At 39.2% G+C, this 72,089-nt stretch overlaps 2 protein-coding genes and 1 pseudogene across 7 annotated transcripts; all 3 read right to left on the reverse strand.

The window, feature by feature from the left end:
• Positions 1 to 4,687: 4,687 nt before the first annotated feature.
• Positions 4,688 to 27,986, reverse strand: LOC122031055 (splicing factor U2af large subunit B-like). Of its 4 annotated transcripts, none has more exons than XM_042590108.1 (18): positions 27,800 to 27,986; positions 21,150 to 21,379; positions 20,542 to 20,646; positions 19,840 to 19,907; positions 19,214 to 19,284; positions 19,082 to 19,126; positions 18,946 to 19,005; positions 15,570 to 15,630; positions 8,739 to 8,851; positions 8,297 to 8,412; positions 7,990 to 8,094; positions 6,946 to 7,021; positions 6,776 to 6,864; positions 5,945 to 6,011; positions 5,760 to 5,861; positions 5,410 to 5,491; positions 5,214 to 5,281; positions 4,688 to 5,045 (listed from the first exon to the last, which is right to left on the reverse strand). In XM_042590108.1, exons 1-18 carry the CDS (start codon positions 27,887 to 27,889, stop codon positions 4,896 to 4,898), a joined length of 1,698 nt encoding a protein of 565 aa, XP_042446042.1. In that variant the 5' UTR covers positions 27,890 to 27,986; the 3' UTR covers positions 4,688 to 4,895. The 4 variants fall into 4 exon arrangements, with proteins under 4 accessions (XP_042446042.1, XP_042446040.1, XP_042446041.1 ...); XM_042590106.1 differs by having other exon boundaries at positions 19,214 to 19,293; XM_042590107.1 differs by having other exon boundaries at positions 7,990 to 8,091; positions 19,214 to 19,293; positions 27,800 to 27,985.
• Positions 27,987 to 44,861: 16,875 nt separating this feature from the next.
• On the reverse strand, positions 44,862 to 51,104 carry LOC122031855 (E3 ubiquitin-protein ligase AIRP2-like). Of its 3 annotated transcripts, none has more exons than XR_006125884.1 (6): positions 50,877 to 51,104; positions 49,289 to 49,439; positions 49,099 to 49,165; positions 48,775 to 49,012; positions 45,093 to 45,435; positions 44,862 to 44,943 (listed from the first exon to the last, which is right to left on the reverse strand). XR_006125884.1 is itself a non-coding variant. In XM_042591041.1 (5 exons), exons 1-5 carry the CDS (start codon positions 50,954 to 50,956, stop codon positions 45,225 to 45,227), a joined length of 747 nt encoding a protein of 248 aa, XP_042446975.1. In that variant the 5' UTR covers positions 50,957 to 51,104; the 3' UTR covers positions 45,038 to 45,224. The 3 variants fall into 3 exon arrangements, 1 of the variants encoding a protein (XP_042446975.1); XR_006125883.1 differs by having other exon boundaries at positions 44,862 to 44,946; XM_042591041.1 differs by lacking the exon at positions 44,862 to 44,943 and having other exon boundaries at positions 45,038 to 45,435.
• A 9,669-nt stretch (positions 51,105 to 60,773) lies between these two features.
• Positions 60,774 to 62,042, reverse strand: LOC122031290 (annotated as a pseudogene).
• Positions 62,043 to 72,089: the final 10,047 nt, after the last annotated feature.

Raw genomic sequence — 72,089 nt, forward strand, 5'->3', positions numbered from 1 at the left:
AGGTACCAGAAGAGGTATTTTAGTGGATTGTCTATTGATAGGTCTGCGGGACATGGGTCTTGGAGTAGGAGTCGTCGAAGGCTCCGAACCAAGTAAATCGATCTTGTTTTCTTGTGTTCTCTTTCGTACTTAATTTCCTCTATGCGTACTTTGATTTCAAAATCAAAAAGATGAATTTTCAAAACCACGTGATTCACCCCCCCCCCTCTCAAATGCGACTCGATCCAACATGTCCAAGGGCGGAAGTACTATATAAGGGGTCTCTTCTCTGCTTGCACGTAACTTTGGCAATGTTTTTTTACTGTTCATCGCCACCATTTTTTACAGCAACTTAGATTTAGCCTCAAACTAATTTGAGCGTCAGAGTGACTGCGCTGGGAACCTCTCCCTGGCCCATCTATTGTCATTTTTTTTTCTCTTTTTTCCTTCTCTAGCATGGTAGGTTAGCTCGAAGTTTGGAGTCTCCTAGTTCAAGGTCTTCTTGTGGTCAATGTACAAGCCACCTCATCAATAGTACATCTTCATCGATTTCAGACAAGAACAACTGCCAACTAAAAAATTATGAATCATAACTAATTGCTATAAAATAAATAGTTTGTTCTTAATTAATATTAATCTATATTGTAGCAGCTACGAGATTATAGCTGCTACAATTGTGTAATTGTAGCAGCTAAGGAATTGTACTAGCTACAATTGTTAGTATTAATTGTGTAGGAGGTATGATCTTGTAGTTGTTATAATAGAGTAAAAAATAAAGATTATTTCAGAAATTAAAATATGCAAAGGTGGCTGAGGTGGAGTGAGTTATCCTTTTGATAAAAAAAATAATAAAAAGGTTGTCCTCTTCCCAATTCCAATAAAAAAGAATATCTTTTATATTTTTGCCTTCCAAACTTAAAAAAAAAAATGGGGTGTTTGTCACCAGAATGCTTTGTTTACTTAGAGGGGTGGATTGAAAAAACTAAGGAAAGTTCCCAAACAAGATGTCTTTTGAGAGTTTATGGTAACATTATTAACATCACATTTCCCTTAATAGTAAATTAAAATTTCATCACTAATGAGGTTATGAATTAATAATTTACTAATCAACCAAAAGGGTCAGGTTAATTATTTCATTAAGCTTTCCTTCCTGGAAGAATAGGGATGCAAAGTAATCTAATCGAGAATAATATAAAAATATTGATATTTAAGTTAAAAGATATATGTGATATTCAAATTTGATTCAAAGTTCAAAAATATAAATAATTTTGACTCGAACTATGATTGAAATAAATTTCAAATTCGAGTTTGGTTTGAATTGTTCGGACTTGATTTGAGTAGAAATCAAATTATAGTTCAAATGACTTAAATTTGAATTCTATTCAGATCTTAATTTGGGCATATTTAAATTAAAATTTGTAAAAATAACTATAGTTTAATTCGTGGCTCGCGAGCAATCGAATAAATTATTATGTTATTCAAAAAAAAATATCAAACATGTTCGAATTTGGTTCGAATTTGATAATTTTGAATATAAATTAAATATTTTTCAAGACAGCTCTAAAAGCTCACGAACAAACTCTCGATTCATTTGCACCCTAGTCGAGACATATTTATAATATTATTGAATGACTACAACTTTTCTCGATCAATATCGATTAAATATTTACCATGACTACAATTTCTCTACATTAATATTTATAAAATTATTGAATTTTCAAAATAAATCTAATATGAGCTAAATATTGTAGAAGTTAAATATCAAGAATGATGGATATGAAATTAGGAAATAAATAAGATATCCTTCTAATTTCACTGAAACCTCACAATAAAGGAGAAATGTATCAATCTTTTTAGCTTACATGTAGCATGTGTAATCCTCCCTTAATGTTGTTTTTAAAAGATATTAGAGATAAAAGTAATTGTAAAAAAGAAAACAATAGTGAAATTAAGAGGGATCAACACAATCATAGAAAGTAACAATAATACACATGGTGAAATAACAAATGAAACTCTCAAAGGTGCAAACTTAGATCTAAGTCATCATAGTTTTCACCATTTTTTGTACTTGCTTGAGAATTGTACTTCATTCTACTGAGAAGTTCAAGTGTTTGTGGTTCCTTATTGCAAGAAATTGAGTTACCATCTTCCAAGTAGCTATTGGATTGAAGAGCAATAGATCCTTGTGGGTTCGACTTGACCATAAGATGGTTCATTTGGATAGAGCTCCTCGCCTCACTAGCTTCTTGCACCGCCTTCTCATTGGCATGACGATGAGAAGTTAAGTGGCCACCGAGTGCTGGGCCACTAAGATAACGACGAGGGCACTTGGGGCAATTATAGACACGAGATTCTCTAGACTTAGGAATATCCATCTCTAGCATGGATCTCATCTTGATTGATGAAATATCAACTTGAATTTGTGTGAACAATTTTAAGGCCCCTAATGAGTATTTATAGAGTATAAGTTTTATAAGGACATCATTCTTTGAATCTCACCACTAAATCCTCTTAGTTGTACATATGGAAAATGCATTTGCTCAATTTTTTGAATCACAAGCTCAGCAGTAGTAGTAGTAATAATAATAATAATAATAATAATATTATTATTATTATTATTATTATTATTATATATGGTGCTTGCCATAATGAAATTTAGTAATAAAAAATAATTGTAGAAGTGCATGAACAATCAAATTATAAAGATTCATTTGGGATATAGTGATTAAATTAGATGGATTTGGTCACTTTTAATATATTTTCATGATAAAATGCACAGAATTTAGACCTTATTATTGGAAAGCAATTGGTTGCTTAAAAAAAAAATTTTTTTTTGGGAAACTCTAAACTAAGTTATTTTGACAACTCTTATCCTACTATCTCAAATAAATCATGTTTTGTTTATTAAAAAAAAATCAAATACCTATCCTCTTATCTTTTATCATGTTTGACTTGCCTCACCAAACAGAAAGATAGAGAACAGATTATAAAACAGAAAGAGAAATATTTTAGAATTTGAATAAATAGTTAAGAATTAGGATAATCAGTTTTGCGTATAGAGAAAATAGCTAAGGTTGAAATTATAATTTAAGAATCAAATATAATATATTTTTTGAAACATTATTTAAGTATTTTAAACCTTTAGATTCCTAAGGAGTTGCAATTAGCTTAAGTTCATCTCGTTTGACATCATTTGAACCCTCTGTTTCATGTTGTGTTTACCTTTTATGATTGGAAAAAAAAAGAGTTATATGAAAACAAATGATTAGTTAAGGACTACATTAATTAAAAATGGTGACAAACATTGTGATTTATATTTTCCCCACTAATAGTGAACACATTATCAAAGCTATTATAACTATAAGTTACAAATTAGTATTTGTAGCAATATCTTAATATTTTACTATTAATTAAAAATTTTCCTCTAGCAATATTGTTACCAAATTTCTTATCTTTTATAGGATAATACAAGCAATTTAATTAATACTATTTAATTTACATATCTTGTATGAGTTTTTCTTGTATGGTTAAGTTAATAGGCTCCTTAATGCCAAGTCAAGAATAACTTGGGAGTCACTCCATTGGGTGTCTCATCTCATCAGGCAAAGAGTCAAATTAGGGCAAAATACCTTCTTCCCCCTCTTCATGATTTATATCTAGTCAAGGGACCGACGATACTAGACCATCTAATATGAGTGTTATCACCCTTTTGCTCCAAGAATAACTTGAGAGTCAAAAGGAGATGACTTGATTATAAAATGGATTTGGTTTAAATAGAATTTAAAAGAGACTCGAATTGGACAACTTAAAGCTAAATCGGAGATAAAACTTCAGTAAGTTAAACTAGGGTTCTCTATATAAGAGAGGCGAATGCTCTCCTCTTGATGCATTGCCCTTTTTCTCTGTGGAGTTTCCACTATAATCTCCCCTTTCCTCAGTGTTTTCCCCTTGCGAGTGGACGATGAATTCACTTCTTGAATTTAATTGTCCCTAGTAGCTCCCCTCCCTCCTTATGAGGTTGGACGTTTTTAATAAGAAACAAAAAGATAATCCTGGACACAAAACTCTTGTTAACAATTCTCAAAAAAAAAAAAATCTACCGTACAATCTTATCCTACATTGTAAAACTTAGAATCCATAATTTCTAGATCATACGGCAATAATTTTATCATCGTACTAAAACTCCCCTTCTCTTACTAAGAAACAACCGGATGCAAATTATTTTCTTGTCATGGCAAGGCGTGTTGCTGCTCATCCCGGTGAAGCAGTTGCCTTCTCCACGATCGACAACCTTCTTCACCAATCTCTGCCCAAGATAGCAAACATGGAGTTGTTGCATGCTTCTGTCAAGCAACATGCCAAGTCGTGCCTAAGAGTTCAATGTGATTTTACAGAAAGAATAGTTGTACATCGCCACTGTCGTGCATTTCCACAGAGTTATGACCTTCCTTCCCAATCCAATGAGAAAATTGTGACAATTGTCTATGGATTGTGACTCAGTATCCCCCCATTAAGGCCTCTAGTATCAAGTACTAATCTGACATGAAAATTACTACCTCAGACTAGAAAGGGCAAATTGGAAGAGAACAGTTTAGATATCCATAATTTAAGCATATCGAGTACAGCAAAGAGACAAACATAAGGGCATTCTACTAAGAAGCTAAAGCAAATAGATGATATAAGTTGCTAAAATGATATGACTGCTAGATATAGGACGGTCCATTTTTAATAAGATAGATCAGCATGGATATCATACTCATACACAAACTATGGACTGAGGCGCTCTTAGCTCCAACCAGGAAGAGTATTGTTCAATCGATGAGTGTGGGTAATGGATTTGATTGTATGTGAAAACCCATACAATGGCATTGTTAGTCAGGTAACCAAAAGGTAACAACACAATGAGGATATCCCGGTTAAACCACCACTATCGTGTCATAGTCCCCGGAAGAGAATTTTTCTTCAGGGTAATATGCAGCACAGACGACATTTTCCCCAAATCTTCTGCCATGGAGAGCAACCTTTGCTCGAGCTGAGTCTGCGATATTTGCATACTCCAAAAAGACCTGAAAGAAATGAGTATGGATATTACAAGGACAAAGGTTTCACTGCCGGCTTATTGGACACAATAACTACATGGGTTTTCCTCGTCAGAGTGCAGTTGCAACTTCTCGTGCTGATGAATAAAAAATGATTCACCCTAGCATGCCAAGTTATGAACTGCAAAATAATACCTTTCCTACTCCTGGAATCATTTCACCGGTTTGACTAGGACGTGGTATGACAAGATTTATCAGTGAACCTTCATAAAGGAAAAGTAAGCAAGTTCTGGGGTTAGAACTTTTTTTCAGAAGATAAGTAAAATAAATACAAAGCAAGAGCAATGCATTGACTGCATAGAAGAATTCGAAGCAGTGAACCTGAACTTACCAAACTTTTCGCTTTCTTCTCTCATATCCTCTACTATTTCTTTGTATTCTGCATCATCTCTCAGCTCATCAACAGAAACAACCTTCAAAATTAAATTCAATAGATCCGTGAATACAAAAAATATTAACACTGGCTACTAAAATGCAAGCTTCTAACCAAATTATTGTGTCCCCTATGCTCCTTAAATGTGCAGGCATCAGATTTTAATCAATCCAGCTTGGTCAGTTTAATGATTTTGTTTTCAAGTTGCCTCAATTATGGTTGTTTATACTAACTGATTATGATATCATCAACTGAGAAGAAGGCACAAGAGAAGCAACTGAAACAATGACATTTAAGGCAAAATCTACCTCAGTCAAACATATAACTTTGGTTGGAAGTTCCACAGCAGCATTCACAACTGAACCAGCCTCAGGAAAAGGTGAGATCCCTCCACTTTTAAAAGCAAGTTTCTTCATCCAACAGTTCAAACAAGGTAATGATTGTGCAATAATAGATTTAGTGTGCTAAATAAAAGTTAAATAATTAAGGTTACCTGCATTGCTATGTGTTCGTGTGCCTGTTGTAAAATTAATTCCTGCTCTGGCTTCATTTGCCCCATGCTGTGAATGTAAATAAACAAGATCTTCACGTAAGATATCATCCATCTAACATACATATATGCAAAAGACTGCTCTCCTCTTTTCTGGATTTTTTCAGGAAAAGTCCATGTGGACAGGCATGGTGAAGATGAAAGGCTCAACTCCTTCCTATCTCTTCACAAGTTTCATATACAGAGTAGTGAGAAACTGTGCTAGGACATGAGATTTGAGATCTTTTTTTTTCACTTTTAACTTCAGCTTTGATCCATTAGCTGACTACATGGATACTACTAGCTACCAGTCTGCATAAACATATTATATATTTGGAACGTGACTGAACTGGACTGAGGGTTAATACCACATTCGAGCTTTTAAAATTTAGATAGGAAACATAATTTCACTGAATTTTTGAGTTTGTGGAATTATTTAGACAGTAAACATAATTTCGCTGAATTTTTGAGTTCTTTGAACTATTTAGAAAACAGAACATAATTTCACTGATTTTTTTAATTCTTTGAATTACAAACAAGATATAATTTCACTTTTTTTTCTTGGGTTCTAAGAGACAAAAGGAAAAGATTCCTTGCAGTTTGGAAGCAATTATTTGATTGAGAATGGTATTGACTTGATAATAGCTTGCTTTTCTAAAGTGCATTATTAATTGTTAAAACCTGCGCCAAGCATAAGTTGGAATAATAAACAACGAAGCCATAGAACAAAAAGATTTGTACGTGGACAGTCAATAGATATTGATATTCCATAGGAACAGTATATAAAACACCTACCTAGCAGTGGCACGTCGTACAGTTAATGTCTTCTCCCCCATTTTAAGCCCATTTAGAGCAGCACAAGCAATGTCAGTCACTGATGGATCCTAAATACCAAAAACCATTCTGAGATGACATAGAAAGTATAAATTAGGAAATGTTCTTCACAATGTTTAATCTACTTTTACCTGGTATACACAAAATCCATAACCTTTTGAGTTTCCTGTGTCCCTATCCTTTACAAGATCTAAGCCACGCAGAGGCCTGTATAAATATCATGATAAGATTGTCATCAGCAAAAGTGGATATAGCAAAATCCTTTTCTTCTTAACATATTGTTTATTACAGAAACCATAGAAGATATGGAAGGACAATATAGAAGTGCAAACAAATAAGATTAATAATACTTCAATGGAAATTACAGTGGTAGGCAAAACGGTAGAAACATATCATTTCAGTAAATCACCGAAACTCGATACCACTCAACACTAAGTTCAAAATCTCAAATCATGTCATAGTTTCAGGATCATGCCAACACTCCAATGCATGGTGCTGATGCAGATTAGAAGGTCCTCATGTCTTGGCCATTTGCACTAATGGCTAGTAGCCACCCGTGATTTACCTCCTCCGTGTTGGCCTAGGGACAGGTTGGCGGGGGCGCTGGGGGCGAGCGAATCGCCTTTTGCCACATGATGCAGATTAGAAGGCGGAGGAAGGAGATGAAGTAAATGAAAGGAGACATTGTGCTGAGTGGTATCGAGTTTCGATAATTTGCCGAAATGGTATGTTTCAACTGTTTTGTGTGGCATGGTACACAGATAATGTCTCCTTCCTATGTTTCATCTCCTTCAACTCAAATCTATTACCGACATCATGCATCAAAACACACGATACCAAAACATATCGTTCCAGTCAAAGATCGAAACTTCGATACGATTCGAGATTTTGAACCTCGATTTAAGCTACTGAGCCAACAAGTGCAATGTTCAATTTGAGAATGGAATGACAATAATGAATAGCAAAGTTATTTTAACTATTTTCTTAGCCATTAACATCTAACAAGAGATGGCAAATACTAAACGGGCCTTGAGTGTTACATTGTGAAGCCACGGTTGATGCAAGACTAGCCATTTTCTTACCCATGCTCCTATGCTAAGAGAAAGACACAGGAGATGACTAGCAAATAATGCACAGGCAAGAAACTAAAAAAGCGAAAGAATTTAAATTCACACCCAAATGATTCCAGTAGCTCCCTTATTTGTGCATCTGCAAAATAGTAAGGAAGTCCGCCGACAAAGATGCGATCTGGTCCCTCTGATCCCATAATTGTGTTACTGCTGACAAAGTATAATGAGTTTCCATTAAGTTAGAGTTAAATCAGAAGCAAATGTATAGCATTCCATGTGGCACCATCAAGTTGTCTTGACAACTACTCTATGAGGGATATCATACTGTTGTAATTCTACTTCTCCAAATCTTGTGATTGAGAAAACAAACATGAAATTGTATTCCCAACTATAAGGAAAGCATAAAATGTACCTAGATGAAAGACCAACCGCAGCTAAGTTTAGATGAGGACTGGGTTGACTGGGTCCAAGTGCTGCAGCTAAGGAAGCATTGTAGTCGGTGGGCCTTCGAACTTTCACTGAAACTCCCTATCAAGTTATCAAGAAGTATCACACAAGATATTAAATGTGCTTTGCTTGCACATAGAGGGTAAAAAAAAGAAAAAAAAAATCCAAAGTCTTTCTCTCTTTCTCAAACAAAAAGCAGAATAAGATGGCACAGAAAATTCTGCCAAGAAAATATTTAAGTATTAAACCATAAGTACCACATCCAGAGCAAAAATAAATTTTCACAAGGCTTTCCATATGCACAGGCATGTCAAGAAGCAAGGCTTACAACAAGAATTGCACATAAGCATAGGTTAAGAAAATCAGGCTAGCATTAACAAATGGAAGATTTTATAACATCAATGTACCTCGAATATTATGCCATCCAATGACATTGCATTACTTGCTTCTTCAACTGATCTCATCTCAACAAAAGCAAATTTCTTTTCATGATTTATGTACACATTGACCACAGCATCACCTAAAATGAACAAATGCATATAAAAACTCATTTAACTAATTATACCAGATTTGATAGTCATACATGACATGTAAGTTGAACCAATTGTAACAGCGTGCAATAGAAAAGATCAAATGCATATAAAATCAAAGTTAAGGCTCACCCCTTCAAGGTATCATCGTCTCATTGACATTGTGTGACATATTTTCAATTAAGTTCCTCACATAACAGTCTCGTGGATAGGGAAGGAAGAAAGAAAGACCAAAAAGGACCATATATGTGTCAACCAGGCAAGCCACATATATATCAGCAGACAAGCTAAAACAAGGAATACGCTAACAGAACTTGAAACATTTCAAGGAATGATTAGCAGGACAGTGACAAACCTAAAATAAGCAGACAGACAAGTGAATCCATTTCTGTAAATTTTGAGTATTTTTTCAGGGACAATAAATATCTTTTGCGACTGGACTTGATTCTTCTATCAAAAAACACAAGTCATAAAAATAGAATATTTGCTAGCACACTTAGTGCACAACCATTAAGTCCAAATATATCCTTTGCCAAATTTTGTAGCTCAAAATATTTCAAGAATACCCAATTTCTGTCATTGTATTTTGAAACTTCAAAAAATCCAAAATACCTCATATCCCCTGCCATGTTTTGAAACTAAAATTTATGTAAATATCTGATGTGAAATTTTGTTATTTTTACATTCCACAAAAATCCAAGATTACAAAAACATTCTTTATTGATTTTATAAGGTCAAGAAAAGCACAGCTCTATTTGGTTGGACTAATTCCACCTAGTTTCAACTTTTTCATTTACCTGATAATTGAAAATAATTTCCAACATTGTGGGGTAAGTAAATTTTGTGAAAGGAGATCCTGCAATATGTTAATGTGAAAAGGTGGTACAGGAAAATTAGAGAACACTAAAAATAAAATAAAATAAAATCTCTGTTTCCAGAAAAGGAAAAAAAAAGAATTATAAACTTAAATATAAATTAAATAAAACTAATTTAAAAATATTGTATGATTCAGTAATTTTATAGTTATATTACTATAATTCTATAATAACAACCATATTTTATATGATTTCATTATGTTAAATCAACTCTCTTACATATATTATTTTAATATATTATTATTATTATTATTATTATTATTATTATTATTATGTTGTCAATTAAAAATAAACATAAATTTATAAGACTAAATTATCTATGGCATACTGCAAATCATGTTCACAGTATGATTTTTAAGTGCCCCTACATAGGTTCTCTATTCAGAGTGGGTGTTCTCGTGTTGGGTAGGTGAGTGGTATTTCAACATTAAGTTTAGTATCCTAGGTAAAGGTTTGTGGATCATTCGGTCTTTTTTAACCCAAGAATCAATGAAAATCGGGTATTGCAATTATAGTTTAAAATCCCGTACTCGATCATAGCTAGGAGTTGATTAAAACTATTAACATAAATTATTTAATTAAATTAAAACCTTCCCCAGCCCCACTGTTTCAGCCCGTGCAACGTGCCCAGACATGTCGCCGAGCCAATGCGAGGACTTTGAATGCGTCTTCGAGCCTGTGTGACGTCTTCAGACGCATCGTCGGGCTCGAGAAATGCCTCCGGACATGTTGTCGGGCCAGCGCGACGCATTCATCAGGCCTCGAAGCACGCCAGCTAGTATTGGGCAAAACGGAACGAGATTTTAATCCCTGATTGCAATCTCATTTTATCATTTCCTAGCATTAAAATGTCGAATTAATATTTTTACTATCCTCATGTATCTAGAATCAGTGTTTTGGGTATAATAATATAATTCATATTACATGAATTAAAATATATATATATATAATTCATTATGCTAGATTATTATAATAAAGTATTAAATAGTACTATTATCAAATTGTTACTATACTATTGTATTAACTTAATAGTACTATATCATGTAATATTACTATATAATTATTATAAGAAAATATATAATATTATCATATTACATTATGTTATTGCTAGTGTCGTGAATACCAAACATAATTTCAAAACTTCAGACTCTTGAAAAGAGAATCATTTTACATTCCATGTGAGTTAAATAGAAAAAATAAAAAGGGCACAAACCAACCAAGCTCTAGACTATTGTTATGATACGCTTCCTTTTGTATGTTTTAACCCTTTTCTATTTTAACTCAAAAAACCCAAAGAAACTACCTGCATCAAATTGGCTCTTCATTCTATTTTGTCAAGCTCCAAGTGTCAAAAGAACTATCCCTCAACATTTTTTAACCTATGGGGCCAAACCATAACAACTAATCATCTTACAGAACAATTGGATCCCTCAAGAATTTCAAACAAATGGTTGCATCCCTGTATAAGCTGCCCCATTAGATAAGACAATACCACTCCACAAACAACCCATAACTTTAATAGTCATCCACAAATTTAAACCATTACTAGACCTCATTGTGTACCCTATTGATAATTTCTTTATGAGGAAACTTCAATTTACCCCCCATAGTTTGCTGCCTTTACTGAAATGTCCGTCAAAGTTTCTGAATCATAGTTTAACCCCTATAATTTTGATATGCTGGCAAAATAGACCCACTCCATTAAACTCTAACCATCTGTTATCTTTTTGTTAACTCTAGGGTCGCAAGATAATTTATAATTCAGCTTGTGCCCTATAAATTCAAGATTTTTAATATTTTTGAAATCCCCAACCCATGTTACATTGTGTTATAGCCAAAAAAAAAATAGAAAAATTCATTGTCTAAAATTTTGGTCACAAGCTGATTTGCAAATTCAGCTTGTAACCATGTTATACCAGCATAGTTACCAAGTTCTAGGGCACAAACTGTAAAATACCGTAACCCAATAATAAGGTTAAATGGACAAAATACCTTAAGGGAATTTTTAGAAATTTTCTGAAAATTTTTCGAAGCTCGTATGACGAGTTTAAGGGGATCAATTGTTGGGCCAAGGGAAAGCCTATTTGGATATCCCAATTAAAGTAGGAGTTGATTAACTAGGTTAACATAAAGTTGGTTAATTAAAACCTAGGTTAAAAATATTTAACCCTAACTTTATATTCTTATTAGTGCCGAACCCCTTCCTTTGCCTCTCGATCTCCTCTCTGCGCCGAACTCCCCTTCTCCCCCTTCCGCGATGCCGAGCCACCAACGTCGTCTCCTCCTCTCCTCGGCGTGGAGCACCAATCTCCTCGTTTCCTCTTCTCCAGTGCGTACAAAACTACCGGCCAAGTTTCTTCCCTCCCGATTCTTCTTCCCCGACTCTCTCTCGGCCCCCTCGCGTCAAGCAACACCGCGATCGCCCTGTTTCCTCGCCGGTTCTTAGCTTCTCCCTTCGGAATCGCCGGTGTGGATCTAACCTAGGAGCTTCAAGGGTGAGCAATCCTCCTCATTTCGGATTCCCACAAGTTTCAACGCCAAGCCCTCTTGGCTACCAGGCGGCCGATTCTCTTCTTCCTTCCCCCTCTCAGTCGTGCCCTAGTTTCCTGGTGCCACCCCTCTTCAGCACCGTCGGCCATAGAGCTCTGACGCCGACAGTTGCGAGCTTGATCGCCGACGCCGAGCTATTTTGGCCCTCTACCCTAACTTGGTTTCACCGGTTCTTCTTTTTCCTCTCGGTTCCCTCAGGCCATTGAATTAAATCTGGTATTAGATTTGGGCAGTTGATGCATTAGTAGTGTTGATTGATTGGCAGTGACCTAATTTGGTTATGGCTACCACGGCGTCACCACAACATTGGTAGCTTGTTGCTGGCTCTGCCGATCTAGGACACTTGCTAGTTGCTGAAGAGGAAGAGGTGAGGGTATTAGCATTGAGAAATTTACAGATTTTAGGAATGCTTAGGGTTAAGGTTGGATTAGCTCAAGTTTAGGTGGTGAATTATTTTACCGAGACCTAAACATATATTGGGGGTTAAGCAATGATCATAATTGATTGAAGTTGCCCTATATAGGTTTTGGGATTTTATTTAGCTATTTGCTATATTTGTAATTAGCTAAATACATTTATGTAATCGCAAGACGTTAATTCGAGACAAGCACCCCGACGTAGGCCTTCTGAATACGATCTTCTATTGAGACGGGTACTTCTGACTTATCTCTTGATATAGTCATGTTAGATATGCATAATAGTTTATTTCTAGTGGTAATAATTATGTTTGCATCTACTTTGATATGCCACTATATGGTTCTGTCGTCTGCCTATATTCCTATCTGTTATGCATTCCTACTTATATTTTCTTTGATTGCCACCATGTGTATCCCTGTTCATAGAAATAGTGACTTACATTATCTGCTGTGTAGTAGTCTTGTTGTTCGTCATATCTGATTTGTGTACTTAGGTTTTTGATACCTAGACCATCGTATGATTTATTTCCTTTTTGTGCATTTTATATGGAGGTGTATACTGTTAGTATCTACATGTTTAGTGTCATGCACCATCTTGCATGATTGCAAGCTAGCGATGGTCTCCAATTACATGATCTGCACACACAACCACTCATGGGTTAGTGGTACATCAGACAGGGTGTGTACAGTTTGCTCTGTCAGGGCTCCGTTGGTCCGCTCATAGGTAGCGATGACGGCAGCGTGTAGCGGGCAGGGAACCCTCCCCTTGACTATGATACAGGGAGATGAGAGCATTGAGCTCCCCCACTCTGTTTGGGGTAGGAGAATAGGTGTACTCCGACAGCATCATGTCCACTCGGTCACTCAGGAGCAGTGATCGCAGAGTGAGATGGCTAACTGGTGTCAGGGTGACATGTCATTTTTTGCACCATATGCATAGATTGTATTTATTGTTTGTGATTGCTACATTTTGAATGTTGCATTTGTTTGGGTTCCATATGTTTGACATGCATACAGGTGACATTTTGTATCTGGTATAACGACCCTTTACATTCAGATAGGAGGTCCTGAGTACAGTTTTCTATAGCCCTTTTCAGTTGCATTTCCTTTTATTGTTCAGAAAACTGTACCGCATGATTATTGCTATTAGTTATAACTTATTATGCATATCTATCTAGTATCCGCTGAGTTGTTGAACTCACCCCGTTGCTTTATATTTTAATTTCAGGTTGATGCCGTTAGGAGGTTCAAATTGCTAGTCCCCTTGCTACAAGAACTTTCGATTTGGTCTTTTGGTTTTCTATTTATTTGCTTAAAAAATAGGATCTAGACTTGTATTGGTTTGTACTTTGGATTTTAAGTGTTTTGTCTTACAGCATTGTACTGGTTGGATTTTTTGTTGCTTGGTGGATTTGTATTTGTTATGTTTTGCTACGCACCTGCCGATCGGCAGAAGAGGTAAATTTAGATGTTTTTTTTCTTTATTTTGTATTGTGGCGACAGTCGAAGGCTGTTTTGATATAAACTACATGGTTTGTTTAGTATTTTTATTGTTATTGTTCTGACCGTGTTGGCCGAGGTTAGTGTGGCCCGGAGGGCTTGTAGTAATGTCTCAGATTGTCACCGGTACAGGGGAGATACTGCCGAAATTTCTTCTGGCAGGGACTCCCCGGGGCGTGACACAAACTATTTTAAACATATGTTTGTGTCCTATCAATTCAAAATGTCTAACATTTTTGGAATCACAAATTCTTGTTATGGCTTGTAAAATCTAAAAAAAAATGGTCGCAAGCATATTTCCAGTTAGGCTACTTAATAATTCATCTTATTGGAATCACATCAGAAACAACATCTTATAAAGTAAGGTAAGCCTGCATACAATAGACCCTTCTCCAGGACCCCGTATTGACGGGAGCTTCGTGCACCGGAATGCCCTTTATCTTATTGGAATCACAAATTCATGTTACGATTTATTAAAGCTACAACTCCAAAAAAAAAAGGTCGCAGTTTCTCAAAATTTAACTGCAAGTTTGGTCTTAAATCAACTTGCACCCAAAACATGGCACTGTGCGGGAGCATAATGACCACAGGTTGATTTATAAATCAGCTTATGACCAAATTTTGAGAGATTGAAAGTTTTTGGGGTTTATAGCTTAAATACAAGACATTTTTTACTCTAAAATATTAGAAATCCTGAATTTTCAGGGTGCAAACTGATTTTTCCAAATAGTTTCTGCTATAGAATCTAGCATTATATTGGCAGCCTAGTACAGAATGACCGCAACTTGATTTGCAGTTAAAATTTGAAGCGTAATAAACTTCTCTAGATTCCTGGCTTTAACACAACTTGTATCATGAGTCTGTGACTCCAAAAATGTTTAAACTCGTGAACTTATAATATTAGCAGACACCATTTAAAGTTTTCTATGCTTTATGATTTTTCATATTCCAGTTCTCAAACAGTCTTCCAATTGATGGTCCTACAATTTTCATGGCAATTAAGTGGAATTTTTGTTACATTAAAAGCTCAAGAATCTGGTTTATATGAAATATGTCCTATTTGCTAGGATGCAGAAGAAAAGGTCATGCAATTGATTTTTTGTATCTCAAGGCACTAATCCTAAAAGTAGCTTCTGGCTTACCAAGTTACTTAAACAAATGGTAAGAATTGTAGGGAACCTATCTTAAAATAATGTGTAAAGAATCATTTTCCTTTGTTCTTTCTCATTCTGAAAAGTCAAAGTCCAATATGTTCTAATATTCTTCCATCGGCAGGTGCAGCAACACAATAATTTGTGATAGTTAGAACAAACAGCAAATGTCAAAAGGAAATAAAACAAAGAGAATTAAAAAGAAGAAAATTTCACCTGGCCCTGCAGAATTTCCTCCTATAGCAGACATTATGTGGCTAAAAAATGTAGCAATTGTCTGTTTGCAGTAGCAAATATAATAAAAATTAGCGTGTGTATAGTAGACTAAGTATAATTGGAATTACTATGTTAAGCAATGCAGTGGGAGAAAAGATCAGGAGTAGCATGAAAAAAGTAGCATCCAACTAACGAATATAGAGAGAAAGGAAATAAAGCACTGCATATAGAGCAATTTCTGGTAGCATTGAAGCATGCAGTGAACATGAACCCAACTCTACATGCTACAAAAAATTTTAACAATAAAAATTCGCCTAACATAACATGATAAACCGAAAACTGGTGTACAAGAAGTTTTTCCCTTTGCAGATACAATTTTCAAAATTAATAATAAAGTATATCCTATGGAGTAAAATCTTAGGATTGATTATGCCTTTTTACCCAAGAAGTGCTGTTTTGAGACATTTGTGGAATAAACAAATAAGAAGTTTGAAAACAGAAGACATTGAAAGAGAAATATTTTTGTTGCAAGTTGAAATGACATTTTGAATCAGAATAAACCAAACTGTACTCATGATGTAGCACGAATTCAAACAAAACTGACACAAAAAAAATAAAATATTATTGAGCTAGATGATGATAAGCATGGGAGGATTAAGGGCTCCTTTTAAAGACTCTGACCCAAATAAAATTGAAAACAAACTAAAATATACAAGGAAGGAACAATTAGGTATAGGACTTATTTGGAATAAATCTACTATTCCCTGACAACATAATTACCAAATCAATATCTACTTTAATTAACTAGTTGTCCTCAATAAAAATTAAATTCCTACTTTGCATTAATTCAGCAAAACCATATATTACAAAATTGTCTAAATCAATAACAAAGAGAGAAATGACCCCAAGCACAGACAAACCAAGAAATCAAGTGTTATGAAAGTTCCTCTAGACAAACCAAAGTTATTGCGCAAACAATTGCATCACCAGAAATAGAGGTGTAACAAGTTGCATCATTGGATGTTGGACATTACAAAGATTTCTAGACAGCATAGAGCTTTAGGTGTTAAATCATATAATATTAATTAGTCCATAGAACAAATATCTGTCTTATAACATTTTCACAAATAAAAAATTTTGCTATTTTATACTTGTCAAAAAAAAAAAACTTTGTAACTCATTTGAACAGATTATGAAAATTTTGATTATCCTAACGCTTCCCAAAAGTTAAAAAGGATATACAAATGAAATCTTCGAACGTTAATAAAGAGTTAAAAGGACCAACGTTTAAAATTTCGAACCGTGCTGAAGTTCCGATTTATGACCGAAATGATACGATTTTGGTATTGTATCGTGTCAGGTCGATATGATTTTGGTACTTTTTTAAATATAAAATATACTAATTAAAAAATATTTCTATTAATATTTGATTGCTATAAATGCTTAGAATATTTGAAATGTTCAATGTTGAGTTCAAATTTTGAAGTTATCTCATGAGATATTTGATGTTTATTGAATCTTTTGCAACAACTATTAAATGTATAAATTTAAAATCTATATTGTTATTATTATTGCATATAATTAAATAGTCTTAATTACAATTTTATTGCATAGACATGAAGTCCAAGAAGATTGATCATCAATTTTAAGTTTATTGTAAAGACATCAAGTCCAAGATCTTGCATTTACAATGGTAATAAAGATTAATCTTCAGTTTTAAGTTTTATTATAGAGGCATCAAGTTCAAGTCCTTGCATTATAATGGTCATGAACATGGATCTTCGATTTTGATATCTTTAGATATATTTTAATGATTTTAAGGATTGATTATGTTATATTTATTTGAAAACATTAAAGTACTCATGAATTAATATAATTTTTGTATTTTAAGAATATGTAAAAGTGTTGGCTAACTTTTATATTATGTAGAAAAAAGGATAAAGGGGATCACTGATATATTGAGTGTGTGTATGTATATATTTAAAATAATTCTTAGATGATGACTTTAATTCTCGATCTCTATTGACATCACAAAAGTTAGAACATACAAAATCTTTTAAATATCATATTTATCTTATTTAAATTTTTTATATTCTAAATAATTTTTAAATAAAATAATTAATTAAGTTAAATTAAACTAATATTTTAAAAATTAGGATTGAGTAAAAGTTAATTTAGGATTCAATAGTCTAGACATGATGATTAGAATCAAGTAAATGTAAACTGAATTGAATTTATTTTTATTAATTTAAAGTTAAACTAAATTTATGAAAAACAGCTCGATGCACGAAGTTCGCGTCAATGCGAGGTCCTGAGGAAAGGTCGAACCACATTAAGTCTATTGTATCCATCCTTACGCTACATATAAATTTAGTTTAATCTTAAACTAAATTTCTATGTAGAATAATTTAGTTCAACTTGTAGTAGTATTTAAGAATTATATTATATTTAATTTTTTTTATCTTTTCTAGTCTCCTCTATCCTTAATATTTTTTTTCCCTTAACTTTTGAGTTTACCCATGTGAAAGGTGCAAGAGAGAGAAATTAACTGAGAAAACGAACCAGCATTCTTAAGAAATTTTTTTCCCATGTGTTTTAAGGAGGAAAGGTATAAAAAAATAAATTAATAGAGGAGAAATGAAGCTAAAAAAATAAAAAAGAAATGAAATTAATAATTTAAAAAAAAATGGAAAAACAAAATTAGCAAAGGCCTCTGTGGGGCTTTGTGTGGTCGCGGGGCCTCGCAGGGTCATGGGGCCTCACACGGTCGTGGGGCCTCACAAGGCCTTCGCGGGGCCTCACAAGAGCCCTCATATCTCTACTCGGGCTTGTGTCGATGTCGGTGTCGGTGTGGTGATGACCGACGAGCAGAACAATAAATTCCCCCTGTGCTACCGATATGACACTATATTTTAAATGTTGAAAAGGACTAATCAGTTTATAGGACACGATGAGAACTTGTGTGCCTCTTTTGATTATTTTGTGCAAATTGGATATTGCTATAAGTGATGACAAGACTAATCTAATCTATGGTTAGTCAATATAAAGAGAATAATACTTGGTTCACATCTAGGATGGATATAGGGACGAATAGTAAATCTTATTAAAAATAATATTTAACTGTCACCCAATTTTATAATTGAATATAGACTACCATTTCTAAGTTTAACTCTCAAACTGTTGTTTCTTATTGGCCCTAGAGAAATGCCCATGTATCATTGATCCTTATAAAATTTGAAATATCCAAGAAGATAATTTCAAGCTTAAATTATTTTAACAGAATTCAAATTATCATTGAAATCTAGAAGTGGCATTATGTCTTGTCTGAGACAACTAGCCAAATAGGCGATAAGTATATGGATAAATAGGATAGAACCTGCTCATTTGCCATAGGGGGAAGACCTCCAACATATATGCGTCGTGCATGCCTTGTTGCCTAACAGAACAATCACTTCAAAATCCACATTCCCAATAAGAAAATCAAAACTCAGAAGAAATGGTTTACAAGATACCTGTTGGGCCACTGCTTGTGCCGGCATTAGTCCAAGTGACCCAAACTATGCAATGCAATTCAGGATACTAGTAAGAAGGTTACAATTACTGCAGCAAAGTAAGGGAACTGCAGCAAACAAACTTTAAAATACCTGGGATGCTGTAATAGGCAACATTGTCGGTAAAGTTCCACTCATTAGTTGAGGAACAACAGGCAGTGATCCTATATTCCCTAAGAATAAAGAGTACAGCCTCAAAAACAGAGATATGTAATGCTTCTAAGTTTTGGTGGAACTAGTTCACTCCTTCAAAGAATGGTATTCATACACGACATAATTTGCATGATAAAAAATTTAAAAAGACAAGATAACCAATGCTGCTGCTGAAGATATATCTGTAGAGTCTACCAAAAGCCAAGAATTCTTCCTGGTTGAAGGTGAAGATCCAGCAGATTAGTTTGTTGGTTCTGCAACACATTTTGTTCCCGATACATATCGATCCCTTGAACATAAAGTCTACTGAAGACACGCCTTTTGGTAGCATCTTGGGATATGTGGAGCAATATTGCCTTCTTATACGAAAATACAGTGACATTGACACACAGACAACAGCCAACAACAGAATAATGATCCTCAGTTTCCATATGAAACCATAAATAAAATAATAAAATAGCCTAGATATTTGTCATGAGTAGGTATTTCAAAATGCACTGGTAAACAAAATAGCACTAGCCTAAATAGCTCAAACCAAAAATTAGTAGCAAAGACTACAGACAGACCTGTAGCAGTAGGTTCAGGCAGACCAGAAGCAATAGGAGGAGCCATGTCAAAACCACTTGTGCGCTTACTGCAGAAGCAAAAAAGGATGGTAGACTTGCCACATTGTATACAACTCACACAAGTCAAAAAGCTTATACTATGAGTGAATGTGCACTTCAAGGGTCTTAACAAAGACAAATTTATCTTGCCTAACATGCTACTTGTTGTGCCTAGAACTGCCACCTTCTAATCATGTAAAAATTCTTGATAGAGTTTCTGAAAATGTAGTCAATTTAAAGTCTTGCTTTTGAATGATAGCCCTGGTACATCAATGAGAGTTTTATTTCTTTTATTCTAGAATTTCATTAATATCTTATTTATACCTAATCATAGAGCAAATACAAAAGTGAAACATTGAAGTTGTTTCAGGCTATTGTCCATACTCCATAAAACAGCAAGAAGAAAAGATTGCATGGCAGAAGTTTAAATAATAAACTATTGATTTAAGGAAAATTTAATGTTTGCATCATAAATTCCTCCTTTTACGCTGAAGGATCTCTCTGGTGTGTGTACTGACAAAATAGAAAGAGTATTCTTACAGTTGCATATGACATCCCAGAAAATTAAATTCCTAGTAAAAAAGATAAATCGAAGTAGAATGTTTACAAGCACAGAAACAAGAGAAAAGTAATATGTTATGAAGGAAAATGATACAAAACTACCTTTTAGGTGGAGATGGTGATTTGGTTCGTTTGTCGTATCTATCCTTCGAACGCGATCGTGACCTATATTTGTATTGTCTATCTTTTTCATGATCATATTTTTGGCTGCCAATGAAACAAATAAGTTCTAACATAATATTTGCAGATAAGTAATATAATAATAAAGGTTTTACATCATTACATTCCTAGTATGTTTTTTAACTAAAAAAAAAAAACTGCATGTTTTTTCCCAAACATAGACTACAAGTTACTGAATGTATATAAATGCCAGTTAATACCATAAACATACACAGGAGTTGAACATTTTTTATTATTCCAAAACTACTGTCGCAAGGAAAGATGGTATATGGTCATAATGAGTATCAGTTACCCACTTATCCATAATCACACTTGAGAAAATTTGTTACATGATTCTCTACACAAATTAGTTTTATGAGCTTGGCTACAAGAAAGTAACATAGTTTTTCTTAAAAAATAAGGACATATATAACAGGTTGAATCAAGTGGACCAATGCCAATAAGGACAGTAAATAGAAAAATTAACTTCACAAGAAAGTTGGTAGATAACAAAAGTACAAGAATAACTATAGCAACATAATCACACATACCGATTATTGCCACGGCCATAGAAGTAGTCCCGTTCATCAAGGTTGCTCTTTTCTCTTTCATTGTTGGTACTTCTATGTCTACGATAGTCTCTATGGCGGTCAGAATGTCTTTCTTTCTCTTGAGCATGCTCTCTCTCTATTTTCAAACTCTGATCTCTTTCCTTATCTTGGTTCCGTTCTCTTTTCTTATCGCGCCCCCCATTACTTTCCTTATCTTGATAGAAATTGTGCTAAAATTGAAGATGAACCTTTATGCTATGAAATAAAATAATTGGCATACAATCATTGGTATATTTAACATACATGCATAAACATTGATGTCAAAATGAAACTGTGTTTATAATGGATGGTCCCACTAAACCTATTAAAGGTATATCATTGAATGTCTTTTTTTTCTTAAAAAAAGATCTGTCTCATCATTTTTTTTTCCGAACAATGCGCCTAAGAATAATTATTTTATAGATCAAAGTTCAGGATTTATCCTTGTGTAAATAAATTGCAATATTGATAAACACTATTTGGTTTCCACACTACCCTTTTTTGGATTTTACCACCTCAACACATAGTTTCACAGTAGATGAGAAAATATTGATAAATAACTTCCTCTCAAAATCCAGATTGAAGTAAAAGCAGATCTGCATATGTAGATTTTTGAAACACTTTATCTTATACCTCCAAGTAATAAAACCCTCTTACCAATTTTAAATAAAATCTCCAGCCAGTTGGCGAATCTGTCAGCACAAATTTACATAACAGGAAATTTAACTCTAGCAAGGTTTGAAATCTCAATCCGTGCTGAGATTTCGGTCCTAGACCGGAATGATTTATCGTATAGTGCCGTGTCGATATAATTTTGGTTTTTTTTATTTATATATAGTAATTATTAAATAAATACATTTATATAATTACATTTATTGTGTATAATTTAAAAATAAATTGTATATTGATTTTATATAACTTCTCGATTAGTGAACAACTTAATATTGTTAGAAAAAATAATTAAATATAGTTTTATTTAAAGAAAATTGATCAATAACTCGAATTAAAATTAATAGATCATAATTATATAAATTAACTATTTATTCATTTAATTAATTATTAATTTAAATAATATATATTTAAAATAGTTAAGATAGGAGATAGCAAGTTGCTGGAACTCAGAGCTTTAAATATTTAAGATCATTTTCGAAAAATGATAGGAGGGATTGACAGAGATATCTTACATAGAATACAAGCAGAATGGTTAAAATGAAGAAGAGCATTGGATATTTTATGTGATCGTAAAGTACCGCTAAAACTTTAAAAAAAAAAATCTACAAAACCACAATTAAACATGTTATGTTATATAGAGTTGAATGTTGACTCGAGCACATGAACAGAAGATAAAAATTGCAGAGATAAGGATGTTAAGATGAATGTGTGAACATACGAGGATGGACAGAATAACAAATGAGATCATTAAAGAGAAAGTTGGAGTTGCATCTATTGAGGAAAAACTCCGAGAGACATGTTTAAGATGGTACGAGTATCTACTTAGACGACGAATAAATGTTTTAATTAAGCGATGTGAAACTATAACAAACACGCACATCAAACAAAAAAGAGAAAGACCAAAAAAGACTTAGTTAGTAACAATAAAACAAACTCAAATTTATTTAAGTATAGGTGATGATATAATAAAAGATAAAACTCAATGGCATAAAAGGATCCATATAGCCGACCATACCTAGTGAGATAAGACTTAGTTATTGTTGTATATTTAAAATAATAAAAAAAATCAGAATATCAATTAAACATTAAAACAATAAAAAAAATACCCAAAAAAATATCAGAATATAAGTATGATTTATTAGAATTTTTTTAAAATTTTTTAAATAAAATGTAAAACACTAAAAAAGAATTTTTCATAATATCAATTAATAAAATTTATTTTTTTAAATTTTAAATATATTTTTAAATATTTTATTAGAATAATTTAATTAGGGTTTATAAAAACTTATTTGAAATGTTGGGAATTGTTTGAATTAATTAAATTGTAACAAGAAGGAATATGCATCGCGCGCAACACATGTATTGAAGGCATCGCGGTACGCTTCCGACGGTGCTGAAGACATCAGGCGATCGACCTATTATTCGCAATTCCTTCTATCACATGACGCACGACGAAATCGTCGTGAGTACTGTGTCCGTTTCACTCATGTGGCGGAATGGTAAAAACCGTCCGTGCCGCCCGGTATGGAACGATATTTCAATCCTCGAATTCTAGATAACCTTTTCAACTATTAATCGTCAACAATCCACCCGTGACGAACCAATCATAGTCGGTCCCAAGCCCGGGTAAAGGAGGGTTGCGTTAGGTTGCAGTCAGCATTAAAACTATGGCAAATACGATTCATTAAATTATTATGCTAATGTTAGGTTGTTCCCTGGAAGGAACGCTTTACAAGGTCCGTCTGTAACGTCTTGACAAGGACCGCTACATCTCCAGAACTGGGTGTAGTGCTAAATATGCAAGAGTTCGCGTTGCAGGGTTCGACTATAACGTATCGACAAAGACCACTATATTTTCATGAGAACTTGGGTGTAGTGTTAAATAGGCAAGAGTTCTCACACCATAAGTTGGTTAAGAACAAATATGATAGGAAACTAATAACCTAAGATTTGGAACATGGAACATGGGAAGCTTTACTGGTAAATCAATGGAGATAAGTAGATACGATGATTATGAGAATAATTAGTATTTTGTGTGTACAAGTGATAAAATGGGTAAACGAGAAGACAAAACTGATAGAGAACTCGGGTTTTAAGTAAAGCAAGAAATGGAGTGGGTATTGTTGTATATAGTTTGTGCATAGAGTTCGTGTATATAGTTCATTAAAGGATAAAGTTGTAGCAGTAGTTAGAAAAAGAGATAGAATTATAGCCCTAAGATAATAGTGACGAAAGGAACTATGAACATAATTAGCGTATATGTACCGCAAGTTGGATTAGATGAAGCTACCAAATCAAGGTTTTGGGACGACTTAAATGAAATATTATAAAACATTCTGCCAAATGAAATAATTTTAATAGGTGATCTAAATGGACATGTCGGAGTGAAAAATGAGGAATATGGGAGGGTGCATGGAGGTTATGGGTGTAGAACGAGAAATGAGGAAGGAAAAACGATATTAGATTTGCGATAGTATATAACCTTATATTAGTTAATACGTTTTTTAATAAAAGAGAAGAACATTTAGTCACATTTAAAGTGGGAATAATAAATCGCATATTTACTTTCTTATGGCTAGGAAGAAGGATAGAAAAATTTATAAAGATTACAAGGTCGTCCCAGGAGAAAGCTCAACTACCCAACATAGGTTAGTAGTGTTGGATATACGCCTAAAGCATAACATCAATAGAAAGAAAATATATACAACTCCTAGAATTAAGTGGTGGAAGTTAAAGGATGGGAAGCAAAATATATTTAAGGAGAAGATAGGAGCACAAGCATTAGGTAAAATATACAGTCATTCTAATACGACATAGGATAAGATGATATCAAAGTTGAAAATAATATCTAAGAGTGTACTCGGTGAGTCAAAGGGACATGCACCACTAAATAAGAAATCTTGGTGCTAAAATGGGAAAGTACAAGAGAAAGTGAAAGAAAAATGAATAGCTTATAAGGAATTATATATTTGTAAGAACGAGAAAAACCTAAAAAATATACAATAGCCAAGAAAAAAGCTAAAAGAGTAGTGAATGAAGCAAAGAATGAAACTTTTAAAAGATTATATCAAAAATTGGATACAAAAGAAGGGAAAAGAGACATTTATAGAATAGCTAAAGTGAGAGAAAGGAGAATAAGAGATCTTATTCAAATAAAATATATTATAGATGAATATAATAGAGTACTAGTAAATGATGGAAAAATAAAACAACTGTGGAAGAGATATTTTCATCAACTTTTTAATAAAGGTTTAGGTGACCAACTTAACTTAAGTAATTTAAGTAGGTCAAATGAGTATAGAAATTTAAATTTTTATCATAGAATTCAAACTTTAGAACAAACTTTAAATGGGATGCACAATGGAAAATCCGTTGAACCAAATGATATTCCGATAGAGGTATAGAATTGCCTAGGGAAACATGGTATTGAATGACTTATAAAATTATTTAACATGATATTAAAAATGAAAAAAATACTTAATCAATGAGGATAAATACTCTAATTCCCTTATATAAGAATAAAGGAGGCATACAAAATTATGCAAACTATAAAGGTATTAAAGTCATACCATGAAACTTTAGAAAAAAATATTAAGGAGACTACAGTGATCGAAAATTTATATGGGTTCATGCTTGGACGGTCAACAATAGAAGTTATACATCGTCTTAGACAATTAATTGAAAAATATTTGGAGTAAAAACAAGATCTACACACGGTATTCATTGACTTAGAAAAAGCTTATGATAGGATCCCAAGAGAAATTATATGGAGAATTCTAGAAAAGATATGTGTTAGTGTAACATATATTGAACTAATGAAGGATATAAACGAGGATGTAACGACTAGAGTAAAGACTACAGGCGGAGTAACTAAAGCATTTTTAATAAAGATAGGTTACGTCAAGATCTCCTCTAAGTCCCTATTTTTTTATACTAATTATAGACGGGCTCACTGCACATATTCAAGACACAGTACCGTAGTACATGTTGTTTGTAGATGATATTATTTTGGTAGATGAAACACGTGAAGGAATAAATGTCAAACTAAGATCTCGGCGGGAAAGACTAGAGGGAAAGGTTTTAGGCTTAGTAGAATAAAGACAGAATATATGAAATTTAAGTTTAGCAATATTAGATATAATGAGAGAATTGTTAAAATAGGAGATGACGAATTGCCCGGAACTGAGAGTTTTAGATATTTATGATCATTTTTACAAAATAAAGGGATTGAGAGAGATGTCTAACATAGAATATAAGCAGGATGGTTGAAATGGAAGAGACCATCGGGTGTTTTTTGTATCCGTAAAGTAACTCTAAAACTTAAAAGGAAAATTCTACAAAACCGCAGTTAGACCTGCTATGATATATGTAGCTGAATATTGGGTTATGATTCGAGCACATGAGTAGAAGATGAGAGTTGCAAAAATGAGGATGTAAGGTGGATGTGTGGACACACGAGAATGAACAGAATAAGAAATGAGAGCATTAGAGAGAAAGTCAAAATTGCATCTATTGAGGAAAAACTCTGAGAGACATTTAAGATGGGCGACCAATAACTACTTCAGGCGATGTGAAACTATGACAAACATGCATATCAAACGAGGAAAAGGTTAACTAAAAAAGACTTGTTAGCAATAATAAAATAAGTTAAAATTTATTTAAATATAGATGATGATATAGTTTGAGATAGAGCTTAATGGCGTAAAAGGATTCATACTGCCAACCCTACCTAGTAGGATAAAGCTTGGTTGTTGTTGTATTAATCCTCAGCAAATCTAGCCAATCCAACCGCCAAAAACTATATTAGACTCAAGTGTTATTCATCTCCTCAATTTCCAGAATAGTATGTGTAAAATGTATTTGGACACTGAAATAAATAGGTAAGATATTCCCATAGCTGTGTAATGTATATTTTATGTAAAGCAAGATGACTGAGCAATGAAAATTCATCTAAGCATGACAATCTTATGAATGAAAATGAAACAGAGGTTTCAGAAGCTTCAAGAAATGATCATGATCTATTAATGACCACGAAAAAAATCCTGATAAATCACAATTTTTTAATGAAAAGGCAGATCTCAAGAAAAGAAGTATTATAAAGGTGTCAATGAGCATATTGTGTCCAGAGGTTTTGTGACATTTCATACTAAGCAATCTAAGGCCATGTTTCTTAAGAGGGTGCAAGTTCGGGCAGAAACAAGGTAGTGAAGAGATTTCTTCAACTGCTACTTTCCCAGGCTCTTTTCCTCCATTTCCTTTGATGGAAACAAAGGGAGGGAAGAAGTGGTACAGGATTTTTTTTCCCAATTTGACCTAAATCTGATTCCATCTTAACTGGACAGAGAAGACTTTGTCCAAGTGCATTAGAACTCAAATCCAATTGCAAAAAGATCATAATTAATTTTTTATCAAATTACGTTTTTACCAAACAAAATTTCCAGACTTCAATGTTCCTTCCTCTTTCCTTCTCTCAAAGAAAACAGTTGGAAGGAAAACTCTATTTTTTTTCCTTACCTACTAGGAAACCAAAATCAAGAACTATTTATGTATCCTTTTCTTATGAATTTTTTCACTATTCTCTTTCTTTTCCTAGTCATCTCCTTCCATTAGAGAAAACAAGGCCTAAGTGATAATTGTTCGTAACTAATCAGATAAATAACTAAGTTGACTAAATACATAAGTCGCACATAAAGATGAAGCAGAAAATCCTAAATGTGCAATTCAATGAATCCTCCAATAATTTCCAACGTAAAATTATATCCTTCGGAATAAATGAATGCATGCTCTAACCTATTCGGATAAACCAACACCTTATAATCCTTCGTTCATCCAGCACCTACTTCCTCCAGTCGAAAGCAAGTTTGTTTAGAAAGTCATAAGATGATTGAGCAGCGAAGAGACAACGATCAAACGAGGAGATGAAGGGAGAAGCAGTCAACCTTGCGATGGGATTCTCTCTCCTCGAAGTTGATCCGATCGCGTCCGCCTCCTCCGGATTTGCCGTCGCGGCGGCGACCGGAGACCGACATCGCTTCCCTTTCGAACGGAGACAGCCCTAACCTCGACAGGAACGCAGCGAAACCCGACGCACGAAACCGAGCGGAGAAAATGTTGAGAACTTTCGCTTTTACGAAATGACACCCAGTCGTTTAAAATCTTCAGTTTACTCTCTAAACTTTGATTTTCTGATCGAAATACCCTTCCTACCATGATACATTTAGCTGTGTTGGGTTAGGATCATGTAATCAAGATTGAATTTGGAATCTAATTAGATTATATGTTATTGGACTTATAATTCAGATTATAAAATTTTATTATTTTTTAATTTAAATTACATTATATTAGTGATATAGGATGTTACAAGTGAACCCCGGATATGATATGATGATCAAAATTAAGATAGCGTGGCAGTCAAAGTTAAGAGGAGGTAACACAGTGCGTCATTCTCCATGAGGCTTTGCTTTTCGCCCAAAGCTAAGGCCTTTACTACTAGGATGGTCGGCTTGTGAGTCGATCAGATCTAGGATACTTAACGCTCCATTCTTGTATCAAGACATCTATCATATATCCGATCATTTGATAACTGACCGAGTTTAAGAGATGTCTGACCTACCTACCATAGATCAGGCCGGTCATACATCCGTCCAAAGTAAGGGGACACAACTTCCCACTCAATACAAGTCTTTCAGTATATGATCGGTTGACCCCGTTGTCGGTCAACCTCACTATCGATCGACCCTATGAGTTTTATCACATGGTAGTCCTCCTTCATATAGTTGGTCTGTAATAACTCTAGTCAGATTTACACAACTCAGCATGCCTGCCACTTATATATACAGAAAAGTAATTCTCCTTATAAACCCAATCGGATTTCCAAATATCAGGTTTTCATTCCAAAGGCAAGTCTTCAATCATATGGACGATCAGCTTAAAATACTGATTGAATCTCTCAAGACTCAATTCTCCATTTCCCAAAGGCAAGTACCCCGATATATGGTTGATCGAGCATAGAATCAATTGGATCTAGGAGACTCAACTTCATATTACTTCCAAAGCGGATTTCCTGCAGCACCTAGTGCATAGCCAAGTGGCTTACGGGAAGGACGGCTATACAATTGGTTAGTTTAAATATTTGTTTGGGATACACTCGATAAATAACATGGTTAGAGAATCGCAATAACCTGTCATAATAACAACTATTTTATCAGAAAATATTCCTCTATTGTCATATGAGCATTCACTAGAACCTTCTTCAAAGGTAATTACACTCAGCCGATAACTTATGACAGCATATTCCTTCAACCATCTCATTGATAGCGTAAGTTACAAAATGGGTGCCCATGAGTAACGGAAGATTCTTCGGACGGTGACTATAAACTAACCAGGTTGTACATATTCCTTTACTCGGTAACTTTTGACACCCAATATTTTCTGTCACCTCATGATTGTGAAAGTTATAAGAGGTGGTATATAAAGAAGAGGTCTTCTCCGTTGACGAAGTAAGTGAAATCACATTAAGTCACTCTTAATTAAGCTTCTCCATTATGCTCAGCTATATATTATTCTTATTTCCGCTTAACCAGCATACCGATTTGAGCGTCAAAGAGACTACACTAGAGACCCCTCCCCTGGTTTTTGGTGCTAACGTCCTGTGTGCTCTCTTTGGTATGTGTAGAGAGGAAAAAAAGGCCCTTTTCTTTAATTCAATGTCTTCACATGGTCAACAGTGCAGCCACCTACCCAACACATCATCTCTCTAGTTTTCAGAAAGGATCAAATTTAGCGTCGTCTATGAGATTCTTTGCCCGAATCTGAAATGTAGAGATGGAAGAAGTTGGATAACTCATTATCGTCACCTTATCTTAAAAAGATTTTGAGCTGCTAGTCACAACCCCGACTCAAAAGATGATGTAACAACAACAAGCAGTTGCCGCTAGTACACTGTCGCATGATTCGACAATGTCCCATATATGTCCTCATATTGAAAGGGGGACTTGAGTAGAAGGCTCAACTGGGTTTTAGTCAGCTCCTCCACCAACGACTGGTTTTGTACAACCACTCATCTAACCAATCAACCTACCACCTATGCCATCATCCCTAATAACACCTCATTGGGCATTATTCTACACTCTTTTTGAGGAGATGGGTCTAAAAGAAAGGCCCCAAGTATCATCTTCTGAGGATGTGAGCAAGGGGAAAGCCTGAGAATTAGCGACTCCCTCGAGCAGGTAAGTATATCGTTCTCCCAAGAAATATTGGGAGACAAACTGCTAATGGAGGATCAACTGATTCGGAAGATCACCTCCTCAAGTTTGAGAACGTCGTCCTCCTTCACCAGGATGACATGAAATGCCGAGTGTTCCTCACTATACTCTCCGGCTCGGCATAAAGGTGGTTCAAGCGATTGCTGGCCGAATCTATCTATTGTTTTAAGGATTTTCATAAGGCTTTCCTTCATCATTTCACCAGCAGTTGTCGTTACCACAACCCCCCCCCCCCCCCTTTTGAGGTTCTTTTTGCTAAAAGAAGAGCCCAAAGACGCTCAGAGCCTACATTAAAAAATTCAATCAAGTGATCACGGATGTCCCCTCGGCCACCCCAAAAATTCTTGTGGGCGCATTTTCTCAAGGGCTGACAATAATTTCTTTTACTTCCTAATCAGGAGGCTCCCTAAAGACTTTGACCATCTACTCGGCTAAGTGACCGAGTATATCAATGTGGAAGAGACACATTCTACCCGGAAGAAAGAAGTCGCTACGCCCGCTCTGGCCTTAGCTCCTAAGCACCGAGTGTCACCATCTCTTCTGTATAAAGGACCTTGGGCGGGCCCTCAACCTCATCATCAAGAACCATGGCCCTGTTCGTGCAACTTACCTAACTCATGGTTGACCAAGTTGACTAAGCTTAAGTTGACTCAAATTTGAGTCGTGATGTTTGAGTTTTGATTTTTGACAATATATGGAGATTGTAAGTATAATTGTCCATTTGGAGAGATTGTCCGTATAATTCCCCCAGACTCCCGTGCCACTTAGGCCGGGTTATAAGTGATCATGCTCTCGTGCTAAGTCACAAATGTTGGTGTAATATCCCCTAGGTCAAGGTTGACTAAGTTTGAGTTGGCTCAAGTTTGAGTCTTGATGTTTGGGTTTCGATGTTTGACAATATATGGGGATTGCAGGAGCAATCGTTCGATTGAGGAGATTGTTGATACAATTCCCCTCTTGTCTAGGACTGATTAGTTAGACGTGAAGAAGAGTCAAGTAGGTCAAAGGTTTGACCGGATACTTGACTGAGAAAATCCTAACTGGAGGTTAGGCAGATGAAAGACCTAGTGAGTGAAGTTAAGCAGTTAGAAAATCCTGGTAAGTGAAGCCAGGTGAAAGACCTAGTGAGTGAAGCTAGGCAGGTGAAAGTCCCAGTGAGTGAAGCTGGGCAATGGGAAAAATCTAGTAAGTGAAGCTAGGTGAAATTCTTGGTGAGTAAAGCCAGGCAATGGGAAAGTCCTAGTGAGTGAAGTCAGGCAGATGGAAAGTCATGATGAGTGATGTCAGGCAGATGAAAAGTCCTAGTGAGTGAAGTCAGACACGTGGAAATCCAGGTGGGTCAAGGTTGATCGGACACCTGGTGTTGGAAAGTCCAAGTAGGTCAAAGGAGTGACCAGATACTTGGCACAAGGAAATTCAGATGGATCAAGGGTGACCGGACATCTGGTGGGAGGAAGTCTAAGTGGGTTTTGGAGGGTCGGACACTTGGCACGAGACGGTAAGTTCAAGTGGGTCAAGGTTAACCGGACACTTGACACGAGAAGAAAAGTCCAAGTGGGTCAAAGGATTGACCGGACACTTGGTGAAGAAGTCTCAGCAGACCAAGACTGACTGAATACTAGGCATGAGGAGTTCCAACAGGTCACGGTTGACCAAATGTTGGATTTAAGGACCCTTGAGCTTGATTTGAGAAAGTCAAGAGTGGTCAATCGATCAGCCAATCGATTGGACCGAAGCCCAATCAATCAGCTGATCGATTGGGAGAATGCTATGATAAACAGCAGCCCAATCGATCGATCGATCGATTGGGGGTGTTTGTCATGCAAACAGAATAGTCCCCAATCGATCAGTCGATCAATTGGGCACCGCCAATCGATCAGCCGATCGATTGGGGGCTAGAAATCGCACGAGTCACGATAAAGGCTGAATCGAGCAACTGATCGATTCATGCATTTTTCAGCAGAGAACAGAGGTGCTCTGAATCGATCAACCAATCGATTCAGCCTCCCCAATCGATTGGTCAATCGATTGTGATGTGACCGTTGCGCAGGTTAAAGCCGTTGGCGAGCGATTTCTTCGTTACTTCTTCGCCAGCTCTATCCCGATCTTCACATGTTCTTTTCTACCAAGCTCTCTCTCTCTCTCTCACACACACACACACACACCAGATCTTGGAGGCTTAGAGAGGAGTGTTGTTACACTTCCAAGCAAGTCAAGAGGTGTAAAATACCGGAAAAATGAGAAATAATGATAAGGAAATTTTTCAGAATTTTTAGAAATTTTTCGGAGCTCGTATGAACGAGTTTACGGGGATAAAAGTGGGTTCCGGAAAAATTTGTTTAGGCTACCCCATTTAAGCGAGGAAAAGTTATTTTTCTTTTCCTTTTTATTTTCTTTTTCTTTTATTCTTATTTCTTCTCCATCGTCGTTTCTTCCTCAAACCCGCGCCTCCTCTCCCGAGTTTTCCCCTACGCCGTGCCCTAACCACCCTTCCTAATCGGCGTCGCAAACCCCGCTGCCTCCCTCTCCTCTGCCCCGACGCCGATGATGCCATGGAACAGAGAGCCGGTGGCTGAGCATCCCCTCTTCTCCCTCGTGTGCACGCCCTCACCCCAATCCGCCGGCGTCCGAGCCCTAGCGCCGACCTCTCCTTCTCTTCTTCGACCGCCGGTCACCAGGTCCGACCAGTGCTGCCGACGCATGTGCCCTAGCACGCCGGGTGTCGCGATTTCTCTGCCCTAGCGTCGTCCTCCTCCCTCTTGTCTCTGCCCGACGACGCCACCCTGCCTTATCGCCATCGCCGGTGGCCTTTCACTGCCACCTTGTCGCCACCTCGGCTGGAGGTGATCATCCCGCGGCCACTGCAACCCTCCCTTGTGCGCTGCTTGGTTGATCGCCGCCTACTCCCTTGTTCTTGAGCCGAGCCCTAGTTCCTTACTGCAGAGTCAACAAGGTGAGTTGGTTGTAACACTTGATTGAACTCTGGATGTTTCCTTCTGATCGGGTCCGGCAGTTGTAGGGTTTCGGTGGATTAGTGATTCGGGCAGTGAGGAGGGTCTCCAGCAATTGCCCCTATTCCGGCAGCCCTCATTCCAGCAGAATCTTCATCCAGCAGCGGTTGAATTAAGGTAAGGATTGGTACATATATAATTGGTTATGTGTTTGAATTAGGTGTGATGTAGTTTTCATGATTTGTATAAATGGAATTAAGTGATTGATTATGTAGATGATTAATCAAGTGTAAATGGAATTAAGTTTGGATTATTGATCTAATGGTGTAATTAGGGTTAATGAAGCTAACCCTAGATGATCGGTGGATTAGGAATTTATTTAGCTATTTGTTTATACTTAACTTAGCTAAACTATACGATTTACTACAGGACTCTAACGCGAGACGAGTATCTCGACGTTGTGTTTGGACCAGATTGGACTTTTCTTTTGGAGGCGGGTACCTCTTGACTTATCTTTTATGATATTGTCATTTGGATATGTATAGTATTTTATAGCTACAAGCAATGATTATGTTTGCCTTTGGTATGTCACAGTTTGATACCCATAGCATGTTCTGTTTTGTCGCTTGTTATGTATCCATGTTTATACCTTGTGATTATTGCCATGAGTACCTTAGTTCCTAGAGTAAGTGACATACCATGCTTTACTGAATTTAGGACTAGACTCTAGATTTTTATTATCTGACATGTGTATCTATATTTTTATATCATACATGATCTGTGTACCTAGACCTTTTGCTTTGATCCATGTACATTGTTGGTACATATTTTATGGAGATGGATATGTTCAGGACCTAGGTTGTTATACCATAGAGGGTCTGTATACCCTAAATCTGTTGATTTGACTTACTTGTACTAGGGTACACATTTATATATATATATATGTGGATTTGGTTCAGGATATTGTCATGCTTAGTTTCATGCACCATTCGCATGATTGCATGCTGCGTGATAGGCTGCTCCATTATTGTAGAGCATATTGCCAGTTTCATCACTGTTCGGTGCTCCGTTGGTCCGCTCATGGGTAGCGTGACGTAGCATGGTAGCACGTCAGTTTTTACTCTGTTCGGTGCTCCGTTGGTTCGCTCATGGGTAGTGTAATGCAGCGTGGTAGCACGTCAGGGATCCCTTCCCGTCATGATGTACCGGGAGATGAGAGCATTGCGCTCCCCCACTTATAATTTGGGGTAGAAGTATGTGTGTACTCCGACAGCATCTCGTTCACTTGGTCACTCATCAGGAGCAGTGACGTCAGAGTGCACGGTTGTCACAGCCCTACCCACTCAGTCTCACCATTGTGTGTGAGATGACTGACTAGCGTCAGGGGTGACCATGTCATTGGCATCATATGCATTTATTGCATTTATTTGCTTGTGTTTACTGCACTTATATACTGCATTTTGGTGGATGTATTTGTTTGACATGCATACAGGAGGCATATTGTGTATCTGGTTTGACGACCCTTTTGTTCTGGATAGGAGTCCCTGGTGAGTACAGTTTCCTCAGTTACCTTTCAGTTTTGTATATTTCCTATATATGATTAGGAAGCTGTATTCCATGTTTATTGCTGTTAGATATATCTTGCTAGGCATGTCTATTGGTATTCGCTGAGTTGCTGAACACACCCCCGTGGACATTATTTTTTTCAGGTACCAGGTTGTTTATGGTGTCGCTTGGAGTATCCTGCCTACTGGTCCCATGTCACCTCAGAAGATCTGTCTTCGCTGTTGTCCATTTGTACTTTGGTATTTGTGTATCTAGCTTGTGTTTCGGTTTTGTTTCCGGAGTGGTGTTTTGTGGTGTGGTGTAAGCCTAGCCGGCTAGCATGTCATATATATTAGTTTTCTATCATTTTCTGCTGTATTTTGGATTTTTGTTCCAGTCGAGTGGGCTGATGATATAAACTGCGTGGATGACTTTGTGTTATATTTTTATTACTGTTACCGGCCGTGTTGGCCGAGGTATATGTGGCCCTGAGGGCTTTGTATAAATGTTTCATATTGTCACCCGTACAGGGGAGGTGCTGCCGAAATTTCTTCGGACAGGGACTCCCCCGGGACGTGACAAGAGGTGTATTTAAGCTAGAAGAAGAGCAAGCTAGGGTTTCTTCATTATAAATCTTGTAAGATTTGCTATTATTTTAGCTTGTATTTCGTTCTTCTTGTATATCTTGTTGTGTGAGTCTTGTACGAGGCTTTTCCACCTCCGGTAGTTACCGAGAAGGAGTCTTTTATTAGTGGAGTGTGTGTCGCGTGTGGATCCTTGGATTAGTCACCTCTTCTTGAGGTGGATACCAAGTAAATTTACGTGTTAGCGTTGTGAGTCTTGTTTCGAGTTCTTTCCGCTGCATATCAATAACACCGAAGCAAGCCAACGAAGTGCGACGAGCTATTCACCCCCCCCCCCTCTAGCATCAATCGACTCTAACAAGTGGTATCAGAGCGAGGTCGCTCTTCACCGGAATCTTCTTCAAAAAGGGCAACAAGCTAGAGGGAGAAGAAGTTGAAGCACCAAATTCAACAAGTCAAAGATTTCATCAAGGCTCAACTTCAAATGGAATTCCGAGATGGATTCGGATTCGACATGAGGGTGCCTCCACCGTACACATCAACAAGTTTCGATCTTTGAAAATCAAGGATCCAAAATTTCTTCATGGTGGACATAGAGCAATAGTTTGCTCTAATGGAAGATTTCCAAGCTCCAACAAATTCAAAAGGTAAAATTCTCAAGAAGAGCAAATGGAGCCAAGAGAAAATTCAAAGAAGCAAGGCCAATGACAAAATGACCAAAGTATTGGTCAACATATTGTCGAGCAACATTTTGAAGCAAATAGGAGAATTTGAAGATGACAAGGAGCTATGGAGCAAATTAGCTAAACTCCATGAGGTCCCCTCCACTGTACCAAATCAAGAAAAATCCAAAGAGGATGACTCATTGGATCAAGATCAAGATGAAGAGGACTCTGAAGTTGAGAGATGCTCAACTTCTGAAGGAGAAGAACAAGAAGCTTCATCCTCAATGGAATGTAACAAAAAGGGCAAAGAGAGAGCATACTCTTTATTCAATGAGCAAGAGGATGAAGATGAAGAAGCCTCCACCTCTAGGATTGAGGGGGAGCGTCATGTATTGACACTAGAGCAAGAAGAGACTTCCACTTCTGGGTCAAATAAAGAAGAAGAAGATGGTGCCACCTCCACAAATCAAGAAAAATCAAATGGAGGATCATGTGCCACCTCTACAAGAAAAGGTATAATAATTTTAAGTTTAAATAATAAAAATCACATTATTTGCGTTGAGTATAGGGAACATGGGAACTATAAGAGTAAGTGCCTCAAATTGTTCAAGAAAAAGGGTCAAGTGACACTTAAGGGCAAGGAGAAGCCCAAAGAGACCGCCCCCATGACAAAGAAAAGCAAAGAGCACATAGTATACTTCTTGTGCAATTAAAGAGGATATTACAGAAGTCAATGTCCTAAGGGAAAGAAACTGGTCAAAGTCAAGGGAGGAAGCTCAAGTCAAGGGGGGAGCTCTCAAGAGTAAACCCAAGGCATCATTTATTGAGCCTATTCCCTTAAGCAATGATAAAAAAGCATGCTAGAAATAGTTTATATCATTTTAATACTATTTATCATGAAAATAGGATGCATGATAGAATTAGGGAAAATTATGTAACTTATCATGCTAAAACCACTCAGTCTAAAGCTAGAAAAATAGATAACGAATTAGGCAATAACTCTAGGGACTTTAGATATAGGCCTAAAAATAGAAATGCTCATAGTAATCAAGGAAAATCAAAATCTAAGGATTTAAGGTTGGAAAATCAAGCCTTAAGGTCAAGGCTTGATAAATTAGAAAAGACCCTAAAGAAAATGAAAAATATTCTTAAGGGTCAAAATGAGCAAAACCTAGGTTTAAATAAACAAGAGTCATCCTATGGCCATAGAGGTTTAGGATACAAACCCAAATCCAAGAAGGATGTCCCCTCTTATCATAGGGTTCCATATAGTTATGGAACCAATCCTACATTTAGTGGTCAAGTCAAAAATACAAGGGATGCTATCCCTATAAGTATTTTTGCAAAGACCAATGTAACTAAGGTCTCTAAGAAGTTCAAGAAAGTCATTAAGAATGTCACAAGGAAAGCAATCCCTAGAGTTGACCTAGAGGAAGTGACCAAGGCTTTTAAGAAGCCTAGAAAGGTCATTAGGAAGGTAACTAGGGAAGTTATCCCTAGTGAGTACCTAGAGCGTCCAAGAAACACCAATAGGTTTTGAGTTCCGAGGAGCATATTCTCTATACCCTAGATGAGTTTAAAGAGTGTTAACTCTAAATGAGTAGGGTGATTAACCCAACCTTGACAAAGTTAGCACTTGGAGATATTTTCAAGATTTTTGTTAACCTTTGAAAATGAAAAAGATTGATTACTTACTCTTTGGAAGAGTAAAAGATGTCAAAATTTGAGGAATTAGACTTAATTGTAATTGACACAACAAATCAAGAGTAAAAGAAATGTCAAGTTGAGTTTTGACATTTTCTTGAGAAAATAAGGGCAAATCTAGGATTAATTTTAGGTTTAGCTAAGGATTAAGGATACATAGAATATCTAGGTATATTTTATTTATGCTAATTGTCATGATTGTTTGCCTATCTATGCTATGACATCATATTTTACATTCATGTTTATTATGAAAAACAAACAAAAATATCATGTCATATCATACATACATCATGTAGTAATAGTATATTTTTCTTTTAAAAATTATTTCTTTTTGATGTATGTCATAACTCATCATACATTATTTTAATTTTCTTGTAATTAAGGACAATGACATTTACTAACAAGTGACATCTTATGTGAATGTTCATAATTCCTAAAATGCCTAGATAGATATGCATGATCCCTAGTTTAGGGCAAAATCAAAATCTACATCTCACAAAAACTATAAGGTGACTTGTATGTGTTTTAATGCACATTAGATACAAGTGAGATGTTAGGATGATGAATAAGACTCAAGATGTTGATTTAGTACATCTATTTGAGTTTTGATTTCATGTAAACACATAGTTATGTATACTCCAATAATTGAGAAAGCTAATGTACAAGTCATGTGCATTAAGCTCAAATAACATGGTTGGAAATTGGTTTTGAAAATCATTTTAAATATACTTTGGAAAACCTTGGTGAAGATTATCTTTTGATAGCAATCATCATTGAAAAGTTAGACACAAACTTGGAAGAAACATTAAAGTTTTTACAAGTTTCCAAATTTGTGTCAATCTTTGAAAATAGGAAATATTTTCTTAGAAAACTATTTTTCCATGATAGTATATACTCTAAATAATGTTTGCAATAATTTTTATGATTTTTAGAATTTTGTGAAATTTTTAGGGTATTTCTAAATTTTGGCTGAAATTCGAATTTAGAAAGTTAGAAATCCAATCGAACGGGCGATCGATTGGTCAAGCTCAATCGATCAATCAATCGATTGAAAAGAATATTCTCATGAGCAAAAGCTTGCTGAATCGATCAACCAATTGATTCACTCAAGCCTAATAGATCAGTGGATCAATTCACGTAGTTTTTCTATGAACAGAAGTTGGCAGAATCGATCGGGCGATCGATTAAAACAAGTTCAATCGATTGAGTCCAAACCCAATCGATTGAAAAGGCTGATTTAGGTTGGGAAAGTCTGATTTCAGCACTTTAAGCCATTTTTAACCTCTTTAACCACTCCTAAGCTCTTAGAATATATTTATATATATTTAAGGGTAGTTTTCATGATGAAAACAAGAAGAAATGGTTAAGGAACACTAAATTGGAGTTTAAGTTGAGGTTTGCCTTCAAATATTGATACTTAAACCTCAAAACTTCAAATTTTTGGATTTCCTAAAGATTTAAAGATTCCAAATCATTGTTGGTGCAATGACAGAAGTTTAGAGCATGTCTTTAGAGGGAGTTACTCTTTAAGGACATGAAAATTAGTTTTTTCAACACCATGGAAGGTGGTTAACCTTTGTTAGAGTAAATGATCAAGGTTGAGCAATCTTGAAAAATAATGGAGAGTAGATATCTTCATTGTTGAGTTGTGGATGCTCTAGGATGAGCACTATGAAGTGGATTAATGCTCAAGGGTGAGCATTGGTTACAATGAAGGGTATGAGACCTTCATTGTTGGAATGATGAATGCTCTTGGATGAGCAGTGTAACGTGATTTAGTGCTCAAGGATGAGCATTGAATACAGTGAAAGGTATGAGACCTTCATTGTAGTGTTGTGAACAACATGTGAGGTTGTGAATAATGTTGAGTAACTCTTCAGGGGGAGAGTTCTTGATGTGTGCCAATAGGGGGAGAATGTAGGATTTAAGTTAGGCCTTTATTGTCCTCTAGAAAAGTTTGGGGGAGAATGTAGGGTTTAAATTATGTCTTCATTATCTAAAGAGAGAATTTGCTCTCTAGGAAGGGAGAGAATGAAAAAAACCCTCATTCATGTTTTGACATAAAAAAGAAGTTGAGGCTATGAGATTGGCCTAACTTAAAGGTATTGTCAAACATCAAAAAGGGAGAGATTGTTGGTGCAATATCCGCTAGGTCAAAGTTGATCATGTTGACTAAGCTTGAGTTGTCTCAAGTTTGAGTCTCGATGTTTGGGTTTCGATGTTTGACAATATATGGAGATTGCAGGAGCAATCGTCCGATTGGGGAGATTGTTGATACAATTCCCCTCTTGTCTAGAACAGATCAATTAGATGTGAAGAAGAGTCAAGTAGGTCAAAGGTTTGACCAAATACTTGATTAAGAAAGTCCTAATTGGAGGTTAGGCAGGTGAAATACCTAGTGAGTGAAGCTAGGCAATTGAAAAATTCTGGTGAGTGAAGCCAGGTGAAAGACCTAGTGAGTGAAGCTAGGTAGGTGAAAGTCTCGGTGAGTGAAGCCAAGCAGAGGGAAAATCCTAGTGAGTGAAGCTAGGTGAGAGTCCTGGTGAATGAAGTCAGGCAGTGGGAAAGTCCTGGTGAGTGAAGCCAGGCAGATGGAAAGTCATGGTGAGTGATGTCAGGCAGATGGAAAGTCCTAGTGAGTGAAGCTAGGCAGATGAAAAGTCTTGGTGAGTGAAGCTAGGCAGATGAAAAGTCCTGGTGAGTGAAGCCAGACACGTGGAAATCCAGGTGGATCAAGGTTGACCGAACACCTGGTGTTGGGAAACCCAAGTAGGTCAAAGAAGTAACCAGATACTTGGCACAAGGAAATCCAGATGGATCAAGGGTGACTGGACATCTGGTGGGAGGAAGTTCAAGTGGGTCTTGGAGGACCGGACACTTGGCACGAGACGGTAAGTCCAAGTGGGTCAAGGTTGACTGGACACTTGGCACGAGGAGAAAAGTCCAAGTGGGTCAAAAGATTGACCCGACACTTGGTGAAGAAGCCTTAAGCTTGATATGAGGATGACCGAATGCTAGATATGAGGAGTTTCAACAGGTCACGATTGACCGGATGTTGAATTTGGGGGCCCTTAAGCTTGATTTGAGCAAGTCAAGGGTGGTCAATCGATCAACCAATCGATTGGACCAAAGCCTAATCAATCAACCGATCTATTGGGAGAATGTTGTGATAAACAGTAACCCAATCTATCGGTTAATCGATTGGGGGTGTTTGTCGCGCAAACAGAATAATCCCCAATCGATTAGTCGATCAATTGGGCACCGTCAATCGATTAGCCGATCGATTGGGGGCTAGAAATCATGCAAATCACGATAAAGGCTGAATTGATCAGTTGATCAATTAAGGCCTTTTCCAGCAGAGCATAGAGGCGCTCTGAATCGATCAACCGATCGATTCAGCCTCCCCAATCGATTGGTCAATCGATTGAGATGTGACCGTTGCGCAGGTTAAAGCCGTTGGCGAGCGATTTCTTCGTTACTTCTTCGCCAGCTCTATCCCGATATTCACATGTTCTTTTCTATCAAGCTCACACACACACACACACACACACACCAAGTCTTGGAGACTTAGAGAAGAGTGTTGTTGCACTTCCAAGCAAGTCAAGAGATGTATTCAAGCTAGAAGAAGAGCAAGCTAGGGTTTCTTCATTGTAAATCTTGTAAGATTTGCTATTATATTAGCTTGTATTTCGTTCTTCTTGTATATCTTGTTGTGTGAGTCTTGTATGAGGTTTCTCCACCTCCGGTAGTTACCGAGAATGAGTGTTTTTATTAGTGGAGTGTATGTCGCGTGTGGATCCTTGAATTAGTCACCTCTTCTTGAGATGAGTACCAAGTAAATCTGCGTGTTAGCGTTGTGAGTCTTGTTTTGAGTTCTTTCCGCTGCATATCAACAACACCGAAGCAAGCCAACGAAGTGTGACGAGCTATTCACCTCCCCCCCTCTAGCATCAATCGACCCTAACAGCAGACTCCTGAGCCTTCGAGTGGGTTATAAGCAAGTATACTTTTGGGCCAAGTCCTAAACTCCCGTGTCTCTTAAGCCGAGTTATAAGCGAGCATGCTCTCGCACAAAGTCCTAAACTCCCGTGCCACTCTGGCCAGGTTATAAATGATCAGCATACTCTTACACCAAGTCCCAGACTCCCATGTCACTCATGCTGAGTTATAAGCGAGCATACTCTCATGCAAAGTCTCAGACTCCTGTGTTGCTCATACCTAGTTATAAGCGAGTATGCCCGATGAGGAGCTATTGGGGATGATGGCACAGGTGGTAAGTTGATCGACTGGATGGATGGTTGTACGAAACTAGCCGCTGGTGGAAGAGCTGGCTGAAACCCAGTTGGGCCTTCTACTCGAGTCCCCCTTTCAGTATAAGGAACTATCTGGGACGTTGTTGGATCATGAGGTAGTATACTAGCGGTAGTTGCTTGTTGTTGTTGCCTCACCTTTTGAGCTCGGGCTGTGACTAGCAACTCAAAATGTTCTTGAGACAAGGTAACAGTAGTGAGTCGTTTAGCTTCTTCCATCTCTACGTTTCAGATTCAGGCGAAGAATCCCACCGACAACGCCAAATTTGATCTTGTCTGGAAATTGGAGAGATAGTGTGTTGGGCAAGTGGTTGAGCTATTGACCGTGTGAAGACTTTGAATTATAGAAAAAGAGACTTCTTTTTCTTCTCTGCACACACCAATAGAGTAGGCAAGACATTAGCGTAAAAAAATAGGGAAGGGATTCCTAGTATAAGCTCTCTGAAGCTCAACTCAATATGCTGGCCAAACGAAAATAAGAACAGTAGATAGCTGAGTATAATAGAGAAGCGTATTGAGAGTGGCTTAATGTGATTTCACTTACTTCGCCAAGAAGACCCCTCCTTTATATACCACCTCTCATAATCTTCGCAATCATGAAGTGTTAGAGAATGTCGGATGTCAAAAGCTTTCAAGTAAAGGAATATGTACAGCCTGGGAGGCATATATCACCGTCCGAGGAATCTTCCGTTACTCATGAGTACTCCTTTTGTAACTTATGTCATCAATGAAGCAGTTAAAGGAATATGTCATCATAAGTTGTTGTAATAAACACCTTAGCGGGCAAAGAACAAAGCCTTATAGAGAATGACACATTGGTTGTCACCTCCCCTTGACTTTAATTGGCACGTCATACCCGGGTCCGCTCGTAACATCCCGTATCAATTACATTACAGCTTTAAAATTATACCAAACAAAGTAATCAATCTTGTAATGTAATATTGATTACATTATAAGGTTAATTACCCCTCACTAAACATAAGTGCAAACAAATCAAGCATAAGAAATATTTAATTCGTATTTGAAAGTTGTCAAACTAGAACATGTTTGATAATTTTTTTTTAAAAATTGAATTTGAACTTATATTATTTTATTTAATTGTTCATGAAATATTCACGAGTTGAACGTGAATCAATTTTTCATTATTTTTTATAATTTTAATTTAGATATGCTATAATTAAGATCTGAATAACTTGAACTGACTTTAAATTTAAATTATTTCATTTGAATCAAACAATTCAAACCAGACTCGAGTTTAAATTTATTAGGAATCAAGTTCCAATCAAAATTATTTATATTTTTAATTTCAAATTTAAACATTATATATATTTTTTTTAATTAAAATTTAAATATTAATATTTTTATATTATTCGGTACGATTTAATTCATTTGCGCATCAAAACACCGTTTGTGAAGGGTAAATGTGAATAAGAAAACATCGAATGCTGCTCTAATTAAATAATTTAATATAAAAAAATAATTTTGTAAATTCTTTGTTTGTTTTCTTCTTTAGTTTTTTTTAAATTTTTTTAATCAAGTATTCAGATTGATTTTGGAGGTGATGGACTTCGTGATTAGTATAAATGGCTCGGGTCTAACCATGAACGTTTCAGATTTTTTATTTTATCGAATGAAAATACCCGCTACAATAAGTAATGTCTTTGTAAGGGTAACATATGGATTTTTATCCCCATCACGATTCTTGCTCTGACAAAGTGTCATCGTGGAGAGAGATAAATCATTAAAGGTTGAAAGGATTTTTTTTTAAAAAATATATATATCGGTCAAAAATTAACTCCTTACTTATAATAGTAAATCTATTATATCATAGGTAACTGGATACCCGTAAAAATAACAAAGTATCATTAACCTAGAGGATAATAATGTATCCATGCAACCAAACTCAATTGAAATGGATGCCCTTATCAAATAATACAACTATCTTCAATACAATATTCTTATTATTATCTCTTAGTCTTGTAGATAACTAAAACTATAAATAAATCAAGAACAATCTTAGCATTCAACTTAGCAAAAATTTATTTATATTCATTCAATCTACATAAGTTCAATTAAGTTCATTAAATTAACAAACAAATTTGAACACATATATGTTTAATTCATCAACGATCATGAACAATGCTCATGAACAACATTCATCAACCATATCCATTAATAAAATTTTTATCAATATGTTGAATAAATAACAAAATAAAATAAACAAATAAATTTAAATTATCAAACTCAATAATCAATCAAACAACTAAAATTTTTAAATAATCAAACAATCTTGAATTGAGAACTCGATAACATCTAAACAAACTAAACTCGAACCAAGTTCAAACCAAGATTGAAATGAGAGCTCGATAATATCTAAATGAACCGAGCTGAAGCCAAGCTTCAAACTCATAAAAAACAAACCAAGTCAATCTTAAATAATTATTTCAAAAGTTCGATTCATTGTTCGATTACCTTATCAAACAAGTTTAAACTTCCTAAATTTCGGCTTAACTCATTTACAGCTCACCTGTAGCAACAACTCTGGTACATAGTTAAAGAAATTACGATTTCTATTCTACAACGACAAACTTACAATGGTAGCCTTATCACTTGTTCATCTATAATTTCTACATACCAAATTCAACTGTTCAATTGCTCCCTCTAGATTCTACATACCAAATTCGACTGGTCAATAACTCCCTCTAGATTGAGTTTGAGGGGTGTTTTAACACTAGAAGCTAAGTCCATAGGAAGGCCAAGGAAACTAAGTCAATAGGGAAGTAACTAACCCTCTCAACCAAGCTGAGGAAGCAAAGACCAAGCAAATAAACACTAATCTTGTTTGGTTTGATCAAATTCAATAAGATCAAATACTTACAAATTCTATGCAAGAACATTGTAAACCTATGCATCTAATCAATAAAAAAATCCACACTGCAAATGCAAATCATATATTGAATAGATGTAGACATCATACCTTCAAAGGGACAAGTAGCAAGTAATATTAACAATACAATATGCACAGTTTAACAACTGCAATTTGCTGATGTCTTGATGATCCTGCTACAATATCCATCGAGCAAGGTATCAAAGACATTGATTAACAAAAAAAAGTAGCATAACAGATAATATATTTTGCTTTTTCACTTACATCGACCAACTTACAAACTATAACAATATTTACAGATATACAAATCCTTGAGACTAACCTCCTTAAGCTGAGGAATCAGGTGCAGCCTTGAAGCAGGAATGCAATATCATCTCTGATGAGATCGATCTCTGGACAAGCTGCAGCAGAAAGAATAAAAGACGCCGTAGGTGAAGCAGCAGTGGCTGGCGAGTCATTTCACATGCGGATCATAGATATTCATGACTGAATTTGGCATAACTAGTGGTAACTTCTCTACATATATGAACAAACGCCTCAAATTCTCTTTTATCACTGTTGCCATGTCCACAACTTCTCGTTTGTCAGTGAGAATCCATAGGTCACTTGGGTTTACCTTCTTCAGACTATCGCGGCAGAAGGGGCATGACTGTGATCTTGCATTCCTGCATCAAAGAATGTGATTTAACAAGAACATCTGAGAAATTTGATTGCATGGTAGAGATGTGTCATATCTCAATGAATTTAGCTGCACACACACACACATACAAAAAAAATGAGAACCTTCATTTAAAAAAAAATGTGATGCTACATAAAGGTAAATTCAAATGTAGATCATTAAAAATGGCACGACCAGTAAAACACTTTAAAAATAGGTAATAGGTTCGAATAAACAAATAATATGATCTTGGTATTCAAGCAGAGATCGAGAGTGCATAGTTGTTTTTTTTAGTGATTTACACTTTTTCTACAATGTATAGGCAGAAACAGAATGCATTGCATATGAAAAAGAATATTCAGTCAATCGTGACATCAGTGGGTAAATTATGCAAGACGAAACAACACATGAAGTCATGAACCAGTTCTAATGAGGTACTCACAAAATGCAGAACTTATGGTCCCATTGGTATTTCACATAAAAGAAAGAAAGGATATTCATTTATCTCTACTATGGTCCCATAAATCATGAAGGCTATTCATTTATCTCTGGCATCCAGTAAAAACAAAACTATTTAGGTCAAAAGTCAAAACTATGATACAGAAGTCTACTAGCTGTCGAGTCTATTTTGGACCTTGATTTGGAAAACTAACTAAAGGGAACCAGCTTGAGAAAATTTGACTGATTGGGTGGTTCGCTACAGCCTAACTACCAGGAGATAAGTCAAACTCGATTGAGTTTGGTTGAAAGGTAAGGAGATTGTTCGAGGTCAATATTGTTTGATTAACTTTAGCATTCAGGATTTGGGTAAACTTAGGCTATGAGGTGTGGTGGAGCTATGTTGAGATAAACAGGTTGAGGTTAAAAAGCTAGGTAAACAGAGATTATGTCACCTAAGCACTATTAAGCACACTATAAAGCTGTAGCAAGTTTCTAATGCTTCCAAAAGCCTCTTCCCATGTGACCTTCACTACTTCATATGCCGCAAAATGAGCGTCTATTCAATAATGGTCTTCATTTATTGGCTAAAATTGTCTGGATAGGTATTACCTTCTCAAAGTTTAATTCAAAGCACATGAATTACATCATGTTCTCACTGTTTGACCATCTTGAAGTAATTTATTGGTTAATCGTCTCATCCATCCAAATGCCTTCAAGATTGATAGGTAATTTTTGCCACATTAGTAACGCCTCGTATCAAGTTTCACAAAGTGGAATTTGATGTGAAATCCTTGTTGAATTTCTCCCATCATTATTTTGGATAACTCTTGATCCTCCAGAAATATAAACAATCTTGAGTCTTCCCCCTATTTTTGTCTTCTCATTGGTGTCTTGGGTATCAGAGTGGCATAGTTTTAGTACCTTGTTGCGTCAAGGCTCAACACGCTTTAGCACACTTCAAAGATTACAGAGATCAACTCAAACTAATACTAAAAAATTTGTCTATGTATTAGATGAGACATTGATTCTTGTAGAATCCTAGAGAGATCAACTAAGTAAATTTTTAAGAATGAAATTAAATAACAGTCCCAAGACATGGGGTTTTGAAACTGTCTCACACATACCCAATAATTAGTGAGTTGAATTTAAATTGTCACATTTAGAACCAAGGTTTAAAATTTCGAGCCACACTAAGTTTCGATTTATGATCGGAACAATATTCGTATCACGCTATGTCAATACGATTTCGGTGCTTTTTAAATATAAATATTTTTATTAACATCTGATAATTATAGATGCTTATTATTGAGTTATATTTGAGATGTTGAATGTTGATTTTTTTTTAAAATATTATCTCATGAAATGTTTAATACCTAGGGAGTAAAAGTCAAGTTAGGTTAAATGAAATCCACCAACTAAATATGGCAGGATCAAGTAGGTAGCCTTATCTCACTAGGTGGGGTGGACTATATGAATCCTTTTACGCCATTGAACTCTATCTCCTACTATATCATCATCTATACTTAAATAAATTTTATCTAATTTTATTGTTGCTGACCAAGTCTTTTTTTGTTTTCCTCTTCCACGTTTGATATGTATGTTTATCATAGTTTCACATCATCAACTAGAGCATTTATTGGTCGTCTAACATGCTCGCACTATCTTAAACGTGTCTTTCGGAGTTTTCCCTCAATAGATACAACTCCACCTTTCTCTCTAATGCTCTCATTTCTTATTCTGTCTATTCTTGTATGTCCACACATTCACCTTAAATTAAGTAGGTTTAAAATAGATTTAATTTAGATTTGTTTTGATCGATTTAAAATTAAATTAAATTTATATATAAAATAATTTTGTTCATTAGTAGTAGTATTTTATAAAATTAGAAATTATATTATATTTATTTTTTTTATCTTTCTTAATCTATTTCCTACCTCTTTATAAGTTTTTTTTCCCCTATGTTTATCTTCTTAACGAATAAAGAAGAAAAAAGGATAATCATTTTAAAGTTAAGGGTTTTTTTTTTCTCTCTACTTACCTTGTGAAGAGATAAGAGAAAAAATTAACCTAAGAGGGTTTTTTTCTCTTTGTTAACCTTTTTGTTGAAGGGAAAAAAAATAATGAATGAAATAGTAAAAAAAAATGGATAAAAGAAAGGAAAAAAATTAAGAAGGAAAAATTAATAGGGGAAAGGAATGATAGCTCATGGTAGCCTCGCAACCACAAGGCTACCGCAAGAGTTGTGGCAGCCTCACATTGCCATTTGACAAGAAAAATGGTAAATTTCGCCCGTGCTGACATGACAAAATTTAATTCCTTGTTTATAACTAGAGATATACATCTCGATTTATTTGTCACTCTCTCTATTATTGCTAGCGCTTCAATTTGTGTTTTCTCCTCCCTCCACTCTATTTATATAGTGTTTAACCTCCTCACCATAACTAACAAACAAAATGCAAAAACAAGTCATTGAAAGAGAGGTTTTTGTCTAGTACCGTAAAATATAGGTTGTCTCAATGAATAACACTGAAACTCTATCAGCATGAGCAACACAATGATATTTACCCTGCCAACATAATATTGTTATCTATATATAGCCAAAATGATATATTTCAGTCATGTTGATCTATATCAATGAGCACTTGAAATTATGAAAGCAACAATGACTTTTGATCGGATTCTTCCGTACTAAAAAGAGAAGGTAGAGACTAGAGAGTCACAAAGAAGAGAAGCATAGAAGTATAAGGAAAACCCCGGAATTTGGCTTACCATTTATCAAGTATATCATCTTCCAAATGCATAAAGTAATTTTAACGAAATTCTTTAGTAGCTTTTGTTACATTGTCAGATTCTTTAAATACTTGAATTATCATGGATGTGACTAAGCTGATGGAGAATTACATACCATTGATGGTAGCACCTCATGCACATAGCATGGCAACAATTTGGCAAAACAACCTTGCTGTTGGACTCCATGCAAATAGCACATTCTTCCTCTCTCTCAGCTTCTATTTCTGATATTTGCTGCTTTCCATCATCTTCTTCCCTTCTCCTATATCTTTCCATACAAATGGTTTTTTGCCTTTTATCTTCCATGTCAGTTATCCCCTTGGGTAGTTGCATTAAAGAAGGGAAAATCACACCTGTATATATACAAAATGTAAAGGGCATACCAAAAATACTCATCTATTCAGAGACATCATTTATGAACTTAAGACAGTATGAATACCATAGAACTCCTTGATACTCGCTTTCCTTTCCTGAATAGACATTGTTGTCTTTCCATCAACATAAACCTGCATAATCAAAAAATGAAAAGGTCATACAAAGATGAGGGAAGAAGAAAACAAGAGAAACAAAACTCAATATGTTTCTACTGGCTAGATATATCATAAAAACTAGAAGCTGCATATGACAACCTTATAAATGAGAATTCTCAAAAGACCAAGAGCCCCTGCAAAGCTACAGTCTGTCCATTGTACTAGGAAAAGGAACAAATGTGCAGTTGGAGTGTATGACATTCGCATCTGAAGACAAGCACCATCATATTCTCTTGGGAAATCTGAAGCTCTGCACCTCAACTGACATTAGACATCATAATGTGGAGACAACAGCAAGACTAGAACACAAGTTTTCTTCCTTACCAACGTCTGATTAGTTTTAAGAAGAATTTCACCAAGTTTTTAAATTGTTAAAAATCACAGGCATTATTGCAAGTCGAATAAGAGTTGCAATTTAAAAAGAAAAGAAAATCAGATTAGAATACACAAATGTCTCAAACATATGTAACAAATATCAGATCTTTGGAACTACCATTATTACAAGGTAACACATGCAAAGTGACAAAGCAAAGAGGAAAAAAAAACAAAATAAATACTAATATCTAGTGGTACCCAAAGAAAAGTTATCATAGTGTAAAACTTTATGCTGTTGAGCCAATACATTAGAATATTCAGACCTGTATTCATTTCAAAAGGAAAAAAGGGGAAAGAAAGAAAAACAAATACCAGAAACAGAAGCTCAAACGAGAGATGAACTTGGGGTTATTAAAATTGGGATCAGTCATACTGACTTAAGATCCTTAACCCAAACAAATTAAAAGGATAAAATAGGAACAAATGAAGGAAATAAAAAGGAAGAGAAGATAGTTGACTTGTAGGTAGGAAAAAGTAGTACCAACTCATTCCACCCCACATCTGAAGACAAAAGCCTTGAATCACACCAGAAGTAAGCAGAATAAGACGCATGATGATGATTGATGGGCCTGACTATATTAGCTATTGGTACTCGCACATGAAATTTATTTACCGTTCTTATGTTAAAAAACTTCACCATAGTTTTCATTACTTTCATCTTAGATAATATCTCGGGAATATTTTTTACCGCAAAACCTCCACATACAATACGACAACACTTCTGACTGATAATTTACGAAAACCAAAATCTGCACGAGAATAAGTTCCACTCCTTTCACGCTTTACATAGGCTTTAACAATAGTGAACAAGAACAGACTCAATTTTTTACCAACCAGATGATCAGCGTTTAATGCGGATATGGAACCATACAATGTATATTCTTATCGAAATATAACCTTGTCCCAGAGAAGGATACATGTGACCGTTCATCCTATAAAAACAATTAACCCTCATAAAAACATAGAACAGAGTCGGATGAGCCTATATTTCCTTGACGACTTCACAGTTGACTAAATGAAATAAAGAAGACGACAAATCTACCAATAATCTCTAGCTCCCATAGAATGGACAACGCCAGCACAAACAGAAAATGCCAACACTCAACTATTCTCGAGAAATTCACAAAGCGATTACAGTTGAAATCGTACCAAAAACTCAAAGGGGAAGAAAACCATAAATTCTCCCCCCGACAACAAAAGAAAAAAAAAACGAAATTACATCAAAAAAACTGACTTTTCCGACAGGACGGAAAAATCCAACGATTCGAAAGGGGATCGCGAGATCGATCGACGGCGGACGAATTCCACTCACATTGAGTTGGCATGCTGGATGTCAGCTTCGAGCACCTTGAGCGAGTCCTTGAAGGATTTACGAACGGGGACGAGGACCATCTTTGCTCGAAATCATCCAGCGCCGAGACGATCAAGTCCCAAACCCACCCCACCTCCCCCGTCCCCTAATTCCTCACTCCACCAAACCCTAGTAGTTTCCTACTCCTCCTCTTCCTCCTCTAGTCTCTCTTTCCTCAGTGTCCGCGTTGCTTCAGAGACGAGTAAACCGCGAGAGTACCGAGCCATAAGAGGGCCGCCTCGCTGCCACGTGGACGGAGCAGACTTCCCCACGCGTCCACAAAGCCATTCAAGAGGGCGGGCGCGGAGTGTGTCAAAGAATAATCCGAACGGCTTTTGTACGCTTCAGAGGGAGTTGGGTTGATTTGTGGGTACGTGTCTTCGGGGGTCATTTCGTTCCAGCATTATCCGAACGCTGGAAAAGGATAATGTCATTTTAGCCGACGCTAACCATTACTTTGTTTGTCAAATTTGGTTGTTTAGTGATTTGCTGGTGATGGCTCCATCTAGTGTTGTTTTGGTAACAATATGGGTTATTAAAATGAGAATTTTTTTTTCTAATCAATTTAATTTTAGAGGTAGATTGGATTTAGGTGAAATTAAAATCGAATTGGTTGGTAATTAATTTGTTTCAAAATAAATAAATAAATAATTTTTATGTGGTAAAGTTAGGATGATCCCACCTAAAGTTTTTATCATTGATGCAGCCTGAGATGAACATGGTTGGGTCGTCGCAGTACTAGGATCATGTTCACATGCCTCTTCGTCTCATCAAGTTCTCGTAGTTAGGGGTGTAATCGAGTCGAGCCGAGCCGAGCCAAACTCTTTGATGTTTGAGTTTAACTCGTTTATAATCGAGCCGAGCTCGAATTTTATTTAACGAATATATTCATGCCTCACGAGCTTATTCGAGCTTTTATCGAGCCTAAACGAGCTTAATAAATATAAATTATAAATTTAAATATTCATTAAAAGCTAAATTATATATTTTAAAAAATTATAATATTCTTGTTAAAATTTATAATTTTATTCTAATAAATAAATTTAATATATTTGTCTATGTTTTTCATAAGTAGAGTGTAAAATATATAAATTCAATATCAAAACTATTATTATTATTATTTAAAAGTTGATTTATGAACTTAACGAACATGTTCACGAACTAACGAGTCGAATATTGTGAAGCTTGAGCTTGATTTGTTTATCTTAACGAGTCTCATTAAACGAGCTCAAACGAGCTTTTATCGAATCGAGCTTCGAATAGCTCACGAACGGCTTGACTCATTTACACCCCTACCCGCAGTGGTGTAGCCATGATTTAAACTAGTGGGGGTAATTTTTAAAAATTTTAACTATTAGTATAGTCGATTTTCACAATCTGCATATCTAAATTTTGAATTTAAGGAGTTAAAAATGAATTTAAATTTAAAAATTTTGACCTTAGTCCTGAGTTCTAGTTGAAATAACAATCCGTCGATTCTTAGAACTTACTGATTCTTAGAACTTACTGTGGCTCTAAGTAAAAAAATTATTTATAATCTCACTTCCTCATAATATTTAGTATTCTTATATATGAGATATCGATTTTGATTTAAATAGTTATCATAACTAGCAACCTAATAAAATAAAGTTTATACTTTACCATTCTATTTCCTTCCTTCAATTAATGAAATAGAAAAAAAAAGAAAGGGAGAATTTACTCCTCTTATTATTGTTGTTGTTGTTGAACAAAGTGAAAAAAGAGTTGCTTGTAAAGGGTTGCTTGTAGGAAAAAATAAAAGGAAGACCGTTGTTTTTGAGGAAAACTTAGAAGATAAGATAATTCGTTAGCAACCTCGACTATCTTCGATGATCTCGACAACGATAAAAAAAAGAGAAAGACAAAGCAAAATCGAGTTATTCTTATAGTGCTAGGAAAAAGACGACAGTAGCTAATACTACGTGATCCGGTGGTAAGGTGGGGCCCGTCCGGCAGGAGGTTAAAGTGGTCAACGTCCTAGGCATGAGGTCGATTGGGTAAGCTACCTTCCCGGTCAACATGAAGAATAGCCGATCCGACACTTCGACAACTCGGTCAGATACCGAGCTTCCGACGCTCATAAAGCTCAAGCCGGGAGGGACAAAGGCCGAGCGGCCGTCTCGCTCGACTAAATAGTGGGCGCAACCTCGACCCGGTAGGCAGGGCTCCCTCGCTCGGCAGGGCGGAGCCGGGTAACAGATCATTGGCCGAGCGGGCGCTCGACCCGACCATTGTATCACCCAGACGATAAACTGGTCGAGCGGCTCTCCCGCTCGACCCAATAACAGACAAAAGGGGCAGTTGGCGATATCTTCCTAGGGACCAGTGTCACCGACGGACAACATGGTTGGTAGCATGGTCGGGTAGAGAATCGTACGGTAGAAGCTTTCACTGTCATGTCAAGGATATGCTCGGGTTGTTCGGGTATGGCGTCAGACACGCTTTTCTGACACGTCCTTTCCAAGTATGCCTTGAGAAGGGTGCACACCTTGGGAAACGTGCATGCGCCTCCTGGTAGCCCTATATAAGGACCCACAGACTTCGATGGAGATATGTTCACTACTGTAGCTACAGTTACGCTGCTGCTTTTTTTTCTCTACTTCATTCGCTTATTGGCGGAAACTTACTTGAGCGTCGGGGGTCATCGTCGGGGAACCCCTCCCTGCTCGGCACTAACGACTTGTGGTTGCAGGCTCAGCTCATTGGAGGTCCACGTCATCTTCAGTCGACATCTAGTCAACGTGAGCGCTATCTCCCCAGCGCCCGTCGACTCACTCTCGGATAGGATCAAATTTGGCGCTGTCTGTGGGAACGCACCTGAATCGGAGCCGAGAAGATGGAACAAGTTGAATGTCTCCACACCGTGACGTTCACACAAGAGGAGCTCGACGCGCTCATATAAGTACGGGCGACAAAAATAGTTGAGCAGCAGCAACAAAAGGCGCTAGTCGATCGGCTGGCGCAACAAGCAACATGGGCCTCGGGAGGCCGAGCGGTGCAAGAAGACCGACCGGAGCAACTCTCCATATGGGGACAGAATAAGATGTCGACCGACACTCCTGGAGAAGCTCCTCCCGCACGCATTCCATTTCACCGGGCGTTGTTTCAAACGCCCTCCGAAATAGCGCAAGTAAATCAAGAGTAAGGATCCACATCAGATGAAGCTCCCGTGCGGAACGTGCGAAAGGGCAAAGCGACCCGAGCTGGTCTTTCTCCCGAGCGGATCAATCGGCAATTCTCCAAGGCAATCTTGCAAGATCCACTGCCAAGGCATTACGCCCCCTTGATGATCGGGGAATATAACGGGTCGACCGACCCGGATGACCATCTCGGTAAGTTTGATAACGCCGCTACTTTTCATCAGTACACAGATGGAGTCAAGTGCCGAGTTTTCCTCACTACGCTCTCTGGCTTGGCCCAACGGTGGTTTAGAAGGTTGTCGGACGGGTCTATCTGAAGCTTCAAAGACTTCCGAATGACTTTCCTCCACCACTTTGCGAGCAGCAGGCGCTATCAGAAGACAAGCGTCAGTCTGTTCTCCATGAAGTAAGGGCCAAGAGAGACTCTCCGAGCCTACATCCAACACTTCAACCAGGTGGCGATGGATATCCCCTTGGTCTCGTTTGAGACCATGATGAACGCGTTCACAAAAGGGCTTGTGGGCAGGGACTTCTTTTGATCGCTCGTTAGGAATTCACCCCGCGACTACGACCACATACTGAAGAAGCCCAACGAGTATATCAATGTAGAGGAAGCTCAGACAGTAAGAAGGAAGGAGGCACTGTCTGAGCCACCCTCGACGACCGAACGAAGGTTGTCGGTCAGCCATCAACCTCCAAGAGGGCCCCGAGCCGAAGGAGTACGCCCACACCAGGAAGCAAGGTCACACGCCGTCCAGCATGTTGCCGCCGAGCGGCCGAGACCCAAGGGGAAGGTATGGATCCCTTTGTTCTACTCATTCCATCAGTCTGCAACTCACAACACCCGCGACTGTCGTGGATCCAACACGGTCACCCAACCAGCCCTTAAGAGTTATCGTCGCTGGTCCCCCTCTCCTGACTAGCGACACGAGCATCATCGTTCCGATCGACGAGAGGACACAAGAAGATAACTGCATCAACCTCGTCGGAGAAGCGCCGATTTAACCAGAGCGGCACGCGACCGAAGCAAGCCGTCCACTCGGGAGGAAGAAAATAGAAATAACACACGGGGCGAAATCAACATCATCGCTGGTGGGCCTACCAGTGGAGACTCCAACCGGGCCCAAAAGTCCTATGCTCGACAGTTGGAGATCCATGCTGTACGTTGCAGTAAGGAAAAGACGAGTGGACCAGAGATCAGCTTTGGCCCCAGGGATTTTGAAGGAGTTGTAGTGTCGCACAATGATGCCCTTATTATCCGAGCGGTAATCGCCAACTATACCATTCACCGTGTATTCGTTGATACTGGCAGCTTGGTCAACATCATCTTCAAAAAAGTGTTTGATCAACTCCAAATCGATTGCAGAGAGTTGCTGCCGATGACAACCCCACTGTACGAGTTCACCGGCAATGAGGTCCAACCGATTGACCAAATCAAGTTGGCCATATCACTTGGGGAGGAGCCGCTCAGAAGGATGAGGACCACGAACTTCATCGTGGTAAATGCTCCCTCCGCCTATAATGTCATTCTGGAGCAACCGACCCTCAATGAATTTTGAGCGGTCGTCTCGATCTTCTGCCAGAAAATCAAGTTCCCGGTGGAGGATCGAGTCGGAGAAGTGAGAGGAGATCAGTTGGCCGCTCGGCGCTGCTACGTCGAAATGGTTAAAATGGAAGCAAAGCCCGCTCGGAAGACGACCCGACTGGAGAAGCGATGGCCTTCATAGTGTTTGACCTGGAAGCCGAGAAGAAGGCCGAGCTGATTAGATGCCTTCGACAGAATCATGATGTCTTTGCGTGGTCAACGCATGAGCTGCCCGATATTTCCTCGAGCGTCGCGCAACATGAGCTCCATGTCTGACCGGACGCTCGGCCGATGAAGCAGAGGAAGAGTGACTTTAGTATTGAGCAGAATCTGATTATCCGAGCGGAGATTGAGAAGCTACTAGAGGCCGACCACATACGCAAGGTTCAGTTCCCGAGCTAGCTCGCTAATGTGGTGTTGGTCTCCAAGCTAGGCAATAAATGGAGGATCTGCATCGATTTTCGAGATCTTAACAAGGCATGCCCAAAGGACTTCTATCCCTTGCCTAGGATATATCAGATGGTAGACTCCACGGCCGAGTGCGAGCTGATATGCATGCTGGACGCATATCAAGGGTATCATCAAGTGCCGCTCGCCCGTGAAGACCAAGAGAAAGTCAGCTTTATCACTGCCGACGGTACATACTGCTATAATGTAATGTCGTTCGGCCTAAAGAATGCAGGAGCCACCTACCAGAGGCTGATGAACAAAGTGTTCCGGCGGTAAATCGACCGCAACATGGAGGTATATGTCGACAACATACTAATTAAATTCCTCCGAGCCGCTGATCTCTGTGCAGATATCAAGGAGACCTGCTAGACCCTCCGGATATACGGAATCAAGTTAAATCCTCAGAAGTGTCTGTTCGGCGCGAAAAGTGGGCACTTCCTGGGATATATTGTCACCGAGCGGGACATTGAGGCAAACCCCAGTAAGGTGAAGACACTTCAAGATATGCCACCACCGAGAAACTTGAAGAAAGCTCAGCGCCTCACCGGCCGGATAACAACATTATCACGGTTCATCTCCAAGTCGTCAGATCGGAGCCTTCCTTTCTTCAAGATTCTGCGCCGAACCACCAAGTTTCAGTGGGATGAGGAGTGTGACCAGGCCTTCGAGGAACTCAAGGCATATCTGAACTCGCTACCGGTACTAGCTAAGCCTACTGTCGATGAACCACTCCGGATCACTACGTTTCTTACTTGCTGGAGAAGAGAAAGACGAAAAAAAGAAAACTCTTGTACTTAAGAAGTGGAGAGGAAAAAAACTATAGGTTTATTGCCGTTGTGGAAAAGAAGGAGAAGAAGAAAATGGGAAAAAAGAGAAATGGAAAAATACAAAAGAGACATGAGCGAAGGAACGACGATGGCGTATGATATAGTAGGAGCTGTAATGTGCGTAGGGAGAAAAGAGAGAGAAAAATGAAAGAGAAAGTTTTCTCAAAAATACCATAATTCATTTTAAACCGAACTCGTTTAAACTTTAAATTTGATTCGGCCATAACTTAACTAAATTCAACTCTAAATCAATCTCAGTTTGAACCAACATAATTATTATCTCTATGTCTACTCATTTAATTTAGTTCGAATCTGATTCAATTTTAATTTAGTGTACTATATTTAATTTATCGTGTCGTACATTTAATTTATCTATTTATTATAATATATTTATTTTTAAAATTCAATATTTAGCATTATAAATCATGATATTTCCTTGTAAAAGTGGTATCAATGGATAGCTTATGTCAAAGACTTTCTAAATATATAATCAATTTCAGTTTCTGGTGTGAATAGTGATGGATTGATAGGTCAAAAGAGTGGTGAGGGGTTTTCAAATATATATTATTATTTAAAAAAAATCTAGAGGGAGCGGTTGCACCCCCTCCTCATAACATGCCTACACCCCTAAGCCCCCACTTCCTCTATCTACACGACCATAGCAATTTTGGGATGATGAGGAATCTTAATTGAGCGGGCTCTCTCTGACCTCAAGCACAATCCTTGACGCAACATCAGGTCCAGTGAGATTGCTCACCTAGAAAGCAACGTTAGACTAATGATCAAACAACACTAGTAGTATGGATAAACAATTGTCACCCTTGGCACAGCGGCCCGCTCGTGTGGTTGGCTGACAGACAATGAATTGTTCGTGCGACAGTCCATGTAAGTTTGTAACCCCCTGAAGGCTTGTGTGACGATCTATGTGAACCTTCCACATCAACAGCTATAGAAGGTTCTGCAAGGTAAGTGAAGATATGCATTTCTTCTTGCAAGTAAAGGCAACTCTCTTCAACTTCTTCAAACCCTTTCTTTCTCTCACTCACTCATGCATGCACGCACGTGAGACTATCACTACAACCCATTGTCGACTTGACCATCGGAGGGGTCACGCCGACAATGTTGATCCCCGACTAATTGCTTTAACTCATGGTATGCCAACAATGAACACACCGAAGAGCCCACTCCATCACAACTCCGGAGAAAGAGGAAACATATATAGGAGCTTAAGCGGATAACAATGACACAATCAATCAAGAAGTCTTTAGTCACTCAGATACACTAAACTCTCTAAATTTGTTCGATTTCATCCTTTGTCTCACTTGTGAATCTAACTTGTTGTAGCTCTTTTGAGTCATCAAATCAACATTCATTTTATACCTAACTTAACTCATTTATCATTCATCAAAATTTAAGTTAGACCGTTAGTACAAATTATACTAACAATCTCCCTCTTTTTATGTAATGACAATCTAAGTTAAAGTTTGGAAAAGATATGCAAAAATGAAATATGAATACCATGATTCAAGAGGAAAAAAATAAGTAATTTTCGTTTTATTCTCTTGATCATTTTAGGATTAAGATTTTCAAGATTTAGTTTATATTTTTCTTACATAACCCTTACCCTCCCCCCTTTGACATTCATAAAAAAAATAGATAAACATAGCAAATTATGAAATTTTTAATAAAACTTTAGTAAATATAAAAATTTCAAAGTAATTACAAAAATCTATAGGTTTATTAGAGGGAGGACTTAATAAAAATTTTCTAAGGTATTTTGAAAGAAATTTTTAAACTTTTCAAAAGGTTTTCTACATTGTGAGATTTAATTTTTCAAAAAAAAAACATTTGAAAAACTAATTTTTTGCAAGAATTTTAGAAACTATTTTTCAAAATAGATTTCAAAATACTTGTTTTTTAAAAATATCATTTCAAAATATTTTTGAAAGGAGTTTCAAAGAATTTGTCCAAGAAAAATAATTTTAGAAATATTTACAAAATAGTTTTCAAACAAAATTTAAAAGGTTTGTCAAATATATATTTTAAAGTGAAAAAAAACCTTTGTATAAAACTTTTCAAAAACTTGCTAAAGTATTTTTCAAAATATTTTTCAAAGTATGTTTAAATATTTTTTTAAATACATTTTTCAAACACTTGCATTTTCAAAATATTTTTCAAAGAATTTTTGCAAAGCAAGTTTTGAAACGTATTTTTGAAAGTATTTTGCAAGATAATTTTTAAAAAATTATAAAGTAATTTTCAAATATCCTCCCCTGAACTTGATATTATTAAAAAAATAATATTTATCTAAAAATTATCCTTAAATGCCTTAGGGGTAACTCCAAGCTAAAAAATATTTTTGATAAGGGTTTGCAAAGATAGAATTTTTTTCAAAAATGCTTTTTTACTTTTAACCTATTTGAAAGAATTTTCAACCCTCCCTTTATCATGACATATCCAGATTACTCTTGTTAGCAACAAGGAGTTCTATTTAAGTGCTTAAGGAATTAGTGTTGGAATCATGAATTTTGGAAAAAAAATGTAACTTTGAGGAACTATATAAGTTAGTTTTGATTAATTTGAGATTGTTTAAGTTAATCATTAAATATTTGTGGAGGATTAACCTAGGATTCAAGCTAATCAAATTAAGTTTCACACTAAATGAAATAATTGGTTACTAATATTTTATTAATTAAGTTAAAGATAAGTTAAGTTTGAATTCTTAAGTTTGAGTTTAACTGTATTCAGTAGGTGTAAGATCGAAAAGAATTTAGATATCTCCATAATGGTATGATATTGTCTACTTTAGGCCTAAGCCCTCATGATTTTGTTCTTGGGCTCTCCCCAAAAGGCCTCATGCTAATGGAGATATCTTTTTTCTTATAAATCCATTATCTTTTTCATGTATTTTTAATGTGGGACTATGTTTGCAACCTTGCAACTCTAACAATCCCCCCCTCAAACAAAGGACCATAGGCTTCCCACGTCCGATCCTTGACCCACCAGGTCTTCCTACCCCTCGGTCCACCCGACCTACTAGGATTTCCTGCCTGATGTCTGATCCTCTTGATCCGGACATAGGAGTCCCCCTTTCTTTGTTCGAGGTCAATATTGTACCCACATGGCTCAATCAGACCATAGCTCTTGTGCACAGTCGGCGGTTAAATCTTCTAGCAGTTTAGGCTCTGATATCAATTGTAGGATCGAAAAGAATTTAGATATCTCCACAATGATATGATATTGTCCACTTTGGGCCTAAGCTCTCATGGTTTTATTCTTGGAATCTCCCCAAAAGGCCTCATGCCAATGGAGATATCTTTTCTCTTATAAATCTATGATCTTTTCTATGTGTTTTCAATGTGGGACTATGTTTGTAACCTTGCAACCCCAATAGTAGGTTTATTTGAGATTAATAAATTAATTGAAATTAAATTGGATTGTTTATTATCAATATTGATTAATTATTATTTTAATTGTATTAAGTTGAGTTTAGGTTAAGTAAGGATGTAATAAATTGATTAATTAACTTTAAATTTGAGATTAATTGATTGAGTTAATTAATTAATTAATTAATTAATGAAAGTACTAGTTTCATTTTAATTTTAATTCACTTCGTCTTTAAGTTTTAATTGGATGTAACTTAAGTTAAATTATTTATTAAAGTTAAGTTAAATTAGGATTAACTAAGGGGGCGTTTGGTTCAAATTTATCAATTGGAATGGTAATGAGTTTGATTATAGAGTCAATGGGAATGGGAATAAGGATTGCATTATCAGCGTTTGGTTCAAAATCTAGAATGAATATGATTATAATTGATGATGTTTGTTTCGAATTAACATTAGTAATGGGAATTAAATAAATTTCTAATTTTATCCTTCCACGTTAGGTACATGCCCGACGTCTCCCCCTCCGTCGGCAGCAGCAACCATCCCGGCCGGTACCGCTTCAGCAACGCCTTCAAGTCATCGATGACGTCGTCGCTGACGCCGAACGTCTCGAAGCTGCACCGCTCCAACCGTCGGCACCACTGCCTCCCTTCACTCACCGTCCACCACTGCGTCTGCGCCGCCCTCGCACGCCAGCAGTCTGACGAGGCTCCGGAAGCACTCCCTCTCCAGAGCAAGCCGCTCGTTGCACGTCGCTGGGAGATCTCCTCCAGCATCTCGAAATAGGAGCCGTAGAACTGCAGGCACTCCTCGAAGGACTCCATGAACTCGCCCGCGGCGCCGAAGTTTGCCTCGTCCTCCACTACGGTCAATACCCTCGGCCGCAGCGCCGCCGCAACCCATAGGAATGACTCCCACGAATCCCCGCACCCGGCTCTCCGAAGAGCGCCGACGCAGTTCACCGCGACGGCCTCCCCTTCGCGGAGCTCGAGCTTCTCGGGGCGCAGTGTGTCGGCGAGGCGCAGCAGCGCGAGGGCGACGATAGCTTGGAACTCGAGCGGCACACCCATAAGCCGCGCGAACTTCTCGATGCGCGCTTCAATCTCGGCCACGACGCCAGCGGCAGTGGAGGAGACGACAGTGAGAAGGGCGCGCGGGGCATCAGCGTCGGCACGCGAGGTGAAGGCCTCGAGGAGCGTGGGCCATTGGGTGCAGAAGGTGTTGCTAACGTCGATGATGTGGAGAGCAGGCTCGCCGTCGAGGGCCTGGAGGAGGGCGCCGTTGGCGGCGACATGGCCGAAAGTGGACCATGGGGCAGCCTCCTGGAACTTGAGGGCGAGGCGGCGGGTGGAGGCGAAGGAGACGGTGCGTTCGGCGACGGCATGGGAGGTGCTGTAGCAGTGGTCGCCGGAGGCTGTGGCTCGACAGAAGAGGGCCTGCAGGAAGGCATAGGTGAGGCGCTGCTCGCAGTCGCCATAGGGGGAGGCGAGCTCGTTGAGCATCCAGAGGAGGCGGTGCAGGTTAGCAGAGTCCTTGTCTGTGAAGGCGCGGGCGCAGTGGCGAAGGAGGTCGGCGGCCCATGGCTTGGCAGGCTCGACGGATAATAAAGGATCGAGGTCGAGGTTGAGTTGGCGAGCGGACATGATCGGAGGTGGGGCGTTCGGCGAGGTGGCGACGTTCGACAAGGTGGAGGCGTTCGACGAGTTGGCAACGTTCAGCATCGAGCGGCGTTGGCGTCGTTCGAGAATAGGTTGCAAAGAGGAGAGGAGGAGAGAAATGAGATGGGAAATTAGGTTAAGGGTATTTTTGGTATTAATGAGAAATTGTGATTGCTGCAAATACAGGAATGGGTGATTGAAGGGGTGGGACACCGGAATAAGCCATTACCCATTGATCTGGTGGTAAGGACGGGGGACCCTTGTTGGCGGGAGGTCAACAACACGTGGAGGTCAATGGTCAAGAGGGTCAACCCCAAGGTCGTGTCGAGTGGAGTGGCGAGCCGACCGAGCATCTAGCCGACCGGACATCCGGCCAAGGGTCTCCCGGACCAGACGAAAGACAACTCGACCAGGGGTCGGGTTTTCGATGCTCAAGGTAAAAGAGTCTATGGGACGGGCGGACAGGCCGCTCGGCCGAGCCACAGGGCAATAAGGCGCAATTCCATCCGAGCACATTAGCAGGGCTTCCCCGCCCGGGCCGAGGTATGCGCATTCTGTCACGTTCCGCAAGTGTACGGAAATGTCGCAAGTAATATAAAAGATTATCGTATCCACAGGGATTGGAATAAGCACTAGAAATATCTCAAAGCGAATTAGCTAAACAACTAATCAATTGGTTTCAAATGCTAAGGATGAAAATCAAATCTAAAATGAAAGATTAACAAACAAGAGTTTGGAGTTTGAGTTATGATAAAGGGAGGTTGTAGGAGTTTTGGTTTCTTTGTAAGATCTCTTGAATGTATATGGTTTACCAATTCTTATTTCTCAATTATCTAATATTTATAGAAGGTTGCCGGTTCTCTCTTGCAATAGATAACCGGCTTAGGACTGAAAAATGTACCTAAATGTGATCAATTAGATATGAACCTACGTTGTCCTTACACATGATTGCACCTATTACTATGCTTCCCTCGGATATCAACATAGAAGTTCATAGCTTCTTAACCCATAAAGATACAAGGATTGAATCATAAAATCTATCCTACCCTCTTGAATATTCTCATTTCCCCTTCAAGGTTATCCCTTAAATGTCCTTACATGGGCTTGCACCTGTCACGTGGATCCCTCGAAAAATTGAGTGAGAGTTAATCTCTACAAAGTCTATAAGATATCCAAACAATCAATCAAGAATGAGAATTAAGCCCTAATCACAATTAATCATTCAAGATCCAATCGATACAAACTAGGCAACATCATAGAAACAAAGATATGGCAAATCCATAAGAGTTTACATCAATTTATCTCACAAATACTCCCTCCATCCTAGAACAAAAAGATCTACTCCATAAAATGAAGAAAGAAAACCAAAGATAAGAAGATTACAAGCATTTCTTCAATCCCAATCCAAGATGAGGAGAGAAAGAAAACTTATCTACAATATAGCTCCATCTTCAGATCTAATCCTCGCTCCTGGAGTCGAATTCGCCAAGATCTCCCTTTAGATCGCCCAAAAATCCTCCGAAGAATGGGAGGAATCCACCAAATCTTGCTTTCTCCCAAAGGGAAGAAGATCCCCTTTCAAATCTTCAAAGAGGCTTTAAATAAAGGGGGGCTTTCGGGCGCCACACGGCCTCGAGGCATGGCCGTGTGAGGTTCACACGCCCAGAGCCTTTCCCCTCTCTGCCATCCATACACGACCGTGTGGTGTACACGGCTGTGGACAACTCCCATCAAGACCTCCAAGCACGGCCGTGTAGATCCACACGGCCTGGACTGCCCCAGCTTCTGGAAACCTGGCACGGTCGTGTGGTGCACACGGCCAGAACACTTTTAAGCGCTGGGAACCCTACACGCCCGTGTGATGCACACGGCCAGGGCCTTCTTGGTCTCTGGAAACCTTACACGGCCATGTAGATCTACACGACCATGTAAGGATTGAATTTTGATTTGCTTCAAAACTTGGCACGGTCGTGTGAAGTTCACACGGCCAGGCCAAGTTCCTTGTCTATTTCTCCTGGTTGACCACACGGCCAGAGCACTCCACCCAGGCAGGGCCGTGTGTGGCACACGACCAAGTGCTTTCTCCAATGCTTAGCTCATAAGTTTGTCCAAGAATGTAGAATCTCCACCAAATTCGACTCCTGTGTACAAAAAATGCACAAAAAGCAGATCTCCGAACAAAAAAGAGTAAATATGCTAAAAGAAAAGCTGGAAGTATAAAAATGCATAGATCAAGCAAGCTCAAAGTATGTAAATGTGCGTCAAAACATGCATAAAAGTATATAAAATCTACGCACATCACATTCCCGGAGGCCATGAGCGCCGAGCGGCTGGTCCGCTCGGCCCGGGAACAGGTAAGAGTGCAAGGAGACAAAAAGGACAGCTGGTAACTTCATCCTCGAGACACCTGTCGCCGACAAACAGCATGGTCGACGGCCGGAGTGGACAGAGTATCGTACGGTGGAAGTTTCCACCGTCACATCCGGGATATGCTCGGACGATTGCGGAATGGCGTCAGACATGCTTTTCTGACATAACCCTACTGAGGTATGTTTTGGGGAAGTGTGTATGCATCGAGAAGCGTGCCCGTGCCTCCCCGAGGTCCTATATAAGGACCCCCAGACTTCGACGGAGGTATGCGATTCTCATAACTGTAGCCACAGTAGCGTTGCCTTGCTCTTCTTCTTCTTCACTGCCTGACTTGAGCGTCGGAGGGTCGTCTTCGGGAAACCCCTCCCGGCTCGGCTTCTTTGCAGGTTCGCCGGAGATCCACATCACCAGTCGAAGACAGCGGAGAGTGCCACGTCCCCAGTGTCCATCGACTCAGCGCTCGGACAAGATCAAATTGGCGCCGTCTGTGGGAACATTCCTGAATCCGAGCATAGACGATGGAAGAAGTTGGACGCCAACTCATGGTGACACTCTCCCCCGAAGAACTAGACACGCTCATCCAAGCGCGAGCAGCCAAGATAGTCGAGCAACAGCAAAAGGCTCAAGCCGATCGGATAGCGCAACAGGCAACGTCGGCATCAGGCGGTCAGGCGACACCAGACGACCAGCTGGAGCAGCTCTCAATATGGGGCCAGAACAAAGGGCCGACCGACACTCAGGTGGAAGCCCCACCCACCCCGATACCGTTCTATCGGGCTTTATTCCAAACGCCCTTAGAAGTCGCGTAAGCCAACCTCGACCGGGGCTCTTCGTCCGATGGGCGCCCCTTCACAATGCAAGGAAGGGCAAGGCGCCATGGACAAACTCGTCCCCCGAGCGGATCAATAGACAATTCTCCGAGGCCATCCTACGCGACCCACTACCAAGGCATTACGCGCCTCCGGCGATCGGGGAATACAACGGAACCACTGACCCGAACGACCATCTGGGTAAGTTCGACAACATAGCCACATTGCATCAATATACAGATGGTGTGAAGTGCCGGGTGTTCCTCAGCACCCTCTCAGGATCGGCGCAACGATGGTTCCGGAGGTTGCCGGACGGATCGATCACGAGCTTCAAAGAGTTTCGCATGACCTTCCTCCATCACTTCGCGAGCAGCAGACGCTACTAGAAGACCAGCGTTAGTATGTTCGCCATCAAACAAAGCTCGAAGGAGTCGCTCCGAGCCTACATCCAGCGTTTTAACCAGGTGGCCATGGATATCCCGACGGTCACTTCAGAAACTATGATGAACGTGTTCACGCAGGAGCTTGTGGACGGTGATTTCTTCCGTTCGCTCATCAGAAAGCCGCCTCGCAGCTATGACCACATGTTGAACAAGGCCAACGAGTACATCAATGTAGAGGAAGCTCAGATGGCGAGGAAAAAGGAAGCACCATCCGAGTCACCAGCTCATGCCGAGCGGAAGCCGCCTTCCAATTATCAACCACCGAGAGGACCCCGCGCAGAGGTAGCCCGTCCTCATAGCAAGCAAGGCCAAATGCCGTCCAACAAGTAGCAGCCGATTGGCCTAAACCCAGGGGGAAGGTATGGACTCCCATGTTTTGTTCACTCCATCAGTCAACAACCCACAACACGCGCGATTGTCGGAGCCTCCCCCCAATCGCTCATCCTACGCCAAGGAACTATCGCCGCCGATCGCCTTCGCTGGACCGGCGACATCAACACCAGAGCCCTGGTCGGCGTGTAGAAAGAAAATCCCCCGAGCGGCAACATCATCAGCAGCCCAGGACTCAACCTCGGGCATCGCGCGAGCATCCCAGGCCATCCTCTCGGGAGGAAGAGAATATAAGCAATGTGTCCCGAGGAGAAATCAACATCATAGCCGGAGGGACAACCGAAGGCGACTCCAACAGGGCACGAAAAGCGCATGCAAGGCAGCTCACGATCCATGCAGTGGGCTACAGTCAGGAGCGGGCAAACGGGCTCGAGATCAGCTTTGGGCCTAGGGACCTCGAAGGAGTCTAAGTCTCGCATGATGACTCCCTCATCATTCGAGCGGTAATAGCTAACTACACTATTCACCGCATCTTTATTGATACAGGCAACTCGGTCAACATAATCTTCCGGAAGGCATTCGACCATTTGCAAATCGACCGAGCCGAGTTGCTGCCGATGACAACCCCCCTCTACGGGTTCACCGGTAATGAAGTTTTGCCGGTCGGACAGGTCCGGCTGGTTATCTCGCTGGGAGAGGAGCCGCTCAGAAGAACGTGAACCGCTAACTTCATTGTAGTCGACGCTCCCTCCGCGTACAATGTGATTTTGGGGCGACCGGCTCTCAACGAGTTCCGAGCGGTCGTCTCCACCTTCTGCCAGAAAATCAAGTTCCCAGTAGAAGACCAAGTTGGAGAAGTCCGAGGGGATCAATTGGTAGCCCGACGATGCTACGTAGAGATCGTCCGAGCCGAGGCTAAATCCGCTCGGAAAGTGCCACGAGTCGAGGTAAACGCTATAACCGAAAAGCCACCTTCTCTAGTTTATGAAGAAAAGGAGGAGGAACAGATCCACCCTACCCGATCGGAGGCCACGACTTTCATAGCGTCCGACCTGAAGGCAGGCCAGAAGGAGGAGCTGATCGGATGTCTCCAACGAAACTGCGACGTCTTCGCTTGGTCAACTCATGAACTGTCGGGGGTCTCACCGAGCGTAGCACAGCATGAACTTCACATCCGACCGGACGCTCGGCCGGTGAAGCAGAGGAAGAGGGACTTCAGCGCTGAACAGAACGTCATCATCCGAGCTGAAGTTGAGAAATTGCTGGAGGTCGACCACATACGAGAGGTGTAATTCCCGAGCTGGCTCGCCAATGTGGTGCTGGTCTCCAAGCCAGACAACAAATGGAGAGTCTGCATTGACTTCCGGGATCTAAACAAGGCATGTCCAAAGGATTTTTACCCTCTGCCCTGGATCGATCAGCTGGTAGACTCTACATCGGGGTGTGAGCTGATATGCATGCTGGATGCATACCAGGGATACCACCAAGTGCCGCTCGCTCGGGAGGATCAGGACAAAGTGAGCTTCGTTACTGCGGACGACACCTACTGCTACAACATGATGCCGTTCGGACTCAAGAACGCTGGGGCTACCTACCAACGACTGATGAACAAAATATTCCGGGAGCAGATCGGGCGCAACCTGGAAGTCTACGTGGATGATATACTAATCAAGTCACTCCGAGCGACCGATATTTGTACAGACATAGAGGAAACCTTCCGAACACTGAGAAGGCATGGAGTCAAGCTGAACCCCCAAAAATGTTTGTTCAGAGCAAAAGGCGGGCGCTTCTTGGGATATATCGTGACCGAGCAGGGCATAGAGGCGAACCCTAGCAAGGTGAAAGCACTGCAAGACATACTGCCTCCCAAGAATCTGAGAGAAGTGCAACGCCTCACCGGCCGGATAACGGCATTGTCGAGATTCATCTCTAAGGCAGTCGACCAGAGCTTGCCATTTTTCAAGATCTTGCGCCGAGCAACCAAGTTCCAATGGGATCAGGAGTGCGACCGGGCGTTCGAAGAGCTAAAAGCCTATCTCAACTCACTACCTGTGCTGGCTAAACCAAATGTGGGTGAGCCGCTCCGTATATACCTGTCATCAATCGAGCATGTTGTCGGCTCGGCACTGGTAAAGGGAGGCGGAGAGGAGCAGCCAGTGTATTTCCTGAGCCACATTTTAAAAGATATTGAGTCCCGCTACACTGGCCTTGAGAAGCTTGCTTTCGCGCTAATCCTGGCCGCATGGAGGCTCCACCCTTATTTCTTGGTGCACACAATCATCGTTATGACGAACAACCCGTTAGGGAGAGTGCTCCTAAATCCGGAAGCGTCCGAGCGGCTCATTAAGTGGACGACGGAGCTCAGTGAATTCGACATCCAGTATCAGCCCCGCTCGGCGATCAAGGCGCAGTCCTTGGCAGATTTTGTAACTGAGGTACAAAATCCCGAGCCTGAAGCTTTGTGGAAAGTATTTGTGGATGGATCATCCACTCGGCTCGGGAGCGAAATAGGTATTTTACTACTTTCCCCCAAGAAGAGCGGATGCACCTATCCATCCGTTTGGATTATCGGGCAACAAATAACGAGGCGGAATATGAGGCCCTCATAGCCGGCCTACAGGCCGCGCAGCATGTGGGAACCCATTGGGTGATGCTGTACTCTGACTCCCAGTTGGCCGCTCAGCAACTCTCGGGGTCCTTCGAGATAAACAGTGCAAGGCTCCGGCTCTACGTGGAGGCCTTTGAAAAGCTCAGAACTAACTTCACCGAGGTTTTCATACAGAAGATCCCCCGAGCCGAGAACCAGTCAGCGGATGAATTAGCCAAACTCGCTAGCTCAATATCGCCGATCGTCATCCAACAGCCAGTTGAGCAGGTGTCCTTGGTGGCGCACATCGACCGGATGGAAGGCCTCACATTCCCGAGCAATTGGAGAACAACCATAATAGAATTTTTGCGTTCGGAGGTCATGCCGTCCGATCGAGAGGAAGCCCAGCTACTGAGAAGAAGAGTCGACCGGTTCACACTCATTGGGGACCAACTTTACAAAAAGGCGTTCTCCCGTCCGCTGCTGAAATGTGTCAGCTCGGAAGACACAGAATATATTCTCTAGAAAGTACATCAAGGATCCTGCGGAGGCTATCTGGGCGGGCGATCGTTGGCTAGGAAGGTCCTGCTGGCCGGATAGTTCTGGCCAACTCTACAAGAACCCGTCGCTTGGACCGTCGCTACCTACCTTTCCTGTCAAAAGTTCCACAACTTCTCCCATAGGCCAACGGAGAAGATGAAGACATCTACTGTGTCCTGCCCGTTCGACCAGTGGGGTATAGATATAGTGGTGCCTTTCCCTATGGTGACCGGGCAATGGAAGTTTTTATTAGTGGCGGTCGACTATTTCTCCAAGTGGGTCGAAGCCGAACCGCTGGCCAAAATAACCGAGCAGATGGTCAAAAAGTTCATCTGGCAGCATATAATTTGTCGGTTCGGCATTCCTGGCCGGCTCATTTCGAATAACGGGTGGCAATTCATCGGTCAGGAGCTCGGAGAATGGTGCAAAGAATACGGCATCGAACAACACTTCACTTCCGTGGCGTATCCTTAGAGCAATGGTCAAGCCGAAGTAGCCAATCGGGAGATCCTGCGAATACTTCGGGTTCGGCTCGATCACATGGGAGGAAGCTGGGTGGACGAACTGCCCGGCGTGCTATGGGTCATTTGCACAACCCCAAAAGAGGGAATAGGGGTAACACCGTTCCACTTGGTATATGGGGGCGAGGCGATCGTCCCAGTCAAGATCGGAGTCGAGTCCAATCGGATCCAGAACTACGATGGGGCCAACGCTGAGCGGAGACAACTGGAGTTCGACCTAGTCGACGAAGCACGAGCTAAAGCAGCCGTCCGGCTGATGGCGTACCGGCAAAGAATGAAGCAGAATTACAACAGGCGTGTAATTCCCAGAGCATTCCAGGTCGGCGACTTAGTATGGAAGAAGGTGAAGCCGGTCGACGATGTGAGTAAGATGGCAGCTCCCTGGGCGGGGCCCTTCAGAGTCGTCGAGAAGCTTCGATCGGGTGCATACTACCTGGAAGATGAGCACGGATGACGGCTAGAACGACCGTAGAGCACAAACCATCTCCAGCCGTACCGAGCGGGGTAAAAGGTGCGCCGGTGTAATTTATCTCATGTATGCCTTGTTCGTCTGTATCCTTTGGCTGCAGGAGTAAAAATTGAAAAAGACAAAGGCTATGAGCATTTGTTGCCGAACGGCAAAACTCTCGGAAGACCGTCGAGCGGCGACGTTAAACTCTAGAGTCGAACCGGCGACTATAAACCCCCCGGTCGGAAGACCGTCGAGCGGCGACGTTAAACTCTAGAGTCGAACCAGCGACTATAAACCTCCCGATCGGAAGACCATCGAGCGGCGACGTTAAACTCTAGAGTCGGACCGGCGACTATCAACCCCCCGTTCGGAAGACTATCGAGTGGCGACGTTAAACTCTAGAGTCGGACCGACGACTATAAACTCCCCGGCACGAAAACCGTCGAGCGGCGATGTTAAACTCTAGAGTCGAACCGGCGACTATAAACCCCCCGGTCGGAAGACCGTAGAGCGGCGACGTTAAAATCTAGAGTCGAACCGGCGACTATAAACTCCCCGGCACGAAGACCGTCGAGCAGCGACATTAAACCCTAGAGTCAGACCGGCGACTATAAACCCCCGGTTGGAAGACCGTCGAGCAGCGACGTTAAACTCTAGAGTCGGACCGGAAACTATAAATCCCCCGGACGGGACAGCGTCATGCAGATATACTAAGGCCCAGCGTCTAGGGCCGATGATCAGCGAGCCTTGATCCTAATGACAAGAATAAAACAATGGCGTGCGCCTACTAGCGCCGACCAGCGAGAAGCTAACGGAATGAAAGGTCGTTCGACCGAGCGACGCAGTTGAGAAAAACACTTCAACGAAAAACTAACAGAAGTTCCATGCAGAATGAAGGTCGTTCGACCGAGCGGTGCAGTTACAAGAAACACTTCATTCAAGATAACATAGCAAAAATTGGCATTCTAAAATTACAGTTATAAGTTCGCAGATCGGGAGGATTACAGAAAACACCTCATTCAAGATAATCGAAAACATGCTTCGGAATGGTGGTGAGAAGCGCCGCATGCTCCGTAGCAGGGATGACCACGGATTCGGGGAGCTGACCCTTGGACTTTAGATAGTCCGCCGTGGCAGTGTGGCCAACTCGAAGGCAATGACCAGCCGGTCGCAGACCTTCTCAACAAATTCCGCCGAGCGGATGAACTTCTGCCTCAAGGTGGCTACACGGCCTGGCTCCGCCTCCTGGTACTCCTTGAAGGTGGCACGGGAAGCATCAAGAGCCTCCTGCAGGGCCTTCAAATCATCCTTGAGAGACGCCGCCTCGACCGAGCGGCCCTTCTTTTTACGGTCCAGCAAATTCGCCAACTCTTTCACCCGCTGTTCCAGGGCACGAGCCTCTACGTTCTTCGCTTCTAGATCGGCGATAGCGGTATTTTTCTGAGTGGTGGCGAGTTCTATCTTGCGGTCATAAGTTTTGACCTGCTGTTCGAGCTGGGCCAGCATGTATGCTTGGTCAGCCGTCTTCTTCCGCTCAGCCTCCAGCAGGTCCTTGGTCTTCGTAAGCTCCTTCTGCAGCTCGGCATATGACGAACCTTGAGAAGAAGACGGGCCGCCCGGACTCTTCAGCCTCTTCAGCTCCTCCTCCACCATGGCCAAGCGGTTGGCGACAGCAATGTTTTCCACCCATCTCTGATGTACGCAGGAGTGTTAAAACGCCGACCGGGAAGACTACATAAAAGAGCAAAAATGAGGCTTACCCCTGTGGACTGCTGCATGTGGCTGTCAGCCAGTTTGTCGAGCGGTATCATGGCAACACGGGTCCGGGCGTCCGCCCACATCTCAGCGAGGGGCCCCTTGATAGTGATCATGTGTTCAGGAGCCGTTGACTGATCTGACTCGGCCATAAACGCCTCAGTGGAGAGGTGCAGGGTGGTCCTAATAGTGCGGCGCCGGCCCAGAGTCGTGTGAGCGGACGCCGAGGGATCAGAGGCCAGGCTGGACATTGTGGACAGAATGCCCGAGCGGCGAACTCGGCGGGGTACAGGAGGAAGAGAGC

This window comes from Zingiber officinale, chromosome 11A, assembly GCF_018446385.1.
Source record: "Zingiber officinale cultivar Zhangliang chromosome 11A, Zo_v1.1, whole genome shotgun sequence".
Lineage (NCBI taxonomy): Eukaryota > Viridiplantae > Streptophyta > Magnoliopsida > Zingiberales > Zingiberaceae > Zingiber > Zingiber officinale.

What these genes read in the sequence shown, in the direction of transcription:
- LOC122031055 (XM_042590106.1), bottom strand. Translation starts at nt 27,889, where the DNA reads ATGTCGGTCTCCGGTCGCCGCCGCGACGGCAAATCCGGAGGAGGCGGA. An exon ending in CACAAGCAGTGGCCCAACAG is followed by an intron (nt 19,006 to 19,081) that starts GTATCTTGTAAA and finishes TTGTTCTGTTAG; the next exon opens with GCAACAAGGCATGCACGACG. An exon ending in TGATTCCAGGAGTAGGAAAG is followed by an intron (nt 5,046 to 5,213) that starts GTATTATTTTGC and finishes CATTTCTTTCAG; the next exon opens with GTCTTTTTGGAGTATGCAAA.
- LOC122031855 (XM_042591041.1), bottom strand. Translation starts at nt 50,956, where the DNA reads ATGGTCCTCGTCCCCGTTCGTAAATCCTTCAAGGACTCGCTCAAGGTG. An exon ending in ATCCAGCATGCCAACTCAAT is followed by an intron (nt 49,440 to 50,876) that starts GTGAGTGGAATT and finishes GTTGAGGTGCAG; the next exon opens with AGCTTCAGATTTCCCAAGAG. An exon ending in GAGTATCAAGGAGTTCTATG is followed by an intron (nt 49,013 to 49,098) that starts GTATTCATACTG and finishes GTATATATACAG; the next exon opens with GTGTGATTTTCCCTTCTTTA.